Source organism: Panthera pardus, unplaced genomic scaffold, assembly GCF_024362965.1.
Source record: "Panthera pardus isolate Hobbes unplaced genomic scaffold, ASM2436296v1 HiC_scaffold_2, whole genome shotgun sequence".
Lineage (NCBI taxonomy): Eukaryota > Metazoa > Chordata > Mammalia > Carnivora > Felidae > Panthera > Panthera pardus.
Genome location: NW_026526765.1, coordinates 49,069,399 through 49,125,260, shown reverse-complemented (window position 1 = coordinate 49,125,260; position 55,862 = coordinate 49,069,399). Strand labels below are relative to the sequence as shown.

The 55,862-nt window shown below is 39.6% G+C and overlaps 2 protein-coding genes across 7 annotated transcripts; both read right to left on the bottom strand.

The window, feature by feature from the left end:
• Positions 1 to 8,993: 8,993 nt before the first annotated feature.
• LSM11 (LSM11, U7 small nuclear RNA associated) lies at positions 8,994 to 23,046 on the bottom strand. Its single transcript, XM_019464552.2, has 4 exons — positions 22,562 to 23,046; positions 17,167 to 17,306; positions 14,711 to 14,794; positions 8,994 to 14,246 (listed from the first exon to the last, which is right to left on the bottom strand). Exons 1-4 carry the CDS (start codon positions 23,004 to 23,006, stop codon positions 13,836 to 13,838), a joined length of 1,080 nt encoding a protein of 359 aa, XP_019320097.1. The 5' UTR covers positions 23,007 to 23,046; the 3' UTR covers positions 8,994 to 13,835.
• A 2,001-nt stretch (positions 23,047 to 25,047) lies between these two features.
• THG1L (tRNA-histidine guanylyltransferase 1 like) lies at positions 25,048 to 54,498 on the bottom strand. 6 transcript variants are annotated; one of them, XM_019464548.2, is made up of 7 exons: positions 54,429 to 54,498; positions 52,613 to 52,644; positions 31,035 to 31,211; positions 29,891 to 30,060; positions 28,789 to 28,877; positions 27,548 to 27,655; positions 25,048 to 26,526 (listed from the first exon to the last, which is right to left on the bottom strand). In XM_019464548.2, exons 3-7 carry the CDS (start codon positions 31,154 to 31,156, stop codon positions 26,365 to 26,367), a joined length of 651 nt encoding a protein of 216 aa, XP_019320093.1. In that variant the 5' UTR covers positions 31,157 to 31,211; positions 52,613 to 52,644; positions 54,429 to 54,498; the 3' UTR covers positions 25,048 to 26,364. The 6 variants fall into 6 exon arrangements, with proteins under 6 accessions (XP_019320093.1, XP_019320091.1, XP_019320094.1 ...); XM_019464546.2 differs by lacking the exons at positions 52,613 to 52,644; positions 54,429 to 54,498 and adding an exon at positions 31,930 to 32,148; XM_019464549.2 differs by lacking the exons at positions 52,613 to 52,644; positions 54,429 to 54,498 and adding an exon at positions 31,363 to 31,731.
• Positions 54,499 to 55,862: the final 1,364 nt, after the last annotated feature.

Genomic DNA, 55,862 nt, shown 5'->3' with positions numbered 1-55,862 from the left:
GTCCATTTGCAAATGCTGCTTTCCTCTGAAACGCCTTGCTGTCACCCTCCCAGTCTCCCGTTTAAGTTTTCTCATGGCACTCTACCTTGTCTGAAGTTGTTACTATTTTGTTTCCTTGGGAATCATGTGTCTTGCCTCGCTTCCCCAGTAGAATGTAAACACCATGAGAGCAGGAAACTTGTCTGTCCTTGTTCGTCCTAGTATCTCTGGTGCCTAGAACAGTGCCTGCTTCTAGAAGGTGCTCAGTAAATAAGTATTGATGAAACAGATACCCTGAAATATCCGGGAGGATGATACAGGCATTCAATACATGTCTACTCACTAGATAGTAAGCACTTAGTAAATGGTGGTTATTATGTTTATTATTAAATTGTTGGTTGGTAGCCAAAAAAAAAAAAAAAATTACCAGGCCTCTAGGATCTGACAGTGTTCTTTCCCAGCCCAGCAAAATGATTTGGTTCCTCTTGCTTCTTCAGGATCATTCTCCTGATCCCAGAAATAAAATTCTATTCTGAGCCTGAGAGCTGCATCCCCAGCCACAGTCCCAACATATCTGTGTATTAGCCATGCAGGCTTAGTGCTATGATGCAATCTCCTTTGAGAATATCGGGTGAAAAATCCCCACGGGTTTGGCCTCAGCTTTCTTTGTTCACATTGTTTGCTTTGAAGACCTTAACACGGTGCTGAGAAATCAATAAGCAGGGATGCTGCCGATCCTGTGTCTCCTTCTGATTCTCCTCTGGGAAGCTTGGCTCACACCAATGCACTGATAAGTCATGAAGTGTCCAGCTTCATCTGTGAATTAAGGCCCTTGTAACTAAATAAGGAACACCAAGTTTAGCATGCTGTGGATTTTCCATCCGGAGTGTCATTAGATGAAATGAAAGTACACATTACAGGTTTATGTAATGAACAAGCCTCAAGTTAGGTTTGCCGTGATAGGGTTATCAGTCATTGCACAAATTAATTATTTAAGAAAGCACTTTTTACAATGGGGTTTCATTTAAGTTTTTCCCCTTGATATATGTGTATAAAAATGACTAATCCATCGGACACTGCTATTGTACTTGTGCATCTATCACTATCAGGCCTTTTTTGGTAATTGGTTTATTAATTATAGCATCTTAATGATCTGTTTAAAATAAATAAACCATTTGCACCATTTCAAAGGTATTTTGTGAGGCTCAGCTGATATTAAAATAGCACCAGCCTTATGTGCTTTTTCAGCAAGTGACCTAATTAGTTAATAAAGTAATTGAATATTAAAAAGGATGTTGCAAGTGATTAAAATTTAAGAGCCTTCAGAATGTTATTAAAGCTATAAATCATACATCACTGTTTTAATTTGCATAGCTACAGAATTACTAATGGTCCCACGTGCACACAGGGCTTGGCAATTAGTCCTTTAACAAAATGTTGGTGATGTTAAGGTACCAAATTCTTTCAACCTCTTTTGATAGCTACATAGAAACCTGCTTTTGCCAGATTAAATATCTAACTATTGAAGTTTCTGCTTGCTCGCTTTGACAAGTATAGACATTCACTCAACAAATATTTATGAATACCCACTGTATCCAAGAACTGTGTTAAGTATTGAGTATAATGGTGAGCAAAACAGACACGGTCCTAATGGAATTTACGGACTAGAGACACTAGTCATGCACTTCCCTAAATTCATATATAATTACAAAAGGTGATAACGGGCTATGGAGGAAAAGTATGATGCTCCAAGAGGATTTTGCTCATGAAATCTGAACTCCTCTACTAGATTAGGGACCAAGCATTTACTTCCACGTGAAGAGACAGGGACTTCACCCAGCAGGCTGAGAACTCTTGTCCAAGCAGGAAATGCCTGATGAATCACCGGTAGTGTGTAGGTAGGACTGACTGACATTGTTGGTTGTTTACCCAAGAGCCTTTGTTCTTTCCTGGCTATCAGAATCCCAGTTCTCTTTGGCTATAGAACTAGTACTATGCTTAGGGAATGTAGGCCCAGGTCCAGGGATAAGTGATGAAAAGTCTAAACCAATTATTGTAATTCCATTGCCCTTTGCCTGTGTATTGGTTTATGGTGGATGTGTCCTGAGGAACTCTAAGAGGATTTCTGGAAGAATCTTCCTCTCTGATAAAAAGAGACACACAAGAACTCTTTCCTTCCATTCTTTTGTATATCATCATTAGTGAAGGTAATTCTTAGCACTATAGTAGCCATATTGAGACCATGAGGGGGAAGGCAAAACCACCAAAACACTACACTACACACACACACACACACTCCCTAAACCTGAAAGATCTGATATTGAGTTTCTGAACCAACTCTGGAAATTTTGGGTGTCTTACTATATGAAAGAATAAGTTTCTGGGGCGCCTGGGTGGCGCAGTCGGTTAAGCGTCCGACTTCAGCCAGGTCACGATCTCGCGGTCCGTGAGTTCGAGCCCCGCGTCGGGCTCTGGGCTGATGGCTCGGAGCCTGGAGCCTGTTTCCGATTCTGTGTCTCCCTCTCTCTCTGCCCCTCCCCCGTTCATGCTCTGTCTCTCTCTGTCTGTCCCAAAAATAAATAAAAAACGTTGAAAAAAAAATTTAAAAAAATAAATAAATAAAAAAAAAAAAAAAAAAAAAGAATAAGTTTCAGTTGGATATTCTGTTACTTGCCACCTAAAGCATCTTAATCGAACCAGATAGGTCAAAAATGAAGACACTGGAAATTGAAAGGTAAATTAAAATGCTAGTGTAATTGTCCAGATGAGCAGTGAAAAACACTAAGTTATAATGGGATGGAACAGGAGGAATGGAAAGTAAAGAACAGAGCTGAAGCATTGTGGACAAGATTCAGAAGAATGTGTCAACTTATTAGTTATCCAAGTTGCCAGGTGATAGGAATTGCCATCCATTGAGTATTTCCCATGTTCTGGACATTTCTCTAAGCACTTTGCATGCAGTATCTCATGTAATAATTTCAACAGCTCTGTAAAATACTACTAATTGTCATCATGGTCGAATTCTTTCAGTCGTGCCTTGACTTCCCAAGTCAAAGCCTGATAGCTTCTGCCACCATTAGTAGGTGAAAACAGATGAGTTGCTTCTGACTCCTTGAGAGAGCTGCTGGCTATATTGGTGCTTTCAACATTTTTCCTTTGTAATACACATAGAAAATGATGATATTTTAAGATACACACTGGAGTAAACTGGAAGGAACTTGGGGCATCTATATATGGGTCTTGGCAAAAACCTCCATTAGTCTTTCTTTAATATTATATAATTATAAGAAAATAAAATTCAAAATTTAGGAAAGATGTTACATACTGAATTTGTGTAAAATTTCCAAAAAATAATTTCTTTAATTTTTAATGAGAAATTAGCATTTGATTTTTATAAATATAGCTTTTTTAATATCAGATTTTATGCTTCAAATAGCAACTCCTGATGAAGACTTTTAATACAGTCAAGACTTTTTAATCATGGTCTCTTCAAATTCTTGATAGTCTGTACACAGGCCTAAGATTTCTCACGCAGAATACCAAATGAACTAATTGCTTTCGGGCAAAGATCACAAGTATGCATCAATCTTAGAACAAGGTCATACAAACAGAATTCTAACAGATACTCTTAAGTAAATACTATTTTTGCACTGTTTTCCATAAATACACACACAACATTCCCCATTACACAGTCTTAACTATTACAGCAAGAATCATGCGATGAGAACTTTGTAAATGCTAACGACATGGAGCCATTTCCTTGCCCTGTACCGTGTGTGGGTATGTGTACATGTGCATGTGTGTGCAGTCATTAAGTAGTTCTTGCAGTTAAAGTACTCATCTGCTCTATGTGCAATGGAAGAAAACTATAACTGCATTCCTGCTTCTTAATATTTTGATTTTCTGATTTAAGTAAGTCTTCTGGCACTTATAAGATGGCCTGGCCCTCTTGCTATCAATCAATGGCTTTCCAAGGATTCTGAGGAAGCTATAAAAGTGTGAAACCCAAGCGGCACCGAATAACAGGAGTGGCTTTAGCGAGAGACCACAAGGTAAGGGAGACAGGAGCAAAAATATACCCTGAGCGACTTGGTGTTTCCACACTGCTAAAATGTTACACTCTGCCTCATGGTATATTTGAATCCATATCCCTTTATAAGTCAATTTTTCTGTCAGGGCCCATCTCTGGACATGGGGGGGCAGAGAGGGAAGACCTTCTGGACTTCACATTCACAAGACCTCACATACACACTTGTGGCTCCATTTCCAAATGAGGCTTCACAGCCACTCATGGATACGCAAAGAGGATTGATCAAGTTGTCTATCATTCAACTAGAACTTTAAAAATATATCACAAAGTTTACAACTTTGCTTTGACATTTCTTCATTTTTTTAAATGTATTGGGAGCCTCAAATAATGGAAGTGTCCAGGCCCGCTCTCAAATTTGAAGAGCCGTGTGTGTGTGTGTGTGTGTGTGTGTATGTTTTTATGTGTATTTGTCCTCCAGTGCACATTTTCATAACTGGATTAGATGTAACATGCTCAATTAATTAGGGAATACATTTTTATTACCAACACCACTATTGGTTATAATTTGATCTCTGTAAGGGACTGGCCCACCAGGCAGATTAGTGTGAACTGGCTCATGACTGGAGGGGAACAAAGATGTTGTGCAGTCAACACATCTGCTTTGCATGTTTGGGCTTTGTTTATCATAAAACAGGAGATAATGATAAGGATGTGTAAGAAGCACAGTGTTAATGATAGTGCCAGTAGAGAGTGCGAACAAAAGCCATGACTTTGAGCAAAAGCTAGATGTAAATTAAACCCTGGATTTGTTCAGAGTTGAGGTTTTATAGCTATATATTTATGGCATTTAGAAAGACCCTTGGTGTTGAAATTCCTGCAAGAATAATTTCATCACTTCAAGTGTGAAACTCCCCAGTCACTGATTCCAACTCTTTCCACTGAAGCAATTGCTTTATATAATATTGTTTTTGCTGATGTGACCATTTTATTACAGAACAGTGGGTATATTATAAAACACACAAAGCTTATAGAGTGCAACATTTACTAACACACTTGATCACTTGTGGCTCAGGAGGTGTTTGCAGATAGTATGAAGACTAACATTAAAAAAAATTTTTTTTAATGTTTATTTTTGAGAGAGAGAGTGTGTGAGCAGGGAGGAGCAGAGAGAGAGAGAGAGAGAGAGTGACACAGAGTCCTAAGTAGGCTCCAGGCTCCGAGCTGTCAGCATAAAGCCCAAGGTGGGGCTCGAAATCACGAACTGCGAGATCATGACCTGAGTCTAAGTTGGACACTGACTGAGCCACCCAGGCGCCCCTGAAGACAAACATTTTAATTTCAATAGTTGTATATTTCTTTCATTGTGTACTTTCAATTTAGGGCAAATATTCCAACTTGCCATTGTTGGTAGTGATAAGTGTAAGCTAAAAAGTGAGTCAATTTATAGAAAAATATTGGATCAATAAAAAGTAGTCTGCCTAGGATAAGACAAAAATCATGAAAGTGCTCTCCAAATGACTCACATTTTGGAAACAATGGGCTATCTAATAAAAAGAAAGAGGATGTAAGCTTTGGGTTGAGTTTCTGATAGTGATGATGGCCACACTGAGCCATCCTGGTGACCAGTGCCACACACACAGGTAAGGCTGCTGCCTGATGCCCCAGGAGCGTGCTTTTCCACGTGACACTAATTGGCCCACACAGGAGTGAAACCATGACCCTTCCCTCATTAGCCACATGCTCAGACCAGCTGAGCTAGCTCGCTCTGGGTCACTGGGGTCCCATGTAGGAAATTACCATTCCAGTGCCCTGTGGTCCTCTCGTAACCCCAACTAATGAATGTCCCGTGGAGCCTAATGTCATTCCTGGGGGAGCACACAGCTCTCCCAGCAGTGGAAAAGTTGATGATATTCTGAAGTTTTAACCCAGGGAAAGCCAAATAAGAGAGCACAGAGAACTCAGGGAGAATAATATTTCACACACCTGTATGCTAGAAAAAAGAATGACAACACCATTCTGCTCTGCGCATTTGTTTTCTAGGCCTGGTCTCAGGACATAGAAAGCAAGCACAGGGAAATGAAGAATGCTGCTGGGCATCACATAGCAAGCTCATCACAGTGTAAATGACATTAAGTGCTTACTGTCCAGGCCAAGCATTTTCTGTCACCAACGCTATGAGGTGGGTGGTATCATTCCTATTTAGAGATCAGGAAATTGAGGCTCAGAAGTAACTAGTATAAGAGCCTAGGACAGCAAGCTCCTCCGAGGATTGGCTATATTCTGGAAATTAACACATTTTCAAGTTGAAAGGAAATTCTAAAAGATGGACAGACAGCCTGCCAAACCTTTCTGCTTGTGCCCCTTTTCAGGTCTCTGAAGAAAGACTATAAGCCTTCAAGTAATCTTTATTTTTCTGTAGCTTTAGCACATCCATAGTTTAGCCTTGACGAGAGTTTCTTTAATAAGATGAATTTACGGTCAAGGCCAGAGAAAGCATTCTTCCCAAGTGTTGGAGACAATTGGAAGGATAGGGACAGCAGATGTTCTAATGCATACTGAAGAGCTGGGAAAGACCACTAAGTCACTCCATCTGCTTTTTAACAAGACTATTGGATCAATAACCCTTCCAGGGCCAAACGTACTGGTCGATGAAATACTTCCTGGGGCTCACTTGACAGCCACTATTCCCAGAGCCACAGTGGACCTACTGCCCTGGGGGGCTCACCACCTTTATCTTCTTTGGAAGCCATGAAACCCTGTGCGCAGATCCACTTCCAGCTAAAGAACAGTATGAATCAGAAGGCACTAGAGATGCCTGAAGCAGATAACCAAACCACATTTTAACTCAGCTCTCTGGTTTCTGGTCAGTTTCCTGGTCAATGCCTGATAAATTTAGTATTTTTGAGGTATAGCTGGCTAATAATAAACTTGAGAGTCAGTCAGATCTAGATAATTTCCCAAATTTGCCATTGATTAGCAGAGAGATATTGGCAAGTTACTTTTAGTTCCCTCACATACAGAAGAGGGATAAAATCTTTCACTCATGGTGGTTGTATTCGAATAAAGTATTGCATGTATGTTTGGTACAGGGCTGAAATGCTTAAAAAATGACAGTATTTCTTTATTGCCTGATCTGTCCTCTGCCCCTTCACATAGCATGACTGAGTGAAATGTGGTGCAAGTTGCCATTGTGCAAAAAGGCATGAGATAAAGCTTTTTATTATAATCTTATTTGTAGTTATTCATTTGGAGGACTTATCTATTTATTATTTCACATTCTGTATTCCTCTTCACTATAGGCTGCTGAGAAACTATTTCTTGAGGTAGAGGGGAGAAGGTCTTTGGAAGGCCTTGACTGACTACCACTGCCCACCCACCCCATCTGCCCCCAGAGTCCAGCCTATAACAACAGACTTTTCTGTGTTTATTATAAATTTTCCTTTGACTCAGGAGCAAATTTGCTTGGTCTTGGGATGGAGACTCAATTCTGGTCATGGAATCACGAGACAGCTGTAACCTTTCTTACAAGCGGGCTCTCAGGCATCAACACTGGGTAGAACTGAATTGTTTCCAAAAGTGAGACAAGTGCTGAGAAATAGGGGCCTCAAGATAGTTTCCCTGGGGTAATCCTTAGCCAGCAGCTGGGAAGAGTCTGGGTGGGGTTGACCATACTCTGAGAAGAAACAAGGAAACCCATGACGTGAGAACAGTGATAGAGTCCCTGAAACAGTGGACGCTGGGCAATGTCTCCGTTTGCTACTCCTCTCCAAGCACATTCACTGGCTGGTTGCCATCAGTCAGGTTGTCTAGGCTTCAAATTAGGCACATTCGATATTGGGAAGAAACGTTTATATTGCCACTTGGGTTGATCATAGCTTGTTTCTCCTTGATTATCTCTGTTCAGACTGGAGCATTTAACAATGAATTGTAGCAGTGACTGGAGATCTGGAGACTCAAGTCCTTCTAGGGCCTCTGGTTAAGCAGTTCTCTTTAACCCACTGCCACCTAGTGGCAACTGAACAGACTGAAAAGTGCTTCACTTCTGCTCAGAGAAGAATGTGGTTGGGCAATAAACTTTTTTGTCCTTGCCACTAGAATCCGGGAAGCTTAGGGAAAGATAATAGATATATCTCATTCCACTGGCCTCCAACCCCCTGCTAATATGTAACAGTCACTGTACATTTTAAATGTACAGACCAGCTGACTCCTCTGCCTTTATTTTGATTAATGATGATATTCTTGCTTAATCAGAAGTCTTTGAGATACAAAACAAATAAGCAAGGGGTTGAACTGGAGCATAGAGATCTTGCCTCCTTTTCCACCACTAAAGTGGTTAGAAATTTCTTGCATGTTGGCTAAACCCAGCTCAATATATTCTTTGAAAGTGGGGAATCGGGTCTTAACAGTTAACTTGAGGTTTCCCTCTGTAAGCATCCGTGTGATTTTTTGTCTGTCTCTCTTACAGGCGACTCAGTTCTGAAGCAAACAGAGCTCAAGTAATCAATGTCACAAATCTTTGGGCAGTTCAACTTCCTGTACATGCACAGAGGGAAGCTGGTGGCAAATTCAAATATTTCTGGAACCATGTAAGGATCAATTAATCAAATGTGGTAAAACCCAAGGGAGCAGAGTGAGGGGTGATCTCAGCAGATCATGAAGAGAGGGGGTAATGCCAGTGAGCTATTAGGTAGAATAAATTCACAGGGAAATTACCAGCGCTTGGGGCTTAGAAGAGACAATTCACAATGTGGGCCAAGTTCCTTTTCTAAGCATGAACTTCTAATAAACCAAATGGAAGACCAAAGCCACCTCAAGGATAGTTGATGTAGATATGTGTGCTTTGGTGAAGAAAAGGCACAAGGTTACAACAATGAGATGGCTTGGGATGCTTTCACTTTCTAGGTCAGTATCATCACCTGGTAATAGACTCCCCTGCCTCCTCCCCTCCACCGCCCCTCAAAATCAGCAGAGACAAAGCAGTCAGTACATTAACACAATCATATTTATTACAGTTTCCAGACTCCCATGTGACACATACCTACAGAAGAACACTGCAAACTGACGTTACTAGCAGCAATCCTCCATAAACATGAAGAATTTAGGTGAACTTCACACTTAGGAGTAATTTCAAGACAAGATGAGAAGTTATGGTTTTTCTTTTAGCAGCTTATATATGAATAGTGAAACTATAAATACAGAGGGTCACCAGGTTTAGCCTTGCCTAAAAAACACATTAATAAGTCACGGTGCAGAGGGGTATCCCCAGGGTTGCCAAACAGAAGGCTAATGTCTTTAGATGTCAGTATGAAATAAGCAGATCACTTTTCAAGACATCGCTTGCTATCTGTGTTAGTGTCAGGACAACAGAAAAAGAACTGGACAGCTGCCCTAGAACCTAGCTCACACATAATTCAGCCAGATAATCATTTAAATAATACCCCCTAAAATTGTTTAGACATTTTTCCCCCACAGCTCTAAAAACATAACATCAGACATAACATCAGACATTTGCTCCAAAGGAGTAAAAATCAAAAGCAATTGCAATGTATTGGGAATAGCTTTTATAGCTTTCCTGAGGGACAGTTGCCATCTTTTCAGAGAGTGTTTTTAAAGCAACACTAACTCTGGTAGCTTATCAAACTACTTTTTATTCTAAATAAATAAAAGACCAACTGAAGGTCTCAGGTGTACTTATTTCTTTTCCCCTAGATCTCTGAACCATGCAAAGCCATTCCTTGACAGATAGCTTTCATTTTTATTAGAGGGGCGCAAGAGAACTTACAAACATTTGAAAAATACTCAAAACACTGAAAGTAAAAAAGGCGCAACCCTTCCTCAGAGCCCAGGAAACTGTGACAGGCATCCCAAAGGCTTATATAAAATCCATCAACTCAATTTGCCAGAAAGTAGTGACAGACCACCCACCTTTGCAACATAAGCCCAGATAAGATTTTCTTCCTTTATAATCACTAAGAAAAGCCTTCTGGGAGTTACTGCCCAGGAAAACATAGGCTGATGAACAGAAGCTACTGGAAAGGGATTGACTGTATTCTATATCTGGCACAGGAAAAGAAAAATTAAAACAGTTGCTAAACCATTATATTTATGCCATGAAACTCTTATGTGAACCTTGGACTTCCTACAGCAACTATTTCATTCATAAAAAATACATAAAAGATGGGAAAGTTTTGGGGCAGCACCAGTGACAGACAGCTGTCTTTGAATAATTTTAATTATTCCTAAAGGCAAAAATTAGAGAAAATTTACAGAATCAATTCTATTTCATGATTTTGCCCATGTCAGCAGCTATGAGGATAGTGCAAAAAGAAATCCAAAAAACTCCTCTGCATCAAGTTAGGTTTCTGTTTTTCTCTCAAGGGGTAAAGTGGTATAACTAGATTTCTGTGAGGCTTCTGAGGAGTAAAGACAGCCCATAGTTCATGTCTTCACAACCTCTTAAGGTACTCCTGGACTTTTTACCACAAGGATAAATCAAGTCCCTTCTGATCCAGTAACAGCTCAAACCAAGGATTCTGATGCACCTAGACTTTAATGCTAATGGTTTCTAGGCTTTCTAACTTGATATGCACCATGCACAGACAGCAAGGTACCAAATGGTCTAAAGCCACCTGTCTTAGACACTGCTAACACTGGCTAACCATCACACAAATGACCCACCATCATAAGACAGTCTCTGAAATGAAGCATAAACGCTTCCCAAGTACTAGCACCAACAACCTAAAACGCACGTTCTCCTGGTTGTAGAACCACAGAATCACCTCTATGTATGAAGAACAGCACATGAAATCGTTCTGGGTGTGAAACCCATGTTCCATTGCTTGATGCCTTGTTATCTAACAAATCTGGTGCTCTGGAGAAGAGGTGTGTCCCATGAACTGTCTTCGGAACGGATTCCCATGTCTAGAGATTACTTTGAAGAACCTAAGTTGGACGTTCAAAAATAAGTACTATTCCTACCAACTGTCCTAAGCCCAAATCCCTGGAGAATACTAGAAACCAGATTTTGCTGCATTTCTGCAACATAGGGACCCCTCGGGTAAGCTCGTGGGGGCCTCCAGAACTCTACCATTCTGGCTGTTACTTTCTCTTTTTCTTTCTTTCTCCTGAGGAAGACTTCAGCTATTTTCATAGCAACTTATTATAATGTCCTAGATGATGACATATTTTGAGCAGCACATACATTCTTAGGACCAATTTGTTTTCCTTTTGAAATATTTCTACAATAATAAAGAAAAGGCAGTAATTAAAAAAAAAAATAACTTCCCTATAAAACACTGGCATGCTTTATACAATACAGCACATTTACTAAATGTGAATCACTGTCCAAAACTGAACCGATAAATGGGGGCCAATGGGCACATTAGACTGATCACATGGATTTAAAATTATTTTCAGAGCCAGAATTATTATGTTGGACAGAAAAGCAGTAAACCAATCCTTATCTGGATATATGAAAATTATATACAAATACGAAAACTCAGCATGTGTTTAAAACAAATCACATTAGATTTAGTCAGGCACTAGAATGAATGCAAAGTGATATATTCCTTTTGATACCAAAATTTTACTTTACTGGGAAAACCTGGTATCTATTGCAGCTTCTAGCTGAGGACAGAAGGGTAGACAGATGAGGACATCTAACAGGAGAGACTGGTAAAGATGCAGAGGCAGGGGTGCCTGATGATTAAACAAGATAACTATTAATTGGGGAACTGAGATTTTATTAGACATACTATTTAGAAGATAATTTAGATTAGCAGATTCCAAAGACAATTGCTTGACTTTGTAACACGGAACCTCTCTAAATGCTTACTGCATCTGATCTGGCTCTAAAGAGTATATTTAAAATGCATCTTAAAATAAAAACAAGTAAATGAAACGAAGCATCTTCCACAAATTCCCCTTTGGGGATGTGTCATTTTTAGATGTGCATCTCCCTTTGGTACTATCACATAAACCTCTTGAAAAGTTCAGGGGAATTTTTTCTGATGATCAGAAAAGGATTGGGGCTGGCATTTGTGGGGGAAGCAGCAAAGAAATGTTACTCTTCTTTTACTGAGGATATTCTTCTGAGAACTTCCATTGTCCTTTAGGAGAAAGGAATGGAATATGGAAAATAGTTCCTGAAGATATCACTGCCTTCTGATGACAAGTTCAAAATTACAACAGCCACAGAGATGACTTTCTTATGTAGCACCTACCTTGCTCATAAGACATAGAACTCTTATCGAGCTATGAAATATAGTTAGTAAAAATTACTCATGGCACTTAAACATGTTTAGAGACTTTAAAATGCCTTCCTAAAATTCTCTGTCTCAGTGCCCCGGTGAGGTAGGTGTCTGATGGGAAAAACTGAGGCACAGAGGGGTTAAGTCTGCTCTCCTTTCATTGGCCCAATGGCCCAGCTAGCAGAAGGACCAGGTGCCCTAACTCCCTAAACATTATTCACCCTGCTTCTCAGAAGGCTTATCTAAGTTACACAAAAAATGCAGCAGGGAATTTTTTTTCAAGCATTTTAACTAGTTAGCTACTTCTTATTCTCACTTTGAATGTAAGTTATATAAAATAAAACCAAATATAAACTAACAAAACAAAAAATCAATATTGCCTAACAGTCTGCATCAAGATGTAGCCTATTCTGTACTGGTGATTGAAAAAGCATATAATATGATTCAAGTAGAAGTATTAGAGAGTACTACAGTGTTCCCATTACTCAAGCCAGGCAGTAAGTAAAGTGTTCCTTATAGATGCCACCCACTGTACTTTGTAAGAACCTCGTTGGCGTGACATGAGGAAATAAAACTATCACTCCTACTTCGTGGAAAAATCATTCTGAAAGTTAGTCTACACGGGCCAGCCCTCCCCAGAAAGGAAGCTCCCAACCATGTGATGCATATGTATTACTGAGTCCATGCAGAACTCTTTGAAGCCAGATACGTAGGTCACAATCTCCTGCCATAAAGCTCACAGGACAGTTCACACTACATACAGAAGGGCAATACAGTGGGTACATGCACTACACCATGCCACACAAGTGAGAGAAAAGGCCAAGAAACCACCTCATGAGCATCATATAGTCCCATGTGGCATGCCATTCTCAGAAGCTACCTCTGGTAAGTGGGGAAGACTGATGAATTCCCATATCCCTTTACATACTAAGGAGAGGGATAACAACAGAGTATTCATTGTTGGCTGCTCTAAGCATACCAACTATCCAAAGTTTACATAAGTTAGTGGCTTTCTTTCTTAGTTTTGCAGATATTCAAAGGTAATAAATTACATTTCTTGATAAAGAGAGAGAATGGTGTAGAGCAAAAATCAAAGGTCAGTTACAAGTTGTGGGTGCAGGGCTACAGGGCAATTTATGTTACTACTCTTAGAATCAAATTCACGAGTACTCAGGGCACTAGCTTTTAGAAATGAGAGCATTTTTTGAGGTGTTTTTTTATTCCCATCTTTATAGTGTCTGTGGGATGAATTTAATTCATACCATGACTCCTAATTCAAATGGAAGATATGATATTTGGTTTGAGTGTCTAAAGTCAACCATGACACCAAACTGGATGCATATTTCCTCTGTACAGCTTTTGCCTTGATATTAACGCAAACCCCCACCTTCCTAAGGCCTGTGTCCGCTTGAGGGAGCTCATCTTCCAGAGGGCCCAAGCCTGGCTCTATGCTCTGCACATGCAGGACCAGAGGGAATCATTCCAACTCAGAGTTTCACTGGGATACTAGGATACAGCATAGCAGCGGTTCATGCATTTTATTTTTAAGAACCAAAGCTCAAGAGATGCTGAGCTGGTCACTGTGCAAGATGAACCAGCAGTACATTCTCGCCTCGAATGAAAATCTGATTTATATGTCGAGTGAATACCTGCTGGTAATCCACTTTGGGCTTTCGCTTTTTCTTACGGGGCTGACCCCTGGAAAGGGTGGTAGCCCTGGAAAAGGTACCTCCTGCACTTGACCCTTCTGTCCGTGTAGTCCTCCCTGACATCTCTGACCTGGACTCCTCCCTTGCAGACGCCTGCAGGGAAGAAGGGACGGAGCGGGAACGCCTGCGTGAGCCCCGGTCAGTGTCTCCTCTTCCCCACACCGAAGCTACCTTCCAAGTGGATGTCTGGGAGTATCTGGACAGAGTGGAATCTTCAACTGCAGACTTGGAATCTGCGTCCTTTTTGGAGGAATCTTGAAGTTTTAGGCGATCAAATAGCTAGAAGGAAAGTAATGATAAATATCAGCCTTCTCTTTAGCCGTCAACATCCTTCTTTGAATATACAGAAAAAACACCATATTCATGAATTAGGTTTTATGGACTTCTTACTTTGCAATTTTTAAAAAGCAGTGAGTTTTTCTGTGTTTAGCCATAATTCGGGTAAATCAATAAATATGTCAAGAGAAAAGGCACCTGCTTTTTTCTGTGGTATAAAATGGAAAGACTTTTAAGGCTTATAAGAGGTAACTTGCTGCTCAAATAACATGCAGGCCAGAAGCACAGACTCATTTGTGATTAGCTGAATGCGTGAGAAGAGACTAATGAAGACCCTGGTCCGGGCATACAGAGTGGACAGCAACTGAGCTCTCCCCCCAAGAAAACCTGGTCACCGGGCTCAGTGATCTCAATGTCTAAGATCGAAAGCATGCTGGGTACTTATGAAGCCAGGGTAAACTGCCTACCCTAGTAAGAGTCAATGAAGAATCCCGTTCATACGCTTTGCCTAGAACAGGTTTTCGGTAGGTCTCATCCACATCGGTAAGTGCCTAGAGAAACAGCCCAAAGGGAAAAAAGATAAGGCAGAATTAAAAATATTATTTTTACAGCTTCTAGAAAAAACATTTTAAAAAGGAGAATAAACACTGGGGCGCCTGGGTGGCTCAGTCGGTTGAGCGTCTGACTTTGGCTCAGGTCACGATCTCGCCATTTGTGAGTTTGAAGCCCGCATTGGGCTCTGTGCTGACAGCTCAGAGCCTGGAGCCTGCTTCAGATTCTGTGGCCCCTCCCATGCTCATGCTCTGTCTCTCTTTGTCTCTCAATAATAAATAAACGTTAAGAAGAAAAAATTAAAAAAAAATCCTCCTACAGGTGGAACATAAGTTTTAAAAAAATAAATAAAAAGGAGAATAAACATCTAACTTAGCAGAACTAAACTTAACAAGTGACTGAGCTCTTGGGCAGGAGAAAACGGTAATACCTGGAGCCCTCCGAGTAAGATTTCCAAGCTGCTACCACCATATAAGATAGGTTTCTTCTATGGTAAGGGGCCTTTACAAATGCGTGGTAGAGGTTTTTAAATTTCAGTGTGCATATGTATCTAAGAGGCTTATTAAAATAGAAATCCAAGGCCACTTCCTAGATATTCTGATTTAGTAGGTCTGGGATGAAGCCAAGGAATTTTCTGTTTTAACCAGAAATTCCATGATTCTGATGTAGGATGCCCTTAGATCATACTTTGAGAAACACTATTCTACTGCTTCTTTTCCCTCATCAGATTTAGGTCTTACGACAGCAATGAACAGGTATTAACCAGGGTTCCATACAGAACTGTTGGGGGATTCCTGTCTTTGAGAGATGGACCTCAGAGGACAGCTATGTAGGGCCAAATGAGCTCAGGTATGAGAATTCAGTTTGAAAAGTGTGACTCACCCTACAAATATAAGCTGATGGTATTATTATCATGCCTGTCATCAAAGATGTTCTCTTAAAAACTTTTCCTTCAAAGGTGAAATTATAATAGTAAAGTAGTTTTTCTTACATTTTAGAGACAATAAAAGTGGCTTCAGAGAAACCATCTTGCCCAGAGTCACAGAGCTACCAAGTGGTAAAGCTAGGATTCAAATCCAGGTCTTCTGATCCCACAGTGGTTGAAAAGATGGTGTTAGGAGTCAGAAAGACCTGGGATAATGTTCTAATACTTCCACTTACTAACAGTGTGATCTGGGCCAATCATTCAATATCTCTAGCCTCAATTTCTTCATTTGTAAAATGGAACAGTAACAGACCTTGTTCACTGAGATACTATATTATAAATCCTTAGTATACTGTACAGCAAATAGGAAGTAATAAATAGTCAGCAACTATTATACTCATCCAGGAGAATGCATGGAGGAAGATAAAACACAGGAAAAAGAAAAGTTAGAGATAGAAGATCATATGAAAAGCCTGGTGGCTCCTATTTTAATTGCTTGTCTCACAGTATAATTGTGCCATAATCTATCTCTTCCCTCCTACGAATGTCTGGTAAACAGACAGTAAGCCTCTAGGAGTGTGGGGGCGCATGTACTCCATAAGGAAACACCATGCAAAGTGCCTTGCTTATTAGTATGTCTGCTTCCCCTCTATCTTTATCTATCTTCCCAAATGCTATAGAGTGAAAGTTCCTTTCTGAAATTTCTGTACCTAGCACTGTGGTAAAGTACCAGCCAAAGTGGAAAATCAATAAATGTTTTGAAATGAATGAAAGAATGGTTAGTAGGAAATTGATATAGAATTACTAAACAGATAAAATAAATCATTATTCCTTAAGCACAAATGACATTCGGGACCAGAGAATAGTTTGCTGCTGGGGGGCTATTTTTTGTATTGTAGGATGTGCTGCAGCACCCTGGCTGCTACCCATTAGATACCAGTAATACTCCATGCCATGGTTGTGACAATTAAAAAAACGTACCCAGACAGTGCCAAATGTCCCTAGGAGGGAAAGAAGAGCAAAACTGCCCTGCTTGAGGGGCGCCTCGGTGGCTCAGTCGGTTAAGCATCTGACTTCGGCTCAGGTCATGATCTCATGGTTTGTGGGTTCGAGCCCTGTGTCGGGCTTTCTGCTGTCAGCACAGAGCCCACTTCAGGTCTCTGTACCCCTCTCTCTGCCCCTCCCCCACTCACACTATCTCTCTCTCAAAAATAAATAAGCATTAAAAAATTTTTTTTTAATTGCCTCGGCTGAAAGCCAATGCCTTAAAGAAAAGGAAGCAATAAAAAGAACTTTTTTTATTGTTGATCAAGAGAATGCAAAAATTCTAGTTCTTCTAGGAAGTCATTTTATAGGTTTTCCTAAATAAAATTACTCAGGTCATTTAGACATATAAAAGATTTAATCCTTAGGAGTTCTCCAGCCCTTTGAGAAAGGCTTAATTACCATATTCCAGAACTTGTCAAATGCGACGAGGAAGCCTGTACAGACGCCACGAAGACCCTTGAAAGTGCGAATGTGAACGTTCACTTTCACCCCCTCCCGGATACAACGATGGAGCTCACCCAGAGGGCTGCCTTCGTGCACTGAAACAAGACAAGAGCAGACAGCATAATGTAAACATCTGCCTTCATTCTCAGAATTAGCAACCAAGACCAGCCAACCATCTCCAGCAACACCAGGCAACATGGTGCAGTGGCAACCTCACTATGGAAATGAGAAGGCCCAATGGGCAGCATGGTTAGTACGGGCAACACACTGAAGTAAGACAAGATTCCACCAGGATGAGGATAAAACATACATATGGCTGTCACCCGAATGTTTCACTAATTGTATATCCCATGTTCTATGATATCATTGATTCTAAGATGCACCATTATTTAAAAACATTTGGGGGGGGGGCCCACATTAAATGTACACATCAGCAGCAAAATTCTTCTCAGTTCTGTGCCTGGTTAAGACAACTTTTTAAAAGATAATTCTCATGAACCACATATCCAGCTTGACTCTTCAAAAAACCGAAAATCTTGTTCATATGTTTAAAGGAAACAAACCATGTAACACATCTGCCCTTAAACACGTGCAGTCCTCTAACGAGAGAATGGACTTTTGGCCCCCATCTGAGATACTCCATGGACAAGCTCTCTGGAGCCACTAGTGTTCCAATGGACACCATCTTTACACTAGATGGAAGAGACCTGGTTTCATTCCAAGCCTTGTTGACAGAAAGGTACCTGCTGGGCATTAGGCTCTTAGGACATTGCAGATAAGCATCACATAAAAAGAGAATGACGATTCATGGGAAGAATGCTGGGACTATAAATTGCAGCCTTTATGATGATGGATTCTCTTTCTCAGGGCTTGTGAAGAGGGATGAATTTTATTTTTATTACTTCATGTTAACTTAGCCTTCACAATATGATGGCTATATGATATATATAAAACCTCCCAAAAGAAAACCACATGTCCAATCACACACTTACACTCACACTCACACATAGTCTTTGTCTTTCCCTCCCAAGTTTGCAAGGCATAATTCTTTGGAGATTGATTCTTGCCATCAATAGTGAACACAAAATCTCTGTTTTGTTTCTAGTAGTATGAAAGAGAACAAGAGTCCTGCCCTTCAGTTTGGATAACTAAGCTGGTTACTCCTGACCTCTTTATCCCTCACTCATGGGTCAGCTTATACATCATGGCAATGATAAATTAATAAAAGAAAATACTCTGAAGAAAGTGACCTAGCAAATGAGAAGTAGGAGCTTATGAGAGATTGAAGATTCAGCAAGAAGGCACAGTTGAAGGCAATGTGGCAGAGACAGAGGCTCTTGGAAAGGAATGTGAGAGTTTTGGTCTGGCCTTCATCATCTACCTTACCTGTAGCAATATTTTAAAATTCTTTGAATGTTTGAGTAACTTTTTCTCTACAAGTCTGACTTTCCTCATTTATAAAATGAGGTTAGACTAGTTAACTTCTAGATTCATTTGAGAATAAGTCTCTATAATTCAATATTTTAGAAACCTGGATTAGTTTCTTTGCCTATACACATTCACTGCTTCCCCCGTCCCCATATGTGTTTCCACAAACAGTGGAAAGACCACTCTTTTCCTAACTTGTAAAAAAATAGAGAGGTATGACTTTTACCCCTGAACCCCCACATAAGAGAAAAAAGACAAGCACATATCTTAACAACAGTTTCTTATTCTAGCTAAACAAATGACAAACTCAGGTCTTTCAACTCTCATATCTGTACTCTTCCCTTGATTTCTTTTTCTTCCAAAGATTTATTAATAAGGTATAATTCCAGGGAGCACTTCACTCCTGTGTGATCAAAAATACATCACTAGCACCACCTATCAGAGCAAACTACCAAGGCAAAAATTCTGAATCGGAACGCACACTCTGAATCTCTTTCCAGCAGTCTAACAAACTCCAAATATGAACCAAGCTTCTAAAATTTAATACAACAACAAAAAGATATATATGCCTTATCTTTGAAGTTATTCTTCCAGATCTCCTGCTCCATTGCTACTATTCTTAGGCCTCAACCTTCTAAGTCCCAGTCATTTTTTTTAAGTTTTTTTTTTTTTTTTTTAATGTTTATTTATTTTTGAGAGAGAGACAGTGAGAGCTAGGGAGAGGCAGAGAGAGAGAGAGAGGGAGACATAAAATCCGAAGCAGGCTCCAGGCTCTGAGCTGTCAGCCCAGAGCCTGACAAGGGGCTCGAACCCACAAGCTGTGAGATCATGACTTGAGGTGAAGTCGGACGCTTAACCGACTGAGCCACCCAGGCGCCCCTAAATCCCAGTCATTTTAAACTCTATTCTTCTCCCTACTTGTGGCCACACTAGGCTCAGACAATGGACTCTCAATAAGTATGACCTGTCCTTTCCTTTCTCTTCCCACAACCAATACAGCCCAGAGTCTTATGGGATGGTTGGTTCACTACAACAGCCTCCGAGGTCCCCTCACTCCCATCCTCCCTAGCCATCATCATCACCAATTACTGAGCACTCCCTATGAGCCAGGCCCTGGGGTAAGGTTAACGTTATGTATGTTATTTAATCCTCACAACTTTAACACTTAGGCACTATTATTTTGCCCTACTTTCTAGATGAGGAAAACGAGGCTCAGAAATGTTCATTTGAATTAGTTTTTCAAGGTTACTTACGTAGTAAACAGCTGAGTCAACACCCAATTCGGGTAGGTTATACATACATCCTGCCCTGGAGCTTTTAATTATGACAGCCTAAAACAACAATAACCACCACAACAACCTACAACAATCACAGGGACATTTAACAATCACTGAGAATTTCCCCATGTACTACTGTGGTAAACGCTTTGAATGGATTAGCTAACTGAGGCCCCAAAGAGTTTAAGTGACTTGCCTCCGTAAAACAGCTAGAAAGTGGAGGAGCTAGTGTTCAAAACTAAAAAAGCCAGCAGTCGAACCCCTGCATCTGTGGTCTATACACCGTCCCCCACCAAATACATTTTACTACTAGAAATTAAACTATGACAAACATTGCCCTAAAAGTGTTTACTTAAGAATATACACCATGGTCCCCACTATCTATCGTAACAAAGAGAGAAACTCTTTGGTCTTCAAAGTGTTTTAATACATCCTTCTCTGGACCCAGATTCCGTTCTCATTGTTCTAGACACACACCGTCTGCCTCACTTATGTGGTACTGTCCACCCACCAAAAGAAGTGAGCAGAGAAACATGAGAATGTACTCCCCTGTTCCCTCACTTGAGATTAGCATGATGGCCCTGGCACATTGGCCCTGGAGTTGGACAAACCGAGTTGCAAGCTAACTAGCTATGTAATCTTGGGCAAGCAGTGATGCTCAACAAGCCTCACTTAAAAAGTAGTATCTAAGGGTAAAGTAAGATACGAAGCATCTACAGGGCTTCGCAAACTGCACAGCACTCACCCACTAAATAACTGTAGCCATAATTAGCAACAATAAAATTATCTCCTGGCTTAAAAAGGGACTGTTTGGGATGATGGATTTGTTCTGTATCTTTATTGTGATGGTGATTTCATGACTACACATTTGTCAAAACTCACTTTAAAATGGTGAATTTTGCCGCATACAAATTATACTTCAACAGCCTAGCCTAACTTTTAAATAATTACTGTCATCCCTAACCATGCCCTTCTTTAAATTAACTTCAAGACCTGAAGACAACCTTTTATAGGAACTCTGAATAAACTTAATCTTACCCACGCTTCTGTACTTTTCTTGCTTTCTGAAGCTCATCAGTTCTTTGTCACGTCTACCCATCTCTATCATGTACACCCAACCGTTTCCAGTGGAGTGATAAAAATTTTCAGTGCCTACGGCACATTCTGAGATCTTGATTGCAGGCATATATTTAATTGTGGAAAGCCAACAAAGCTGGTTTTCATGCTCTGTCATACTAATATAACAGAGTACTCCCTAGGTAAAGCCAAAACCACTCGCCATACAGAAGTATGTCTTTTCTTTGACAATATCAGTAGCAAAGCCACAACTGGCAAAACGGAAATAAATGTTACAATCTGAGAGTTGGAGAGCATTTCAAAGATCTGATAGTGGCAAAACAAGGTCCCCAGCTACTCTTATTTTAGCTACATGCACACTCTGTCTTTGTGTTATCGTTGGGGAAGCAGGCTGGGGTGCACCCTGGCTTGGCCAAGAATGCTTTAGCACTGTCACAGTAAATGATCTGACCAAGACCCAGCTAACAGCACACAGCTTTTCAGGATGTTTCTCTCTTTACAAACACATTTCTAGGAATGAAACAACTTGCTTAACACAACCTTCCACTCCAAAGCCAGTGATTTAAAAATGTTACAATTTAGCTATCAGGATACAGATGCTTTGAATGGCTAACTAGGTCATTGTCTTCCCCGGCAGATGTGAGAACTGCTTGCCAGATGACAGGAGACATAACCCTGGCTTGTTTTCATTCCACTGGTGGAAGACCTAATTCACACATTAGCAGCCTTGCTGTTTACAGATCTCCAAGGATCTATTAGGCTCCAAGAGATTCCCTTGTGCCATTCACACCTTCAGAACTTAAAATAACTTGCGCATATGGTTACAGGAGCCTGACAGACCCAGTCCTGCACCCATCCTGGCAGGGTGGCGGTGAAACAGTGTCTGTATTTTAGTGGCACTGGTGCCTGCTGCATTCCAGCACTTGTGACTTGGGAACGCGAACATACGTGTTTCAAGACCGCACAGCCCTTCTCCTACGACCCCAGGAGGAGTGTCACTTAGTGTGCAGGGGTTATGAAATTATGTCCCCTGTTCTAACTGCAGGGACAGATCTCCTGACACTCCATCCCGTCACCGCCAGTCCCACTAACCACTCTCCTTTCCTTAAAATTGGCTGTGCCCCTCCCCTCTGGCTGTGGCGTGCAGCTCCTCCCGGCGATGTCCGCTTTCCAGGCCCCACCACCTTTCCAGACGCCCATCACCCTCGTGGTCGTAGCCCCTCGTTGCGGGCTCCGCATCACCTCTGCAGCCACTCGCATGGACCCCGTTAGAGCCCCTCCTTGTTACCTCTACAGCCTTCCCACTCTGCCCCCACGGCTCTCCCTCACCCGTCAGTACTCCAGAAGACCTTCCTTCCCCACGCCCCCCCTTCCCCACATTATTCAAGGAGAACCTCCTCACGGCCGCGGATGATCTCTGCAACCTTCATCAAGACCCTCTCCCTCAGGCGCGCAGATCCCGCACCAAGCCCCTAGCACCCTGCAAACGCCCCCTCGGCCGCCACCTTCCGGGCAGCGGGCCTGGCCCGCGGCCCCCGCCCCGCCCTGCCCGCGCCCGCCGGACTCACAGGGCATTCGCGTGAGCACGTTGCGCGGCGCCTTCCTGCTCCGACCCGGACCCCGCCGGCGTGCCCCGGCGGCCCCGTCCCCTTCCTCCTTGGCCACCATGAGGCGACGGAGGCGCTGGATGCGCTCGGGGTCTGGGGCCGGGGCGTCCAGGCGGCGACGGGTTCTAGCCGAGGGCCCGGCAGAGGCGGCGGGCACCCCTGAGCCCGCGGCCGCGCCCCGCGCCCGCCCGCGCCCGCCGCCCCGGACCCCGGTCCTGAGGAAGCTCTCGTACTCGGCCAGGTTGTTGAAGCAGGGCGCGTTTGGGTAGGGTATGGGCGGCAGGCGGGGCGCGTACAGGGCCAGCAGCGGGTCGAAGCTGTCAGAGCTGACATCCAGCCGCGGGCTGGGCGGGCGCGCGGGGCTCCCGGCGCGAGCCGACCTCGCCCCCCGCTCCCGCTCCTCCATGTTTGAAAGGCCCGCAAGCCGAGGCCGATGGGAAGAAGGAGCGGGGCCGCCAGAGGGCGGCACTGCGCAGCCGCGGCTTGGGGTTGCACTGCGCCGGCGCGGCCACCGGGAGGCAGCATCTGTCCGCTCTCGGCGCCGAGCAGCCGGCCTCCGCCTGGGCGCTCGGGTAACAGGTTAATCTGCTTGAATGCAGTGTTTCCCCATTTATATCATTATCACTTAGGATGTTTGTCAATACTCCAGATTCCCCGGGGGTGGATCCTGGAACCAGCATTTTAACAAGCTTCGCTAGGCGTTTGTCTGCTCTCTGGAACTGTAGTATACTCGTAGCTTGAGCTGTTGGGAAGAGGCTGGAAGAGGGCAATCAGAGTCCCGTTTTGCATGCTGAATTTTACTGGGGGCTAGCCTACCTGGACTCAAATTATTTAGCTTCTTTGGGTCTTTACATTCTCACCTGAAATGTAATAGAAATAGTACCTAACCCACAGAATTGTCCTAAGAATGAAGAGATACTGCATAGAGAGCATATAAATGCTTTATCCTAGCTGGTACTGGTTAAGTGGACAACGAAGCTGTGAAGGATGGATGGATCCCGGTCCTCCATTTCCTAAACCCTATGCAAAAAGTAATTTACACTAACACCTGAGAGACCTTAGTATTAAAGAAAATTCATTACATCATAGATTTTCTAAGCATCCCTTAGGCAAGTGGAGGAAACCAGGATCCAGCTCTTGGAGGAAAGGAAAATGGAAGATTTCCAAGACCCAGTTGTACTTATTTTATTACTTTTAATTTACATCCAAGTTGGTTAACATATAGTGTAATAATGATTTCAGGAATAGAATTTAGTGAGTCATGACTTATGTATAACACCCAGTGCTCATCCCAACAAGTGTCCTCCTTCATGCCCCTTGCCCATTTAGCCCATCCCCCACCCAAAACCCCTCCAGCAACCTTCAGTTTTTATAGCTTCTGTTCAGCAAAAACATTTTTGCTTTTTGCTATTAAATGATAGTCTAGGGGTGCCTGGGTGGCTCAGTGGGTTAAGTGTCAAATCTTGATTTCCACTCAGGTCATGATCTCACAGTGAGACCAAGTCCTGCTGTTAGCACAGAGCCTGCTTGGGATTTTCTCTCTACACATCCCCCACTCATGCTTGCTCTTTCAAAATATTCAAAAAATAAAATAAAGTGATAGTCTACACAGAAGGCCAGGTATTACCCTCTCATCCAGCACAGCCAAGGTGTTTCCAGTTACCTACAAGCCACACAAATCACTTTCCTAATTGCCACTTCCCTACCAAACTATCAACTAGTGTTAATTCTGTACTAGTTCTTTTTGTGTATGTCTTAACGTTTCTTTAAGCTATGCAAAGCCCAAGAGAATGCATTCTTTACCTTAGAGAACACAATAAAAATTAACATACAACTGTGAAATATATGCTGGAACAAATACGTGTGGCAACAAAGAAACACCATCACTACAGGTTAAGTTATGGCAAGAGTATGAAACATACATACCTTTGCTCAAAACTTCTGAGAACAAAAAACAAAGCTGTAAACTGCTGCTAATTCAACAAATGCTTGTCCCTCTGTCTTATGACAAAATTGAGCCTTTGTATCACATAACACCCACAGAAACCACATTTTTTTGGGTGGTTTTGTCCTGAAAGTTTGTACTTTAATGTCCACTTATCATGTACCATTGTTACATTCGCCAGTCCAGAGCTACATTACCTTATTGCCTGACTTGACCTATCACAGGATACCGACGGCCTTACAGCCCAAAGTGCCACAGATCACCCACCATAGGCATCAGAGGCCTTTGGGGTTAAAAATCAGATGAGCAAACCTCAAATCTTCATCGAGGCGTGCTGGAAGAAGAATGTAAAACAAGCATTCCAAGTAAATTTTTGTATGTAGAAGTCTGTGAACCACCACGGTGATGAAGGTATGTTTATCCTGGCTTATGTAAAGACATATATACAAAAGTTGAATTCATACACTGTATTTGTATGAGAAAAATAAGTGGAAACGTAGGCCAAGGGAGTTGAAACCTTTATTTTCTCAGAGATTTTTATCAATTACCAAACATGCACCATATTTCTTCCTGTGCAGTGAGTACATGAAGGGAAAAAAATGATTCCAACAGATGGAGTATCAATTAGCGGAGGATGAGACCAGCCGTTGCCTTCAAAAATACATTTTCTTCGTGGCTGTAAAGTCTGCGATGCAAGACCAGGCACTAAAATGTAGACTGCCTCTTAATTCCTACTAGAGCCAAATAATTTTCCTCTGAAATATGAAACCAGGACAGCAGGCAATGGGAGTTCTCTCACCACCTACCCCCACTTGAGGGGGACCCCTCGCTAGTGGTGGTTCTCGAAATTACTGCTGCTGTCCTCTGCTTTTCCTCCCCCGTCTGCAGCTGGAACTGACCCATCTGCAGCTGGAACTATTAGGTGTCCTCTGACACCTGCCACTTGTGACCCCAAGGGAAGTGCTAATTCAAATGCCAGTGTTCTGATTACATAGAGGCTACCTGAGAATCCTTTTCAGGAATCCAATAGGAAGGGGACTTTTAAAACTGAAGTATCTAGAAAAAATGGAGTAAATGCTTCTCCCTTCTTGTTCATTCATTCTCACACATTTTATTTCTTTCATGTATACACATAATTCCTTTTCTTTTTAGAAAGAGGTAAAAGTGGCCTTGGAAATACCCCTGGCAAGATGACGATCATGCTGACAACTCCACAAAATCAATCTATGGAATATTCATATAAAGACATCCAAACTACTACTCATTTGTTCAGCCAAAGGTGCCAACTTGGTAACTGGCACAAAGCGCTCATTCTCCCTGGAATTCCTGAATTCAGAGGCATCTGCAACCATCAACCCATTACTTATCTCCAGGTCAGAGTACACGGGTAAGAAAGGTGGCTTTAAAGGTCAGTGGATTCTGTAGTTAACAGGTGGCTGAGAGTAAAGTTTAGGTTCATCATCTACCATAGGTGGAAAGAGCTGGACACGTTTTTTAAGATTTATGCCACAATGTAAAAATGATTCATTCTGCAAAGCATAAAGTAGTTCTTGCTTTATAAAAATAGGACCACAATTTTTTTTTTTTTTAAATGCACTTCTACAGAAGGAACCATGTTCCAATACTGCAAAAAAAATGTTCTACTTAAAGCAGAACAAGATAACCACCCCCATACATCCCTTCTTTTCCTGGTCCCTTTCCAATCAGTCATGTTATTCCTGGCACACTGTTCTTGGTAGTAAGGATCCTAGGGCCACCTGCTGCCAGGAAACTTAGGGGTCTTGCATGGTTAAGCATGCCAGGACTGAAAAGCAAAGGATCAGCTGTCTTCATCTAGGATCTCTGGATGTTCCTTCCAGAAAGCATCCCCAATAATATCGCAATATAAAGGCACTGGCTTAATCCTGGTCCGAGTCACCGCCATCTTTTTTCCTTCTATTTCTGCTGGCAGCTTGACTTCTTTTGTTGTGACTTCACCCACCTACAGATAAAAGTTAAAATATTAACACTGTTAATTGAGTTTGGGAGAGTAGAGGGGGATATGCAGGAAGTTGACTTATATACTTCCAACAAATATTTGTCAGGTAGATACACAAATACATATCTCAACATACATGAATTTGTTTAAAAACTTTTAAAAAGTTGCTACATTCTGAAAGGAGGTCTTAGGAACAAAGGAGTAATTCCATGTTCCTTATTAAAAATAAATATAGAATTAAAGGTTTTTTGTTTTTGTTTTTGTTATTTTGCTTCTCTCATCTGCATGAAGAAGTATCCAAGTCTGTGCTAAAGAGCAAATGTGGTTTTAAAATACTAATAAGCTGAAGCTGCCAGTGGGGAGGACTAATTCTTAAGGTACCCCTTAACACCCGAAAACATTCATTAAAAAAAAAACAACTAAATGTAAGGAAATAAATTTAGAGAAGTCATTATGCTCAGAAGCTGGCACAGAGAGAAAATATTGGTAAAATTAAGAATTTAGGTAAAGGTACAGAATATTAAAGTATGAATATCTAGGGAATCTCAAGAACATTCTCCAAGTGGTAGAACGCTCATATACAATGTTTCCCTATGCCTCATATTATAGTTGTCATGGGACGGGTGGACCACTTAATGATATTACCCAGTGTGGAAGAAAGTATTTTTTAAATGTTATATGAATGCAAAAATCCTTCTGTCTGCAGTGTACTCTGTTATGGGGTTTTATTTGATTTGGAGAGCTTATGACAGGAAAATAAATGAAGTAATTCTAAAATCTGTGATTCTGCTTATAAAGAGAAATTCCAGACAACAAAGATCACTAACAAACTGACAAAATTAGTAGCACTGACTGACAAAAAAAGCATCCAAAATAATATATAGTATCTCATTTAAAAAAGATCTAATTCATGTTAATCAATGGAGTCACATCCTTATACATGTGGTAGGGGACACAAAGTTTGGGATGGGCACAGGCTCTCTTCTTTCTGACCTCCATTTTAATTTGGACACAACAGCATTACCTTCTGCCATATCAACACAGTCCCTTTCCTATACATCAGTGGCTCATTATTGTAGTTGATGTTGAATTCAGAAAACAAAATCTCATTCTTGTCTGCTGCAAGAGTTCCCTGAGAAAATAAAAAAGATATAAAAAGATTTTTATGTCTGCTCTCTGCCCTCACCCTACCTATCCATTCCACCCTCTATCTAAATTTCCACAAACAAAAAAGTGGAAGGGTTTTACCAAGTATCTTATAGATACTAATGAATTTCAATTCTAAGAGCAGTTTAAATCTTATTTAGATGTCTAAATTCATAAAACTGTCTTCTATAGCAAACAATTGGCTTCAAAAGTCATAACTGGGATGGGGTGACAGGAAAGAGTACTATTCTGTACTACGTAGTGTATGTTATCTTATTTGACCCTCATTACCATCTCCATTTTAGAGAGAACTCTGAAGCTTAGAAAGATTATATAAATTGCCTAAGGCCAAAAGCTGCTTTTATTCTTATAAGAATCAAAATCTAAACTCAGCTCTTCCAAACTCGGGATAGATCTACCAATATGCCAATTATTACTGCTATCTCTAAATCTTCACCATTACTGTTAATGACAAACATGTATTGTGTAATTATAATGTGCCAGGCATTATATTAAGAGCCATAACAACACATCACCTCATTCCAGTTAGTCATCCCACAAGTAGCACTGGTCATCTAATGATGAACGCCAGTGTTTATTATGGTTTCTGTGCTTCATGCCATTTAATTCTCACAATAAACCTATGCAGTGGGAACTGTTACTTCTTACATCTTACCTATAAAGAACTAAGGCAGAGAGGATAAAATTAAATAGAAGTCCCCGAGTACAATTATTTGACTTCCAAAGCCTATACTCTTAACAATACACGCACCCAGCAGGGAATGACAATGATAAAGATGCCAAGTGGGACTGATGAAAAAGAGCATGTGCCCTGTCTAAAGAAGGCGACCAATATGCAGCGCCAGCCACGCACTACCACGTGGGAATGTAGAGCCAGTGTCGCCAATTCCATTTTCTAGCTGAGGACACTAAGACTCAGGGAGAAGCAGTAACTCATCTGGGGTCACAGAATAAGCAGGTAGCAGAGCTGCTACTAGTAAGATCTTTATATCCTTTCAAACCAAAGCAGTAGAGAGCTTTAAAAGAATACAAAATGGCATGGGAGAGTGTACAGAAAACCAACCCCAGGTGAGTATTAATGCAGTTAAGACCTTATACCTGTAATCTCTCTTGGGCTTGTACTGGTGTTAGTCCAGACTGTTGTACAAGTGCCCAGAAAACTGTATTATAAAGATTATTGACGTGACCTGTGAGGAGAAAAGAGTAGCACTGTTTATACAGATATGATCTTTATGGAACACTCGTGTTTCAAAGAACAGTAGAACTCCACCTCTCTGGGGCACCTGCGTGATTCACTCAGTTAAGCATCTGACTTCGGCTCAGGTCTCACAGCTTGTGAGTTCGAGCCCCACATTGGGCTCTGTGCTGACAGCTCGGAGACTGGAGCCTGCTTCAGATTCTGTGTCTCCCTTTCTCTCTCTGCCCCTCCCCAACTCTCTCTCTCTGTCTCAAAAAATAAACATTAAAAAAAAAAATTAAAAAAAAAAAAAAAAAGAACTCCACCTCTCTCCTCGAAAGGAGAGAGGTCTCGGAGACATTTAGTGATTTACCCAGAACCATACACTGGGAAGATGGGGGGGAAGTGGTCAAGTATAAACAAACTTATTACCTAAAAGTTTTATTCTCTCATTTCACTTATGCTGTGTATAAACTGGTTAACTTACACATTAAACTTAGGAATACTTTCAAAGTTATTTTAGATTAATCCTAGCTCTTTTCCAGTTTTTCTGGGAAAATCAAGATACACCAAATAAGTAAGTCTCACAAACATGTCATCATAGTTGTGTAAGGCAGGAGTCACAATTCAAACACCCACTGAGGCCACCATGAACATAAATGCATAAAGCAGAGTAGGTGACCCATGGGGAACAAGAGAGAATGGTACAGTTTATGGCACATTGGCTTCTGTGTGTGTGTGTGTATATATATATAAAGGCAGCAGTCACTACATAGGTAATATCTAATACTAAGTGGGAATGTAGACCTAGTATTACCAGGTCTCCTAATTTTTCCCAAAAAAACTGGAAATCGGGAACATTTACATGAATCTCCCAATTTTTCAATTGTTTTCAACTAATTAAAAAAATACAAAACACTGCATTCTAAACAAAATACACATGTGCCAAACCTGTATCAAATCACCACCTCTAATATATGGAACTGGTGGTTTAACTACATCTGTTTATTTGGTTTCACTTACAATCTGCTTGCCGCCAACTGAGGTAGTCCTTTAAGGTCTGGTTGTTAGGATACACTATGACTCTTCCATCAAAGCCTGGGGGATACAGAAGGGGCTGGTCCTCAAAGTAATCTCGCCAATAAAACACATAGCTGGAGGCAAACTGGGAAGCCACATGAGTCATGAACTTACTTGCAGAAGTAAGGCACATTGGGTGGAGCAAGAAAAAAGAAAATACATGATATTAATTCAAAACCATGATAGAGCCTGTGTGTGCAACAGAGTGATTATACAAAGTGTCCAACAAGCCAAGAGATAAAATGTGCTGGGCCAAGAAAAACTAAGCAGCCCGCCTCTCTTTCCAGTCCAATAAGTAACTTACTAATACTGAATTTTTGTATGTAGGATGTTATGTGAATTTATGGTTCAAGAGGGTTTTTGTGTGTGTGTTTTTTTTTAGCCTTGGAAGGAAGAGAACCATTGTTTTTAAAAAGGCAATTCATATATGCTTTGTTTTCTGTGAGAGTTTCGATATATTGCCAAATGAAATATCAAATTTGTCTATTTTGAGATCCTTCTTAATTAAAAATTTAAGCAATATTGTAAAGCACATATAGGCTGTTCTTGGCTAAAGCCAACCTAGGAATTATTAATATTATTATATTCTAACGGTGTCTGTTTCTAGTCTTAATGTTCAGTGCCAGATCTATGTAGAAGCTAAGGTGATGAGGAATGAAGCAGAAAGAATCAGATAAAGAGGCTTATGTAATGCTCACATAAAAGATAAAAGTACAGGGGCGCCTGGGTGGCTCAGTCGGTTAAGCGGCCGACTTCAGCTCAGGTTATGATCTCACCGTCTGTGAGTTCGAGCCCCGCATCGGGCTCTGGGTTGATGGCTCAGAGCCTGGAGCCTGCTTCTGATTCTGTGTCTCCCTCTCTCTCTGACCCTCCCCCGTCCATGCTCTGACTCTCTCTGTCTCAAAAATAAATAAACGTTAAAAAAAAAAAAAAAAAAAAAAAAAAGATAAAAGTACAACAGTCTAAACAGGAAATATACATTCTGCAGTTGGAATATTCCATCTGCAGTCTGTAAGGCACCAATTAAAAAAAGCAAAAACCAAATGCTGACAGGAAATATTCTCAAGGAGCTAGGACATGGAATTACCTGGCTCTTCTTTTAAACCAATTGCTTTTCCGCTTGAACACAAAGCTGTACTCATCACTCTGTCCATATGCAATCACAATATCCTCCAGTTCTGTCATTACAGTCTGGGCACATTTGGTCATCAGGTGGAGAGCACGGCTGTCATTAGGTTTTGCAAAGTTGTGCTTCTCAGCAAACCTTTATAGAGGGAAAAGGGCATGAATGGAAGAGAGCTTACAACCTGACTTATTTAAGAAGTCTACTTTGTTCTCGCCCTGACCGAGAAAAAGGGGCATAATTGCTAAGTCTCCATTCCCTGTTCTGCGAAACGGAGATAAAGTATACTTACTTCACAGGACTGTTGTGAAGATTAGAGGGAGGTAACAAATATACTATGCCTGGCTCCTTGGAAATGCTCAACAAGTGATAAGAACCATTATTAAAATAATACTTTTAAGAATTACATTCCCATCTTTCTGTTACATTTCTTTTTTATTTTTCCTCCCGCGTATGGCTAGTTACTGATAATCAAAGAACATATAAAGTATTGCCCACAGCAAGACCTAAAAAGGTCTCTAAACAGTCTGCCTTCAAATATAACTAACTAAATAGCCGGGCAACTGGCTGAAGAGCTGAAATGCTGCACCGGGGACTGACTTTTTCCACCAGGGACTTGCTAACAGGTCTCAGCTCGAGGGCGCCGCAGGCCAGCTGCTCCTCACAAAAGCACTCGGCCTCAGTTTAACTACTCAGACCACGCCTTCAAGCACCTGGTAGCTAGCGCGTACGGTGAGGCTCAATGCCGCGCGCTCATTGGCTGTCACGTTACCCGGTAACCAAGAGCTGCCGCCACAATTGGCGTTCCATTCCCCGGAAGCCCTGGGGCACCTTGCTGCCTCAAACCAAACTCGCTCACCGATGGAAATTCCTGCCGTCCAGCCGCACCACCACCCAACAGTGGGCCAGGCAGGTGTCGTCAGCCTCGAAGTTCCGCACGTACTCGAACTTGCTCTTTGCCATGGCCGCCCCCAATTTCAAGCACCGTCTCAGAGTAACGGAAGTGACGGCCCAGCAGTCGCGAACTTTCACATTGCATGCGGACCACATTCGCCCCGCGGAAGGTGAAGGACCAAGAAAGCCTCGCCCCGGAAGTTCCTGTGTCTCTTAGTGGCCGCTCTAGCTGTAGTGGAGGTCCTCATCTCTCTCGCCTCTCCTTGTCGTTCTTAATCCACTTCCGGGCGTGTAAGAAGCGTTCGGTTGTACCTTTCGTACTGTACACGGTTGTCAGATTTTTCTCCTCTGTCATGCAGCAAGTCACTCTCACGAAGTGAGATTTTGTAAAAATTTTCTTTCTGACCAAGTTTGAAGGTTTAGTTGTGATTTTTTTTCTTTCTAAATAGCATTTATTAACTTGCAGAAAATGTGGGATATACCGGAAAATATAAGAAAATACTTCCTATTTCCCCTCTCCCTTCAAAGCATTGTGAATGGTTTCTTCCAGTCACTTTTCTTTGTATTTGTATTTGTACACAGGGAACACACAAAATTGTAATCATACACCTATGTGATTTTTGTATTTTCCACTTAAACCTTGAGCATTTTCCAATGTCATCAAATATTCCAAAGGGTGATTTTAAAAAGAAAAATAGGCTTTTATTCTGACACATGGGCCTACTAAATTAATTTACTCAACTTTTGCACGAAGACCCAACCTTTAATTTCTTTTTGCTGGTAGATAATAGTAACATTAAACCCTAATATTTTTTTATGATGCTTTATGATTTATAAAGCTCTTTTGAATTCAGTACTTATTTTTTTATCCTCAAGAAAAATTTTCAAGTAATATAAAAGAATATATGATGAAGTCTCTCACTGACTCCTAACTCTATACTTCAGACAATGGCTGTTGCTAGTTACTTGTATATCCATCCAGGAGTAGATAGAAACATATATCTACATCTGTATCTAAATCTCTCAAACTGTTTGAAGGCAACATGAAGAAAGGAAGGATGTGAATGTCATGAATTTATGCCCTGGCTCTGCCACAGATGGACTATGTGACCTAACATAAGTTACTTTTTTTCTCAGATTTCCCCTTTGTTAAGAGAAGACACCAATTCTTCCCTTGCTACCCTCTAAAGTTATTGTGTGAGCATTAGAGAACATGATGGCTAGCATTTGTGGTATGGATGTACAGACACACTGGTATAATAATATTCCAAGGTGATGTTAATTTGCAACCAAGATCAGGAAGCACTTAGAGGAACAGGTTAAAACACACCAGGAGGAAATAGACAAACTCACAATGTAGAATCTTATATAAGATTACTGACCTGACTTCTTAAAAATGTAAGTTTCATGAAGAATAAAAAAAGAAAAAATGAAAGGAAGGAAGGATGGGAAAAGGTAGGACACTGTTTCAGAATGAAACAGATGTAAGAAACATAAAAACAAAATACAATGTGAAAATCTGGAATGTATACTGGCCCCAAAAATATTAAAGGTAGTTCTAAATCCACTGGGAAAACATGCAGTTAAAAACAGCTCTAGATTTCAGTGGTTTACAAACAAACATTTATTTCTTGCTCAAGTCACTCATAGGTTTCTGGCTTGGCTACTGCTGTGCTCCAGGCAGATGTTCTGATTTACGTGTCTTCTTATTTCAAAACTCAGTCAATGATTCAAAAGGCTTTTGCACCATAGAGGAACATCTTGCTGCTCACATTATGTTTGCTAAAGCAGCATAACGACGGAGTCAAGTGCAAAGATTGCAGGGCAGGGATGTATTATCTTCCCACAGGGAACAGAAAAGTGAATAATTTTGAACAATAATGCAATCTACTGGAACTGTTCATTAGTTGATGTTAGGGAATTATTGTTAATTTTAGTGGCACAATAATGGTAGTGTGCTTAGGCAGGAGAATAACTTTATTTTTAGTTTTTAAATTTATTTTTAAAATTTACATCCAAGTTAATTAGCATATAGTGCAACAATGATTTCAGGAGTATTTTCCTTAATGCCCCTTACCCATTTAGCCCATCCCCCCTCCCACAACCCCTCCAGCAACCCTCAGTTTGTTCTCCATATTTAGGAGTCTCTTCTGTTTTGTCCCTCTCCCTGTTTTTATATTATTTATGCTTCCTTTCCCTTATGTTCATCTGTTTTGTATCTTAAAGTCCTCATATGAGTAAACTCATGTGGTATTTGTCTTTCTCTGACAGATGAATTTCACTTAACATAATACCCTCTAGTTCTATCCACATAGTTGCAAATGGCAAGATTTCATTCTTTTTGATGGCTGAGTAATACTCCATTGTATATGTACGTATGTATATATATGTGTGTGTGTGTGTGTGTGTGTGTGTGTGTGTGTGTATACATATATATATACATATATATATCCATTCATCCATCGATGGACATTTGGGCTCTTTCCATACGTTGACTATTGTTGATAGCACTGTTATGAACATTGGGGTGCATGTGTCCCTTTGAAACAGCATACCTGTATCCCTTGGATAAATACCTAGTAGTGCAGTTGCTGGGTTGTAGGGTAGTTCTATTTTTAATTTTTTGAGGAACCAGCAGGAGAATAACTTTAATCTTAGAGGATATCTGAAGAAAAAGTGGCAAAATATTAACATTTACTGAATCTAGGTGTAGTCATATGGGTATTTATTATATTATTTTTTCTATTTTTCTACATGTTATGTGTTGTATCACCCAAAAAGATATGTTGAAGTACTAACCCAAGATACAGTGATGTAACTTTATTTGGAAATAGGGTCTTTGCAGATATAATCAATTAGGATGAGGTCACTAGGGTGGGGCCTTAATCCAATATGACTAGTGCCCATATGAAAAGAGAAAACAGAGGCACACAGAGGAAGACCACCAAGTAGAGAAGAAGCCAGAGATTTGAGTGATGCATCTATAAGCCAAGGAAGGCAAAGGATTGCCAGCCATCATCAGAAGCTAGGAGAGAGGTGTGGAAATGGGTGCCATCATTATTCCCATTTTAAAGATGTGGAAATTGAGTAGAGAGAGGTCCAGTAATTTGCCTAAGGTCACAGATCCAACAGGTGGTGATGCAAGAATTCCAAACTAGGGGTGCCTGACTGGCTCAGTTGGAGGGCATGCAACTCTTGATCATGAGGTTATGAGTTCAAATCCCACATTCGGCAAAAAGTGCACACACACACACACACACACACAAAGAATTCGAACCAAGCATTTTAACTACAAAGCCCATGTTTTTAGCTACTCCTCAGTATTATCTCCCCTTCTCTCTCTCTCTGTCTTCATTCACCAGCTTTACAATAGTTTCTGCCTGTGTCAACCCGGCAGAAATCAACCAATTCAGTACTTCACTGAGTCTTCAAATCAAAAGGTACATGAACATCCAATCCCTTAATTCTCAAACATAATTTATTCATATACAGCCTTTGTGAATTTTGTCATTCCCATATACTACCTTAGTTAGAAATATTTTTCTTTATGCCAATTCTCTTCATTTTAAATCTTTTTATTGGAAATGAACATACACGTGCAAAAGTACACAAAACATGATGTAACCAGTACTCAGTCAAGAAAGAGAACATTGTCAGTTGCCAGGAATCCATATCAATTATTATTACCTCTCCTTTCCAGAGCTAATGGCCTTCTTAACATCTATAACTTTTTTATGTTCATTTTTTAAAGTTATCTCTCTGCCCAACATGGGGCTCAAATTCACAATCCCAAGATGAAGAGTTGCATGTTCTACTGACAGGCAGCCAGGCACCCAGTTATGTTTGTTTTTGGACATTACATAAATGAAATCTTGCAGTACATATTCTTTGGCATCTGGTCTCTTTGGATCAACATTATGTTTGGAAGATTCAACCAAGTTGCAGAGTGTAACTGTAGTTCATTTATCTTCATTCTTCCATAGTATCCGATTGTATAACTATACCAGTTTACCCACGGTATTATTGAATAGATATTTATATTGCTTCCATTTTGGGAGTGATTATGAAAAACACTACTCTGAACATTCTTGTACATGTCTTTTTGTGTACACATGCCTGAATTGGGTATATACCTAAGACTAGAATTTCTGTGTCATGGAGAATGCATCTGTTCACTTTTGGTCGATAATGTCATACTTTTTCCAAAGTGTTTTTACCAATTTCCATTTCTCCAAATAGTATGTGACTTGCTCCATATCCTCACCAACACTTGATATTGTTAGTTTTCAAAAAGATTATGCTGCATCATTCTAACTTATATGTAGTAGATCTTTCAAGGAGTATATTTCCATGATGATTAACAATGTTTAACATTTTTTCTTACACTTATTGGCCACCTGGATATCCTTTATTGTAAAGTATGTGTTCAAGTCTTTTGCACAGTTTTTCACTCACTAATACTTCAATTAAGTATTTGAAAGAGAAATTATCTGAAAGAGAAATTCTGTCATTACCATAAATGGAAAATTAGCATCACATGTCAACAATAGAGGGTGACAATATATTAAGATAAATGCAATTCCAGGATAATGCTCATGCTTTGTGGTAGGATTTTTTGTTTTCTTTTTCATTTTGCCAACAACGAAAAGGAAGCACTGAACATTGCCAGACATTCTCAAAGTCATTCACGAAGCTAGTTGCAAAACTTGATTTGATTCAGAGTTCCCTTTCCCTTCCAATGACTGATAAAAACCTGGAGAAGAAGGGATAGGTCAAAAGCCATAACAACTCTCCTGAGGTCTCCCCCAGGTTTATCAGTTAACACCAGGGACCATTCATTAAATATCTACTCTGTGCCAGGTCCTATGGTCATATATTAGTCACATTGCTTTGGCTATCTGATTTATTCTGCACAGTTGTTCATTGAGGGTGGGTTTTCCAGCGTTGGTGTGTGGCTTCTACCCTTGATAGCTGGAGCTCCAGCCATTATATCTATGTTCCAGGAAGGAAGAAGGACAAACGGGAAGATAGCAAAGCTCACACCTCCAAACCAAATCACGTCTCTTTATCAGGTTTTTACTAAAGCTGCACAACTTCTGCGTATATATTTTGAGCCTTCCTCATCTGCAGTGGAGTCTGGGAAATGTAGTTCTTTTAGCTGGGCACTTGGCCATCTCCAATAATATAGGATCTTTCTTTCTTTTCAAAAAAGAAGGGAGAATGCTATTGCACGGGCAACTGGAAGTTTCTGCCACAAAAGCCACTAGGGGTTATAAAGGGGTAGCCTAACAGGCCCTGCACCCTGAACTCTAACTCCCAGCCTGCTCCCCCTACCTCCCTCAGCCACTTTATAAAAAAAAAAAAAAAAAAATCAGGGCACCTCAGTGACTCAGTTCAGTGTCTGAATCTTGATTTTGGCTCAGGTCATGATCTCAGAGTTGTGGGATCCAGCCTCACATCTGGAGTCTCAGGTCTGGGAGAGGAGCCGGGGGGGGGAGGGGGGGGGAAGAGGGAGGAGGGGGAGGAGGGGAAGGAGGAAGAAGAGGAAGAGGAAAATGAGGGAGGAGGAGGAGGAAAAAAAGAAGGAGGAGGAGGAGGATGAGAAGAAGAAGAGAAAGAGGAAGAGGAAGAGGAGAGGAAAGAGAGGGCAAGGGGGAGGGGGCAAGCGGGAGGAGGGAGAGATGGGTGAGGAGGGGAGAAGGAGAGGAAGAGGAAGAGGAAGAAGGAGGTGGAGAAGAGGAAGAAGGAGAAGGAGAAGGCAGAGAAAGAAAAAAAAAAAAGAGACAGATGATTGGTTGGAAATTCCAGGGGAGATGTTACATTCTTCCCTCCCCATACTTCCCTCCACCACCTGCCTTGAGTTCCCCCACTTCCCATCCCCAGAATAGGTGGGGGAACTCGAAGCAGGGGGTGGAGGGAAGTATGGGGAGGGAAGTTGGGGGAGGCTTCAAAGGCAGGCAAGAAAGGAGTACTAGTTCTTTACTTACCAGCTGGGGACCTGAAGAATTCTCCTGATACTATCACTGTAGCAGGATATCAGGAGAGTTACTTGGAGGTCCTGATAAGTATCCCTCTCTTGCTCCCCTTGAGTTTTGGGTATATGTGAATGTAGAGACCAGTGACTACACCATATTTGGAGGTTTCTGGAGCAGATTAGGCCAGTGTATGAGAAGGATCAGCAATGAGGTATGCCTGAAAAAATGACAGAGATACCTCACTGCAGTCCCCCTCAGCCTTTGTGTGTGTGTGTGTTGGGGGGGGGGTCATCATCATCACTGGTTCCATAAGAAGCAGCTCAGAGGTTGGGGTAAAGGGGGGACAGGAACTGGGAATTGCCTTGAGCCCAATGGGCAAGTAAAAGTCATCCCTCCTATAGAGGGTCTGAAGACAGAAAGAGCTGGAAGGACCAAGAGGAGCTATGTGTTCCTCTCTAAGGATCCTTGGAAGATCATCCTGGTGCTAAAAATGGCCCCAGGATAACCATGCACCATGCCAATGTAGGAAGAGAGAAGACTTCCCACCACAAGGTGGAAGGTCAACTATGTAAAAAGGCCTCTGCTTTGCCTACACCCCAACCCAGCCCTCAAAGGGAATTAAATTTTGAAAAGAGGAGGGTGATGCAGAGGATCTCAGAACAAGATTGTGGCTCCCACCTCCATTCCAGGTTGTTGGAGTGGGACCAGAATGAAAGAGCAGGGTCTTCCACTCTAAGCCCCTTCAGTAATAAGTATGGCCTGTACTGGGAGTGGGGTGGTGGGGGCACTTGTCACAAAAAGACAAATACTGTATGATTCTGGAAACTCAGTGAGGTACGTAGTCAAGTTCATACAGAAAATAGAATGATTGTTGCTAGGGAATAAAGGGAGTGGGGTAAAGGGAGTTATTGTTTAATGGATATAGGATTTCAATTTTGTAAGATGAAAAGAGTTTGGAGATTGGTTGCACAACAGTGTGAATGTATTTAACACTACTGAGCTGTACACTTAAAATGTTAAGGTGGTAAATTTTATGTTATGCATATTTTGCCACAATTAAAAAAACCTAAAATCTTGCACACAACAGATATTTGTAACCTAACTGGACAATGATTTCTATTTTTAAAAATTTCTATTACTTAGCAGATCACTTATCACTGAAGCTGACGAAATAAAAATAATTACCTTTGGTGTGGAAGTCATATTCCAATTTTTCTTCCCTAATGCTGACTCATTTCATTTGTACTAAGAGCTACATTATGTAAATGAAATTCAGGGTGGAAGGGGGTAAGAAGAAGGAATAATTTGTCTCTAAAGTCTCCTTTTCTGTTCTAAACCATTCTAATCAAATTTCTGGCTGGGAGTAATGTATACACTTCCAGGAATAGACTGCCTAGCTCTATCATGGTTTTGAGGCAGATAAAAATATCACTACATACCAGGATTTACATGGGTGTAAAGTTTAGAACTATTATTCTAGAATAAATTCATGATTACCAGGGCCTTGAAATTGCTATAATATATTTGCTCTGTATTTTGATATGTAGCTTACATAGGTCAGAGTGAATGGATTTTATTTTAAATAGTCATCAATTATGTCTTTAAATGGACATGTTTTGTCAACTACCTCGTCTTTCTCTACTTAGTAGAAGTTCCAGAAGTCATGAGGATCTGGTCACTGGAGGGCTTAGAAAAAGACATTAGGAAAACAGAAAGGGGGAATTAGATGTATGTTTCCTACTCCACTTGACCTTGTTACCACTTAATCCCACAAATTTACTCATTCATTAAACTAGTATTTCTTAATTTCCTACCATGTACCATGTTCACTGGGATGCAACAGCAAACAATACAGCTATGGTGCCTACACAATGGAGTTCACAGCAAGTTGAGGAAGACAGACCTTAAACAAAGAGTTTCACAAGTAACTGTTGGACTACATTGTGTTCAGTGTTGTGAAACACATTGAAGGCCCTGCCCTGACTGGGCAGCTGAGCATGGTCCATGAAGTTTTATCTGAGGAAGCAATATTTAAATTATGACCTGAATAATGAGATAAAAAGACAGCTTGCTTCATATGTTCCTGGAATTGTGGAATTGTTGAATTTAATGTTGAATAAACATTTTGCCAAAAGATTTTGCTTGTATAACATTTTGGAAAAGAATCCAGAGTAATATGAGTTTCCATACCATGGATCAGCCATTTAAAAAACACATACTGGACACCTAAAATGTGTAAGGGCACTGGGCAAGGATATAATAAATAACAACAACAACAACAACAACAGTAATTTTAAAAAAATGCTTTCTAAGTGTAAGAAACTTAAGAGTCTCCAAACCATAGTCTCATACATTATTCTATTTTTGCCCTTTCAATGAGTCTGTGGGAGGCAGAACAATAATTCTCTCCATAAAAAAGGAAACCAACTTTGTGGGAACTGTTTAAATGATTTGTCCAATGTGTCATGGCTTCCAGAACCAGGATTAGAACCCAGTCCTTCTTTTTTAAAAATTTTTTTTTAATGTTTACTTATTTTTGAGAGAGAGAGAATACAAGCAGGGGAGGGGCAGAGAAAGAGGGAGACACAGAATCTGAAGCAGGCTCCAGGCTCTGAGCTGTCGCACAGAGCCTGATGTGGGGCTCGAACCCACAAACTGTGAGATCATGACCTGAGCCGAAGTCAGACACTTAACTGACTGAGCCACCCAGGTGCCCCCTTAACTGACTGAGCCACCCAGGCGCCCCCTAGAACTCAGTCCTTCCAATGCCAAGTCTAAGTATTTTCCACTCTACCACCTTGCTTTGCTATGTTTTAAAGGAACAAACTATATAGCTGTTGTTTTTGCCTGCCCAGCATCCCTCTGTCTTATGGCAATGGCATCCCAACGGTCTTTCCCCCACCAGACCATTTGGTTTATGTGGAGAATACCCTATCTGACATTTGTTCCAGGGTAAGCACATGGTCAAGACCATGCTAGTGTCTCAGTGTGAGTTAGAAAAAGGCCCCCTCTCCTGCAGACATAGTTGTGCACCGGGCAGAGGTTTGGTAAGTGTTCTCCACACTGGATTTAAACCTTTGCTTGTCCTCTCTGTAGTGACCAACCTGCACAAATATGATGACCTCACCAATAACTGAGACGTTACCAGTAAGGTTCAAAGATGTGCACCTAACCTAAGCCAGGTCATTGAGACAGTCTGACATTCTGCTAGAATGACTACGAAAATCAGATTCTCTTCCTATTAGAAATGCTATACTGGTGATCACATTGCCTTCAAGACAAAAGAGGCCGCCCATTGATTAGGCTTATACAAAAGGAAAAAAATCTGAAAAATACAGAAAACAACTTCTGATGACATTGAATTTAGCATTGCGCTTAGAGCCAGTGCACAGAGTGCTGCTCCTAGACCCTTACAAGTTCCTGGAGAGCAGGGACCTTGCTTAATATTTTTCAAAGCTGTATCCTCTGTGCCTGGAATAGTGTCTGGCACATAAGAAGCAATCAATAAATAACTGCTGAAAGATTAAGCCAGTAAGTTCCTTTTTTGTATATGAACTTGGATTTTTAGAAGCCTCAATTCATTGGGGGTGTAAATAAATAACTTCTTTTTTCCCAATAACTGCTCTCTCACCTTCTCCTTTATTCATGGTTAGCAATTCCCTTAAAGAATCTTGGCCAGATCCCATACTTCCCAGTAGGTGAAATGTATTAATGTTGGCATTAAAACGTTGGTCAAGAGCACTGTGCTCCTTCAAATGCAGGCCAACTCTCTCCCTCTCAGTCCTATTCTTCTGTCAACTCAGTGTGAAGAGGTGATTATAGCAGGCCTGGTTCTGGCTTCTTTAGCAAGCCCTTCAGGGAGGTGGCTAGCTTAATAGGGGCTTATGAAACTCAGAGGTGGGCTACTTCACACTTAATGTTCTCAGCTTTGGGCCTTTGGTATAATTTAAGAACAACAGGAAAAATCACACCCAACATCTTATTTAGCAGTTTGAGTTGGATCAAAAGCAATTCACATAGGTGAGATGAACTTGAAAGAGAATAGGATGACCTTTGGATAAATTCAGGAGTATGAGTAATACATGCAAGGTAGACTGAGGTACGTGAGGAGACTGACAAAGAGATGGAACGTACGGAGTGGAAAACAAACTATAAGAGACAACATCAGACTTGAGGATATCAGGCACTAGGTAAGGACTTTAGCCTTGCTCTATCTAACAGTGTTTTAGGAAAATTAATCTGGCTATGGCATGAAGGGTACATGAAAGGAAAAAAAAAAAAAAAACCCAGGGGAAGCTAGGCCAACAGAGAATCTATTTTAACATTTCAGATATGCAGTGCTGACTAAAAGGAAGACAGGGATGAAGAAACGGAAAAGAATTTGGCATCTATAAAATGTTCTGAGGTCCTAAATCACAAAGATCTTTAATCCTTTTTAGAAAAGCCAAGGCATTAAGATATCTTGAAATAATTACAGATATTATTATTGATACAGAGACAGAATCATGTTCAATGAAGTATAAATTCCACCATATAACTAGGAGTTATTTATAGGGCTGCATCTTGAATGTTCCATAATGATTTGGCCCTGAATGGGCCATAAGTTGGTAGTGAGTTGATACAGGCAGATATATTTCAATTTATTTTTTTCCAGTGACTGGGCTGCTTTACTGAAGAAAAGAATTTGAAATCTTCATGCCTATCTAAAAGTGGAATCTGGAATGTGAACTGACTTTCTATATAGCTTACACTGTTACTCATTCTTAAGTGATGGAAATTAAAGGTAAAAGAAAATCCAGTAAGTAATTTGCTTGGGAAGGATTATTTCCTAATCTGAGTTCAATGAGATCTTCTTTTTCATTTTAACAAAGGAAAAAAAAAAACCTGCATAAAAAATACTACTACCCATGCTTAATTTTTATTACTGGTTCTGGCTAATTGGGGATCAAAAGTGGTTCCTAGAACACTCATACACAGAATTTCACCTCTAAATATTTCTGACATAGCTTGCCTCTGTTTCTGTGGAGAAACATAACATTGGGAAGAGAATTCAAAGGATTTCAGAGACTGAACCACACTGCATCACTGACACTGCATGCATTTATACCATTTAAGGAAATCTTTTCTCTCTGTGATATTTTGTTTATGAAGATCACTACTTAAGAACATGTTCTTAGGCAAAATCTCACAAATCATTTCCCCCTTTGACTCATCGTAGATGCAGTCTGGAAGTTACCTTCCTCTTTAAATTACTACATTTAAAAGTACAATTCTGTAATTATAGATTTTTAGGATGAGTAACTGCAATATAAATTAGGATCAGAGTAACTCTCTCTATATAAATATATCCAAAGTATCTTCACTCCTGAACTATATTTAGGCTTTGTTTTATACATGTTTGAAGATGAACATCATCTTTTCCATTTCCACACTGAATTTGGGCCAGATTTATCTTCATTTTCCCGGTCAACAGGCTTAGAATCCAAAATTTGGAATCATTGTTGGCTCTTCTCTGTTTTCCTCCAATAATAATGGTTAAAATGTTTACTAGATGCCAGATTATTTATTGAGCCCTTTACATAGAGCATTTAATAATATACTCCAAACAGTTCTCTTAGGTATATATTGTTGTTTATCCCCCATTTTATAGCCTTATAGAGATTAAATTATTTGCCCAAATCACATAGCTAGTAAATGGCATAGCCAGGATGGAAAGCCAGAAATGTAATGCCAGAGTTTATGTTCTTAACCAATTTTTCTACAATGCCTCCTAATAACATCATAACATTGGTTTATAGATTTATCCACTCAATTACTTACTAATTTATTTATTCATTCCATAATACTTCTTAAGCAGTCATTCTACAGACACTGTAGAAGTTGCTAGAAATTAAGAAAAGGTCCCTACACTAACAATTTCAGGAGAAAAACATGTTAACAAAAAATTAAAGTATATTACAAATGTTTAACAAATGCTATTTTCATTCCTTCTATCAATTTGGATGCTTCTTGTTGCAAATAACTAGGAGCCTGAATAATAGAAGCTTAAACAATACAAAAATTTACTTATATCCTATAGGGAAATTGAGTTTGGCAATTCCAGGGCCCATGCAGTGGCTCAATGATGCCATCGGGATTGGAACACTTTTAATACTTCTGCTTTACTGTCCACACCATATCAGAGAGATCTCTCCTCATGTTCACAAAATGGCTGCCATAGTACCAGACATCACGTTCTCACACTATAACATCTAAAGTGGAAAGGAAGGTGATGAACACAAAAAAACTTTCTTTGTACATCTGCTCTCTTTTCTACTAGGAAAAATGGTTTTCCTCAGAAGCATCCAATACACTGCTCCTTATGTCTCAGTGGAGAACCTGGGTCACGTGCTCACCTCTATACCAAGCTCAAGTAAGGGAACAGTACTTGGGACAGTGTCTTCTAAACAAAAGCAGGGTTTTGTTAGTAAGGAAAAAGGGAGAATGGTGGAAAAGTAGGCAATCGATAGTGTTTACCATATCCTTTTTCTAATATGAATGCCAAAACAGAGGTATATAGAAAGTGCTGTGAAAGAATAGATTAAAAAAATATTTTATTCTGCCTATGAGATCTAGAGATAGCTTTTTAAGGAATTGTACATTTCAGCTGAGTCTTGAAGGGTAGATGGAAGTGTACCAGACAAAGAACCAGGATCTCAGAATATCAGAGATAACAGACCTTAAAGAATATTAGAAAAAATTACACTGAACATGTACATCTCCTTCACAGTATTTTCCAATTCTGCCTCATTTCTTTCTATGACCTCTGCCTCTAGTCAAGTCAAAACCAACAGTGCTTGGGCCTCTTTGCTTTGGCCAATAGTGATTTTATGTGGTAGGAGGTCCAAGATAATAAAAATGCAAGAACCACATTTTTGCCAGCTGACCAAATGCTCTTTTGACCAAATAAGATAATAAAGGACACAGTATGTACACTGTGAGGGACCTCAAATATTTGTTCCTTTCCCAGCTACCTTTATTTCTCTTTCCATCTTTCTCTTTTATTAATTATCTTCCATTCTTATTTCAGAGAATGACAAAATTGAAAAGCTAGAATTTTGATTCTGCTGATAGTAATAAAATAGAAACTATAGGATACCATGTGATAGAGACCAAGGAGCCTCGCTTTTCCCTCTTTATTCAGGACAAAAATTATGTTACTAATCCTTTCTTATGTAACAAATTATCCTAAAACTTAGTGGCTTAAAACAGTAATAAGTATGTATTGTCTCACATGGTTTTTGTAAGTCTGGAATTCCGGAGTAGCCTAGCTGGGTGGTTTTGGCTCAGGGTCTTTCACAAGGTTGCAATTAACATGCCAGCTGGGTGTGTAGTCATCTGGAGGCTTGAATGGGACCAACTTATCTGCTTCCAACATAATTTACTTATGTGGCTGTTGGTGGGAAGTGGCAGTCCTCCCCACGTGGCCTCTTCATAGGGCTACTTGGTACATGGAGGCGGGCTACAGTAGCAGACAAAACATAGATTGTTAGATGAGTTAGGATAACTAAATATGAAGTGAACTCCAGTCCTTATTTTACATCACATATAAAGGAAAATCACACACAATAAAGACCTAAATATGAAAGGTAAGACTACAGAACTTAATGGAAGAAAATATAAAAGAATTCTTTGGAGAAACTTGAGGTGGGAAAATATTTTCATTTCCTTTTCCTTTTCTTTTTCCTTTTCCTTTCCTCTTCCCCTTTCCCTTTTCCTTTCCTTTCCTTTCCTTTCCTTTCCTTTCCTTTCCTTTCCTTTCCTTTCCTTTATTTCTAGAGAAAGGGAGATAGTGTGTGAGTGGGGCAGAGGGGCGGAGGGAGGGAGAGAATCCCAAGCAGACTCCACGCTCAGCATGGAATCCAATGCAGGGCTCAATCCCACGACCCTGGGAACATGACCTGGGCCAAAATCAAGAGTCAGACACTCAACCAAATGAGCAACCCAGTTTCCCCAAGAAAATATTTCTTAAACAAGACTCTAAAAGCATAAATTATAGGGTAAAAAAATGATGGATGCAACTGCATTAAATTAAGGATTCCTGTTCAACAGAGGATATCAGAGATAAATGAACAGATGGGTCACACACAAGAAGATATTTGCAATGTTTGAAGATCAATAATAAATAAGGGACTCCTGTGGATCAACATGGAAAAAGCATGGAACAATAATAAAATGATAAATGATTTGAATATGCATAGTTATTAATTGAGAAGGCTAAAAGACTAGTAAGCTTATGATGAGATGCTCAGCCTTTCTAATGATCAGAGAAGTGCAAATCGAAACAGTAAGATACTTCTATACTCCAAAAAGATTGGCAAAACTTCTTGAATAAAACCAAGAGTTGGTAAAAAAGTAGAAAACAGGAAATCCTCGTGTGTGCCACTGCTATGAGTTTGAAGTCAAACAGACACCTGAGAGAGCAATCTGTTCATTAGTGAAGTGGTGTGTGTGCATTCCTAGAACCCAGAAATCCCACTCTTGGATGTGTCTGCACAGAAGATGTTGTACAGGTTTATGGGGGCATGTCCATGACAACACTGCTTGTGGTGGGAACTTGCTGGAGGCACCCTAGGAGTCCATCAGTAGAGCAATGCAGAGGTAACAAGTTCTTGACAGAATCCAGAATTCAGGAGCTCAGAACCAGATGTACCTATATGGCATGGACAGATATTTCTACAGATTTTTCTGCTTCACAAGGGTAGAAAGTAGATCAGTAGTTTCCAGGAGCTGGGGAAAGGAAAAATGGGGAGTAACTACTAATGGGTTTGAGGTTTCCTTTTGGGATAATGAAAATATGCCAGAATCAAATAGTGGTGATTGCTGCATACTAAAAAACACATACTAAACATATTAAAAACATACTAAAAACTACTAAATTGTACACTTAAAAAATAAAAGATCAGTAAACACATCCACTGGAAAAAATACAGATAACCCAGAAGAAATTTTAAAAATTATGTTAAATGAAAAAAAGAAACAAATTGAGTCTGTATCTAAGATGATATGTGTAAATTAAAAAACAAATACATGTATCCTCCAAACACTGTATATCACTCAATGATACATATATAACCAAAGATACACTAACTACGTTAAAGTGCGTGCCTGGGGGATGGGGGTGAGGGAAAACAGAATTGGAATGGGAATAGAAAATGGTGAATAAAGAAGTGTCATAAAATAATAAAATAAAACAGGAATAGGGACTTCAGTAGACAGACTAATGCCCCTCTAAAGACATCCATGTACTATCATCCTAGGAACATATAATTACGTTACCTTATATGGCAAAAGGAACTTTGTAGATATGACTAAGTTAACTATTTAAAAACAGGGATATTATCGTAGATTATCTGGGTGAGCCCAATGTAATCATAAGGATACTTAAAAGATGGCAAAGGGAGATAAATGAACCAGAGAAGATGATGTAATGATGGAAGGCAGGGGGCATGGAAGGTCAGAGTGATGCATTTGCTGGCTTTGAAGATGGAAGAGGTCCATGAGCCAAGAAATGTGGGCAGCCTCTCAACAGTGGGAAAATCAAGAAACAGATTCTTCCCTAGAGCCTCCAGAAGGAAAGCAGCCTTACTGACTTAGTTTTCGTCCCGTGTGACCTACTTCAAATTTCTGACCTCCAGAACTATAAAGTAATAAATTTGTGTTGCTTTAAGTCATTAAATTTATGGCTCCAACAGCAATAGGAAATTTACACAGGGACTTGCCCATAGCAAAGTTGATACTCTGCTGGAACTACAGAGAATAATGAACTCAATTATCTGTACTGAAAGTCCAAAAAGAAAAAAAATGTCCGTCTCCCCCCATAAACAATTAGTACTTGGTTCATTCTGTATTTCTTCTAAGAATTAGCATGTGGTGGCAATTCTAAACCTTAAAAAATTCTAAAATTTTTTAAATGTAAGTTTAATCAAATTCATTTCACAATTTTGTAAGGATAAAGAGGTACCCCTTTCTCACCAGTTACTATGGATATTTGGTTCCTGTTTGTATTAACTGCTTGGGCTGCCATAACAAAAAACACAGGCTGGGTAGGTTAAAAAACAGACATTTATTTTCTCACAGTACTGGAGGTTAGAAGTCCTAGATCAAGTTCTGGCAGGGTTCATTCTTGGTGAGAGCTCTCTTTCTGGCTTATAGATAACTACCTTCTTGCCATGTTCTCATATGGCCTTTCCTAGGTGTGTTCTCAAAGAGGGTGGGCAAGAGAAGAGAGCTCTCTGGCTTCTCTTCTCATAAAGACACTAATCCTATTGGATCATAGCCCCAACCTTATGACCTCATTTAAATTTATTTAGTTCTGTAGAGACCCTATCTCCAATACAGCCACACTAGGAGTTAGGGCTTCAGCATTTGAATTTTGGGAGTCACAAACATTCAGTCTATAATACTGGTTTAGTGGATCCATTTTACGTAATCTTCTTAGGACATTTTTGTGACCTTAGACAGTGTTGTTATTAATTTAAATTTTCTGTTAAAAAGATAAGCTGTATAGGGGCGCCTGGGTGGCTCAGTCGGTTAAGCGTCTGACTTCGGCTCAGGTCATGATCTCGCAGTCTGTGAGTTCGAGCCCCACGTTGGGCTCTGTGCTGACAGCTCCGAGCCTGGAGCCTGCTTTGGATTCTGTGTCTTCTCCTCTCTCTGCCCCTCCCATGCTCATTCTCTGTCTCTCTCTGTCTCTTAATAATAATTTAAAATTTTTTTTAAAATTAAAAAAAAAGATAAGCTGTATAAGAGAAGAGAAATCATTTGTTTTATCTTCTGTTATGTTCCCAGTACCTAGTACAGAGCTTAGCACATTTTAGGGGTTCATTAAATATTTGCTGAATGAACAAATTAATCAATCAGTGAATGGAAACTCTCCTCTAGGCTTTTAGTCAGTGACTGGTAGCAACCATAGAAAAGAACAGAGCTCAAAACGTTCTGCTGCATATTCTCTCTTATGAAAAGAGAAAAGAAATGGAAATGTATTAGTTTCCAAGGCTGTTTTAACAAAGTACTGCAAACTGGGTGGCTTAAAATAGTGGAAATTTTTTCTCTCATGGTTCTGGAGACTAGCACTTTGAAATCAAGATGGAGGCAGATTGATTCTTTCTGGAGGCTCTGTGGGAAAATCGGTTCAATACAGGACATTTCTCCAACGTAGACATAGAGAAGGCCAACAGGGGCACCTGGATGGCTCAGTTGGTTGAGCGTCTAACTTTGGCTCAGGTCATGATCTCGTAGTTTGTGAGTTTGAGCCCTGCACTGGGCTCTGTGCTGACAGCTTGGAGCCTGGAGCCTGCTTTGGATTCTGTGTCTCCCTCTCTCTCTGCCCCTGGCCCACTCACACTCTGTCTCTGTCCTCTCTTTCAAAAATAAATAAACATAAAAAACATTAAAAAAATTTTTAAAAAAGAAGATATAGAGAAGGTCAACAGACACATGAAAAGATGTTTAACATCACTCCTCATCAGGTGAATACAATTCAAAATTACAATGGAATATCATCTTACACCTGTCAGAATGACTAAAATTAAAAAAAACACAAGAAACAAGTGTTGGCAAGGATGTGAGAAAAAGGAAGTCTTTTACATTACTGGTGGGAATGCAAACTGGTGCAAACACTGTGGAAAACAGTATGGAGGTTCCTCAACAAGTTAAAAATAGAACTACCCTACCATCCAGTAATTGCACTACTGGGTATTTACCTAAAAACAACAACAACAACAACAACAACAACAACAACAACAACTAACATGAATTCAAAGGGATATATCCACCCTTATGTTTCCTACAGATTTATTTACAATAGCCATATTATGGAAGCAGCCCTTAACCATCAACAGATGAAACAAAAAGGTGTGGTGTGATGTGTGTGTGTGTGTGTGTGTGTGTGTGTACACACACACAGTGGAATATTATTCTTCCATAGAAAAGAATGAAATCTTGCCATTTTTAATGACATGAATGGAGCTACAGAGCATAATGCTAGGTAAAAAAGATAAATACCCTATTATTTCACTCATATGTGGAGTTTAAGAAACAAAACAAATGAGCAAAGAGAAAAAAAAGAAAGAAATAGAGACAAAACAAGAAACAGACTCTTAATTATAGAGAACAAACTGGTGGTTACCAGAGGGGAGGTGGGTGAGGGGATGGGTTAAACAGATGGTGGGGATTAAAGAGTACACTTCTCGTGATGAGCACTGGGTGATGTATGGAATTATTGAGTCACTACATTGTACACCTGAAAGTAACATAGCACTGTATATTAACTACACTGGAATTTAAAAATAACAGTAATTTTAAAATAATACATAAAAAATAAAATAATAAAATCAAATAATCTCTATTTTAAGTAAGCATGATTTCAGGGGAGCCTTGGTGGCTCAGTCAGTTGAGTGTGTGACTCTTGATTTCAGCTCAGGTCATGACCTCAGAGTCATGGCATCAAGCCCTGCCTCAGGCTCCCTGCTGAGCACGGAGCCTGCTTGGGGTTCTCTCTCTCTCTCTCTCTCTCTCTCTCTCTCTCTTTCTCTCTCCCCCTGTCCCTCCCCAGATCACACATGCACTCTTTCTCTCTCTCTAAAATAAAGACAATTAAATTTAAAAATTTAAATAAAAAGTATGATTTCAGATAAATTTCTCTAAGTGTTTAAGTGCTCAGATAAATACATATTCAAAAATATGTGAGATTACATTTTATGAAATGTAATACAATTCATTAAATGTAAGTTCATTGAAACTATAAGGAGGACAAACTGGCTCAACTACTGAATTTCAAATACATGTTTCCTTGTCCCAAGGTGTAGCATTCCATAATATATTCCTTTAAGGTAAAGAAAAAGTTATTTAACTAAAGGATGAGACCATTAAAAAATAAAACAGATTGAAGCGATAGTATGGGAAAAGGTATATGAAACAAACACTAACCATAAGAAAGCTGGAGAGGCTATATTAAAATAGACTTTAAGAAAATCACTAGAGGGGCATCTGGGTGGCTCAGCCAGTTAAGCATCTGACTTTTGGTTTCAGCTCACATCATGATTTCACGGTTTGTGGGTCCGAGCCCCATGTCGGCTCCACACTGTCAGTGAAAAGCCTGCTTAAGGATTCTCTCTCTGCCCCTCCCCCATTCACATTCTCTTTCTCTCTCAAAATAAATAAATTTAAAGAATTTTTAAAAAATAAGAAAATCGCTAGAGACAGAGAAGAATATTTCATAATGATAACAGGGTCAATTAATCAAAAAGATACAGCAATTCCAAATAGCACCTAGCAAGAGAACCCTGAAATATGTAAAGCAAAAATTGATAACTTTGAAAGGAGAAGCAGACTATTCAGGAATTATAGTTGGATATTTCAATATTTCTCTCTCACTGACAATACTAATTCATAATACAACTAGACAGTAAATAAGAAAGGATATAGAATACTTGAGCAATACTATTAAACAACTAGAACACTCCACCCAGCAACAGTAGAATATACATTCTTTTCAAGTACACATGAAAGATTCTCTAGAATATATCACACACTAGGTGAAGGAACAAATCACAATACATTTATAAGGACTGAAATCATACAAAATATGTTCTTTGGCCATAATGGAATTAAATTAGAAGCCAATAACAGAAGGAAATCTGGGAGATCTTTATATAGTTTGAAATTAAACAATATGCTTCTAAATAACTCATGGATCAAAGAAGAAATCACAAGAGAAATTGGAAAATATCTCTACTGCATGAACAAAAAATTGGGACATAGCAAAACTAATGGAACACAGGTAAAGCAGTACACAGAGGGAAATTTATAGCCTTAAATGCTTATATTAGGAAGGAAATGAGCTTTAAAATAACCTAAAAAAATTAGCTAAGCTTTCAACTTAAGAAATTATAAAGGAAGAGCAAATCAAACCCAATGTAAGTAGAATGAAGGAAATAATAAAGACAATAGCAGAAATCAATTTTTCAAAAACCAGCAAAACAATAGACAAAATCAATGAAACTGACAGTTTTTTGAAAAGATCTATGGAATTGATAAAATTTTAGTAAAATGACTACAAAAAAAGAGAAGAGATACAAATTACCAAAATTAGGAATGAAAGAGGAAACATTCTGAACCCTATAGAAATAAAAATATTACAACGTAATATTATAAATTATAAACAACTTTATTTCAATAATTTGACACCTTAGTTGAAATGAGCGAATTTGCAGACAGAAATGACAAATTGACTCAAGATGAAATATAGAATTTGAATGGACCAATATCAAGCAAAGACATTACATTACTTAATTGAGTTACAAACTACAGACCAATACCCTTCATGAATATAAATGTTAAAACTCTTAAAAGATCCAGTAAGGTATGAAAAGTATTATACATTATGACCAAGTAAGGTTTACCCAGATTAGCTTAACATTTGAATAGCACTTAATGTAATGCATATATTAGCAGCAGCAAACTACAGCCTGCAGACCAAATCTGGTGTCTTTTTTTCTGTAAATAAAGTTTTGTTGAAACATAATTATTCCCATTCATTTACATGTTGCCTATAATTGCTTTCATGCTACAAGAGCAGAGTTGATTGATTGCCACCGAGATCATACAGCTCACAACACCAAAAATACTTACTTTATGGTCCTTTCTGGAAAATGTTGCTGACGCTGGAATAAAGGAGTAAACAATATGATCATCTCAATAAATATAGAAAATGCATTTGATAAAATCCAACAAACATTCATGATAAAGCTCTCAACAAACTAGGAATAAAACATAACTTCTTTAATTTGATAAAAAGCAGCTACATAAAACCTACAACTAACATCATGCTTAAAGATGAAAGACAATGCTTCCCCCCAATATTGGGTACAAAGCAAGGATGTCCACTCTTGCCACTTCTATTTAACACTGGACTGTAGCTTCTAGCCTGTGCGACAGGCAAGAAAATATGAATATAATATCAATATACAACCAACTAGAAATGAAATTAAGAAAATAGTTATATTAACAACAGTTTAAAAAATATTTAGGAATTTTAACAAAAGAAGTGCAGAACTGTAGACTGAAAGTTACAAGACATTGTAAAGAAAAATTAAAAAAAAAAAGAAAAAAAAAGAAAAATTTAAGACCAAAATAAATGGAGATATGTCCCAAGTCTGCAAATTGGAAAACTCAATATTGTTAAGATATCTATTTTTCTCTGCAAGTGAATTGCAGAGATTCAATGCAACAGGCTGTGTGTGTGTGTGGTGAAAATTGATAAGCTAATGTTAAAATCCATAAGGAAATCCAAAGGACCAAAAATAGCTAATATGGCTTTTGAAAAGAACTAAGTTTGAGGACTTATTTGACTTAATTTCAAGATTTACCATAAAACTATAATGATTAAGACAGTGTGGCATAATACTTCTAGAGAAAAACATGACAGAAAAACCTTTTTAACTTTGGTTTAGGCAAAGATTTCTTAGATATGATTAAAGGCATATTGATAGTTAGACTCCATCAAAGTTAAAAAACTTTTACTATTCAAAAGACATCATTAAGAATGAAAAAATGGGGTGCCTGGGTGGCTCAGTCGGTTAAGCATCTGACTCTTGATTTCAGCTCAGGTCATGATCTCACGGTTTGTTAGTTAAAGCCCTGCATCAGGCTCTGCACTAACAGTGCAGAGCCTGGTTAGGATTCTCTCTCTTCCTCTCCCTCTGCCCCCCCGCCACTCTCACTCTCTCTCTCTCTCTTTCTCAAAAATAAATAAACATTAAAAAAAAGAATGAAAAATAAGAAGAATGAAAAGAAGCCACAGAGTGGAAGAAAATATTTACAAACATATATCTAATAAAGACTCTGTATCCATAATATATTAAGAATCCCTAAAAAAAAAAAAAAAAAAAAAAAAATCCCTAGGGGCTCCGGGTGACTCAGTCAGTGTCCGACATTGGCTTAGGTCATGATCTTGCAGTTTGTGAGTTTAAGCCCCGCAGTGGGCTCTGTGCCGACAGCTCAGAGCCTGGAACCTGCTTCAGATTTTGTGTCTCCCTCTCTCTCTGCCCCTCCCCCTGCCACACTCTGTCTCTCTCCCTCTTTCTCAAAAATAAATAAACATTAAAAAAATTTTTTTTAATCCCTAAAAGTCAACAATAAGAAAACAGCTGAATATAAAAAAATGGACAAAAACACTTTAATAGACACTAGGCAATGAAGATGTATAGAATAGCAACTAAACACATGAAAAGATGTTCAGTGTCATTATTTATTGTGAAAATTTAATTTTAAATACAATTATTTACTATAACATACCCACTAGAGTGGCTAAAATTTAAATGACTTATGGTACCACATGTTGGAGAAGAGGCAGAGAAAGTGAGACCCTCATGCTGTGAGTGCAAATTTAAAGTGGTACATTCATTTTGCAAAGCAGTTTGGCAGTTTTGTAAAAGTTTATACTTACCGTATAACCTAGCAAGTCTGTTCCTAGATGCCACAAATATTTGTATATGAATGGACATCATATTCACAGCATCAAAAACCTAGAAATAATCAAATATCAATCAGCTATTGAATGGATAAGCAAGATGAGTGACAGACATCTTACAACAAAATATCTAAAGACAATTTGGTATTTCCGTATAATAGAATATTACTCTGCAAAAACAAACAAAAAAAATGAACCACTAATACATTCAGCTTGGATGAACTTCAAAAACATTATGCTATGTTAAAGAAGACAAACAGATAAGCTTACATATGATATGATTCTATTTATATGAAATTTCTAGGAAAGGGAAAATTACAGAGACAGAAAGCACCTGGGGTTGGAGGTGGGGCAGAGTTTTTACTACAACTGGCAACAAGAAGAGTTTTTTGGGTTTCATTTCAGAACTTTCTTGAGTTGATAGAAGTGTTCTCAAACTAGATTGTATTTATGCTTACACAACTTTATCAATTCATTAAAACTCATCAAATTGTACACTTAATTGTAAGCTTATGATACAGAAATCAAACCTTAATGAAGCTATTTTTTGTTTAAAAAAATATTGCTTTCTGATTAAAATATACTCCCCATATACGATTTGCATTGCTGTTACAGAAGATTGTCATATCACTTTTTAAATTACTAATTCAGATTGGAAAATGAACTAGTCCTGAACAAAATCAATTAACTTGATTTATTTCTATGCCTCTTTCATCATTCTTTGTGCACATGTTTGGCTCTTATATTTAAACCCCAGTTCAGCGGTTCTCAAAATGCAGTTCAGGAACCAACTCTTTCTGAAAGTCTGCTAGGTTAATACTATTTTCATAATTCTTTAAAAAAAATTTTAATGTTTATTTTTGAGAGAGAGAGAGAGAGGGAGAGAGAGAGAGAGAGAGGCAGAGAGAGAGGGAGACAGAGGATCCAAAGCAGGCTCTGTGCTGACAGCAGAGTCCGCTGCGGGGCTCAAACTCATGAACTGTGAGATCATGACCTGAGCTGAAGTTGGACGCTTAACTGACTGAGCCACCCAGGCATCCAATCATAATTATTCTAAGACAATATTTGCCTTTTTCACTTCATTCTCTCATGAATGCAGAATGAAGCATTCTATATGACATGTGGATCACAACATATTGCCTGAAACACATGAGAATCCAACCTTTTTTTTTTTTTTTTAAATTAAGCCAGACATTAGATTTACAGTGCCACTCTTTTAATTTTTGGGAAAACAGGGTTTTAGCATAAAAATGTGATGTGTTAACATGTAATCAGTTTATTATTGATATTTTGAATGAATTGAGAATATTTTTATTTTTTATTTATTTTTTTAATGTTTATTTTTGAGAGCGAGAGAGACAGAGCACGAGCAAGGGAGGGAGAGCAGAGAGAGAGACACAGAGAATCAGA

Coding starts and splice junctions, on each gene's coding strand:
- THG1L (XM_019464546.2), bottom strand. CDS start 32,120: ATGTGGTCCGCATGCAATGTGAAAGTTCGCGACTGCTGGGCCGTCACT. Junction 31,212..31,929: donor GACGGCAGGAATTTCCATCG/GTGAGCGAGTTT, acceptor CCCTCTATAAAG/GTTTGCTGAGAAGCACAACT. Junction 27,656..28,788: donor AAGCCCAAGAGAGATTACAG/GTATAAGGTCTT, acceptor TTATTTTCTCAG/GGAACTCTTGCAGCAGACAA.
- LSM11 (XM_019464552.2), bottom strand. CDS start 23,006: ATGGAGGAGCGGGAGCGGGGGGCGAGGTCGGCTCGCGCCGGGAGCCCC. Junction 14,795..17,166: donor TTGACAAGTTCTGGAATATG/GTAATTAAGCCT, acceptor CTGTTTCTCTAG/GCACTTACCGATGTGGATGA. Junction 14,247..14,710: donor CTTCATTGACTCTTACTAGG/GTAGGCAGTTTA, acceptor CTTTCCTTCTAG/CTATTTGATCGCCTAAAACT.